Raw genomic sequence first — 60,906 nt, forward strand, 5'->3', positions numbered from 1 at the left:
AAGCCTCTTGGTGGGATAGGAAGGTAGGGAGAGGTAGATCTGGATGCTTCCTCTCTCTTTCTCTCTCTCTCACTGCAAGCTTCCTGGCTGCCTTCAGGCTAGAATAGCCAGGTTCAGACCCTGCCCCAGGCAGGATTCCACTTCCAAGAGCCCTTGGGGACGTGAAGGTGCTGAGCCCAACCCCACATCCCAACCCCCCACTTCGAGGCCGAGCTGGGTGCCTCCTGCCCCACCCAGCTGTGCAGGCTCCAGTCAGCAGAAATCCTGGCAGCGTCAGCTGTGGCTGAGAGTTCCAGGGAGGCTTTGCAGCAGGAGCTGCCATTATAAGTCTCCAATCAAGATGTTTCAGAGGAAATCAAAGGCAGAGTTGGGCTCCCTCCTCCTCCCTGAAGCTGGTGCTCCTGACCACTGGTTCTCTCTCTCATATTTCTGCCCCCAAAATAGGTTAACGGAATGCTGAGAAGAGTGGGAAACCAGTAAGGAGTTACTTGGGGAGGGGGCTAGAGCAGCTGTGGATAAATATACCCCTTCCATGCATATGCATCACTGTGCACAGCTGCCAGGCCTTCTGTTCATTAGAGCCAACTGTTTTAAGAGAGCAGTGTATGTATGTGTGTTTGTATATTGTGTGAGGGTAAGTATTTAGCTTGTTTTATCTATCTGTATGTCTATCTACTATCCATTCAATCCATCTCTCTCTGCCTGTCTGCCTATCCATCTATCTACCTATCCATGCATCCATCTCTGTCTGTCTATTTGTCTGTCTATCCATCTATCTATCCATCCATCCATCCATCCATCCATCCATCCATCCATCCATATGTCTGTCTTTCTATCTACCTATCCATCTATCCATCCCTGTCTGTCTGTCTATCCATCCATCCATCCATCCATCTATCCATCACTCTATCTCTACCTATCCATCCACATGTTGTCTCCCCCATTACATTAGATTGGTAAGCTCTTCAAGGGCAAGGACTACCTTTTGTCTCTTTTTGTATCCTCAGTGCTTAGCCTAGTGCCTAGTTGGTGCTTAGTAAATGTTGATTGATAGTTGTAGGTCCAGCCATAGGAAAAGCTTCCATGAGGTCAGTGGTGATTGTGTTGCCCTGACCTCCCCTCTTCAAAGTCCCTTCACTTGTTCCCCCTTGGATGGGTGTCCTGGGATAGGTAAGAAGAATCATAAAATTATAGGCCTGGAAGGGTCCTTAAATTTTACCCAGAGGAATTAAATGATTTGTTCAGAGTAACACAACCGAGCTGGGATTTGAATCCAGGTTTCCTGACTCCAAGATCAAGGGGCCCAGCTGTGGAGTCACAACTAATTCAGCTTTTCTCAGCCTCAGTTTCTTCTACTGAAAAATAGAGATAATGGTCTGTAGGTTGACAATATAACCTCACATGAGATGACTTGTATAAAGTGCTTCACAAACTTTAAAGCACCATATAAATGCCAATTACTACTGTTCTCCTTAGCATGTCTTCCAGGCAACTTCCAAGCTTCAACTCTCAGCTCTATGTAGGTCATTCCTAAGTTTATATCTCTAGCTCTGACCCCGCTTCTGAGCTCCAGACTCCCATTTCTAATTATCTGTGGCCCATATTTACCTGATTTTCCTTCTGAAACTAAGATCAATATATCCCAAACTAAACTCATCAGTACTATCACTGTCCCTCTAGCCCCTAAAAAAGGGAGCTTCACCCACCAGCCTGCCCTGGAGGCTGAATTCCTATTTCTGTTAATGAATGATATCACCATCCACTCAGTTACTGAAAGGCCCAAACTCTGAGGTCTTCTCTTATTCCTTTTTCTCTTCCTGCTCTGGTTCCCATCCAATAAGCCACCCAGTCCTATAGATTTTTAACTTGACTATAACAGTAGCTTTCTAAGAGACCTTCCTTTGTCTAATCTATCTTGCCCCCAACTCAAGAGTAATTTTTCTAATAGGCCTCCCTAATTACATTACTCATCTTCTAGAAAAACCTTCAGAGATGTCCTATTGTAGCCTGCTGAATAGTGCAAACTCTTCAGCCTGTCATTCAAGGCCCTTTACCATCAGCTTCCCTTTCCTGGACGTATAGCATCTGACTTCCCTTCGTATACCCTACAATCCAGACAAATGAAATTCTTCCCTTCCCTGAGCAGACCCACAAACATTTTCTTGGCCTAGATGCCTTACAACAACCTTTACCCCAGATATTTAATTCTTTCCTGTCCTTCAAGGTCCACCTCAAATTCTACCTTCTCTAAAAAACCTTTCCTGATATCTGCTCCAAACAAAAAGGATTTCTCTCACCACTAATTCCAAAGGATCTTTTTTTACCTCTCCTGATATGTATCACATTCTGCCTCAGATATACTAATTTTTTTAATCATTTATTTATTTAGAATATTTTCCATGGTTACATGATTCATGTTCTCTCCCTCCCCCCTCCTGGAGCTGACAAGAAATTCCACTGGGTTACATATGAGAGTGTCATGTTGACATAATAGGAAGACCACTGGTGTTGGAGTCTGAAGCCTGGGGTTCAAATTCCACTAACTTGCTTTATGATTGTGGGCAAGATTCCTGCCCATTTTCTAATTTGTAAAGGAGGTTGCCCCCGGAAGGTCTCTATTATCCCTCCTGATACTAAAAGCCTACAGTCTGTTTCATTTTTTTGCATTGGTCTCAAAGGCAGGCTCTCTTCCTCTCTTTTGTGTCCCTCTTGGTGTCCAGCAAATGTGTGAAAAACAAATGAACTTGTGCCTGTGTGCATTTGTGTGTCTAGGCCCCAGGTCTGCCTGTGTGCACGTGGGTGAGCCTGTGGAGGTGGGAGGCAGGGCTGGGAGCTGCTCTTTCTCCTCCCATCCCAGCCGCCTGCTTTCCTGGGTTTGGCAGTGTTAGAAAGGGAAATTGCTGAACAGATTGCAATTAAGGGGGATGGAGAGAGAGAGAGGCCCTAAAATGCTGCTTGACTGAGTCGTCAACTGTGTTTTACCCCAGAGCCAATTGGGTAGCTCAGAGATAGGGCTAATTCCAGGAAGTAGCTAAGCTGTTGGCTGAGGCTGCTGCTTTCCCCCAAGTTACAGAGCAGATCCATGCTTTGGGGACAAGGTGTGAGAGACAAAACACACCCCAGCCTCAGCAGGGGAAGGAGTCTTCTCTTGTCTGCCTTCCCCATTCCTCTTTTCTGTACTGCTCTCTCAGAGCTGGGAAAGCTGTCCCATTGGTCCGAGTGGGCCTGGGACCAGGCATGTGAGTGTAAGGCTGCCAAGAAGAAAAAAATATGTGATAGGGGTGGTGGAGAAATAGGGACGAAGGTTGGAGAAGCAAGTCCCATGCTCTATTGCCCTATCGTGGTTTAGTAGAATGACCTATGAGTCTGGAGACTTGGGTCCTAGTTCTAGCCAGTCACTATCAACTCAACTTCTTACTTTATTGGGGGGGGGTTGTTTTTATTTTTAAAAAACCCTTACCTTCCATCTTGGAAGCAATACAGTATACTGGTGCCAAGACAGAAGGGCAGTAAGGGCTAGGCAATTCGGGTTAAGTGATCTGTCTGTGTGTGTGTGTGTGTGTGTGTGTGTGTGTGATACAGCTAGGAAATGTCTGAGACCAGATTTGAACCCAGGATCTCCCATCTCTAGGCTGTACTCAACTACTTAGTCTTTGTGCCTCAATTTTGCTTTTGTAAAAAATGAGGATGTTGGACTAAGTAATAGCTAAGGTTCCTTCTAAAGTTTTATGACTCCTTCCCATTCCTCTTCTATGGTCTGTGGGGCCAAGCTGGGAGAAGGCTCCCTCCACATTTGGCACCTAATACCTTTTACTTCATCTGAGTTTATCGACCGGATGGAAAGTGACAGGTTAGGACTTCAAGACCCAGTGTCTGATTCTGAGGAGTAATTCCCTGTGGCTAGTGAGAGGCCCAGGAAGAAGTAAAATCCTTGTGTGGTAGAGGGCTGGGAGGATGCCTGGAGTCTGGCGGCCCTGAACACAGCAGGGATAGGAAAGATTGAGGATTGTTGCCTGTCACCAAATGGGTGACAACTGGACTTCTGAAAAAACACCTTGAAAGAGACATATAGAGCTTTTGAAAGGGGACAGCGTTCCAGGCCCCTCCCTCCGTTTCCTTAAAGAGCACAACACATTCCAAGCTGCCCTTATTTCTACTCGATTTATTTGCTACTTTTTTTGACAGACGTCTAAATTATACATCGAGTTTTCCACATGACCAAACCCCTTGTCCCTCCCTTTGATTATCATTTTCCAAAGGGCTTATAAAATGGGCCTTTAGATGGCTTAGACTGAGCCCTGAAACCACAAGGAATGGAGCAGCTAAAAATACAAGGAAAGAAAGGCTTGTCTCTGAAAGAAGAAAAATAAAAGCTGACTCCAATGACAATAAAGCGAAGTGTGCTGGCCTTGGTGACATGGCATTTCCTAGGGGTCCCCAGCTGCCCCCTTGGAACTCTGGCTGGGCTGATCAGGAACAGCCAGCCGTTGAGGAATGGGGGATTGGGGTATCAAAGAAATAGCTTCCACTTGAGGGAATAAAGAAATTTGTCAAAATCAAGGGAAGACAGTAACAGAGAATGAGGGAGTAGGTTAGGAACATGTCCTCCCAGCAGCTGCCCCGAGCTTCTGACTTCCCTAACCCTGGCATAACATTTCTAACCGTTGTAATCACTGACTTTCAGCTGTGCTCTGACATGTTCCCCTGCTCGGCCCACATCAATGACATCCTTGTTTCCATAGCAACAATCGGATAGCAAAGGGGAGGGGGAGCACTGCTTACAGGCCAGGGCAAATGAACCCAAAGTAACTGGCTGCTGGGGGTGGGGGAGAAGGACACTCTGGTTTCTCCCGCCTGTATGAGGGATATGCCACAGCCAAGCCAGCAGGGCCCTTTGGCCAATTTATTCATTCCCTCCACCCTCACCCCATGATTCGAGAAAAAAAAAAATTGTGCCTAACAGTCTCTGTCTTTAGGCTTGCCTTGAACAGGAAAATTTGCAATCCTTTTAGGAGGAGGAGTGGAATACCAACAAACATTGTTTCTATAATGGGGGCTTTAAAAGGAGCTTTTAAAAATTATTTCATGCTTCCCCCTCACCCCTCCCCACAAGATGAAGGCTAGTGACTCCCGTAATTACTTTGTATTTTATTAAAAGAGCTACCCAGGAAAGTTACAAAAGGTGGCTGAGGATGTGGGAGGGCAAAATTTTAAAAAGAAGCTTTGGAGGCTGGTGATAAAAGTGTGAAAATATATCAGAAACAGTACATGGCTGCAGCCAAAGTCAAAGCTACACATTTTAAAATCAGCAATCACACCCTCTGCCCTCTGGGCTTTCAGCCTTTTAGAGTAGGAAGGGCCCTGCTTTGGAAACACCAGCATCCTGGTAGTTTAGGGGCTCTGCTGGTAACCTGGTAAGGGGGGGGAATCCTAGATTGCTTCCAGGCAGGCAGCTCTCCTCCCTCATCAGGAGGACCACGGAACAGATTAGGGGTGAAATGACATCCCAGATGGAGCCAAGCAATAAGCGATTTTTATCAATCTATGCATGACTCAGCAGGACATCTTTCAGTGGTTGGTGAGGGATGAGAATTTTTATCAACATCCCCATTACCCCCTTTTTAAAAATTGATGTTTCGGTTTCATATGCAAAGCTCTTTTCCAGAAAGATGGATGGAGTCCATGGTCCCAGGACTGTGAGGCTGGTACTGAAAGTCAACAGCTATGCCAGCTCACTTCTGACTTGGTCAGAACAGGCCACCTCTGGGGATAAGAAGCCGGCTGGTCTCTTTAGCCCATTCAACTTTCCACTATCCTGCTGAGACTTAAGGGTCAACTGCAGGGAGAGTTAATGTGAGGAAGACTGTTTCCACCAGAAACTGGACAGAGAATCTCAAATTCTCTCAAAGCCTGAGCCCCTAGGCACCAGAGTACAGTCTAATTAAAGAGGTGTGGTAGCTCTGAGATAGGCCTTACTAAATTGGGGACATTTCTTAGGGCAAGAAAAAACAAACTCTCCCAACAACTCAGAGCCACAGCAGATTCCCTTCCATTCTCCCATCAGCCTCATGACCAACCACAGTGGGCCCTTCAGAGTGGGCTGGGAGCCTGGTTTTCCTGGATGTGACCTCTGGAATCACTGAACCACTGTTCTAACAGCAAATCTTTTCCACTCTCATCCTACTCCACAAAGTTGCTGCTCTGTAAAAATTGATCTCATCTAAAAAATCGATCTGTACAGCTTTTCTCTGTGGAATGGGTTCACAGTAAAGCGGCATTTATTTTTTAAAATCTGATACCAGGGGCCTATTGTAATCATTTAAACATAGAATTCTTTGAGCTTTAGAAATCTCTTCTATAGGAGCACCACAGAGAGGCCAGCTAAGCTGAGTTGGCTGCTCCGTGCTCCACTGAACTGGAGAAGCCTGTTTATGCTAGTCTGCACCCTCGATCTAAGAGTTGTTTAAGGACTTTTTAATTTTTCTAGAATTAAACCTCCCACCTTTCCTTACATTCCAGTTGTCATTATTGCCAGAGCCCTAAGAAGTTGCTTGTCTCTGTTGCTGGGGGTGGGGGGAGGTTCAATTCTGTAGTGACTTGTTTTCAATAAAGAGTTTTTTTTTTCCCTTTTTCCATGCCCAAAGGGGGAGGATTACATGCACATTCTCCTACCTGCATGACAAGATGGTTTAATCATCTGCTGCTCCCTCCAGTCCTCCCCAACCCCCTTCAACATAGGCAGAATGCAACACCAGCTCAATTGGTGATGGGAAAAATCTGACCAACACCAGGGAATGTTTGGTGTGGTTTCCAAAGTGCTAGGGGAATCCAGGGAACAGGTCAGTGAATAAATGAACTCGGCATGAGCTTTTTTCCTTCTCTCTTTTTTAAAGCCCACTGGAATGGTCTAAACTGCACTGCAATCTCTTGTTCATTTAAAAGATCTCATTTTCTAATCATGTGCTTTGAGACATTTAATACTATTTCAATTATGCAGAGGAAATAATGTAATTCCTTTATTTGAAAAATGATACTGAACCTCAGAGATCAGTTAAACCTACTGCTGGAATGGGGATTCTTTTTGAAACCGTGCTGTTCCCTCTCTTTAAACAGCTGTAGCTGTACACAGATGGTCAGAAAGCAGCAAATGAGTGTTTTCAGGACAGAACTCAGCTCCCGCGGCTCCTGTGTTTCCATTCATCTAGATTTTATTTCTTCTTAGCGTTGACATTTTTGCAGACCCAGTTCATGCCGTCCTTTGAGGGAAACATGTACAGAGAAAGGCAATTTGTTAGTTGAGAGAGGCATGGAATGCCCAAAAGCAGTGCTGTCAGAAAGCCAAATCTTTTGTGCCCTCCCCTCCCTGACCACCAGCCCAGAGGCATCTGCCCATGAGCATGGCAAGTCTCTCTTCCCTTTCAGAGGGGTCTCCTGGGTTTCCCTGGCCTGACTATGGCTGGGAACTAAGTCTCCCTGGGGATGGAGGAGGAGGGAAGGCTGGCAGCAAGTGACAGTGACCTCTTCTGGTCAAGCAGGGAGGGGCCCCGAGGAACAGAAAAGAGAGAATGAGCTCCTTCTTTGGGAACTGAATGAGGGTACCCATTGTATGAACTTTGAGATGGGTCTTTGGGAACTCCCTCTGAAAAAATAAACACATCTGCCTAGATACATGTCCCATTGAGGAGCTATCAGGAAAGAATTCCAGTTATTTTTTGGCTTTTTTCTAAAGATGACCTTTGCTATGGCACTAGCTGCAATAAGCCCCTTCTCTGGTGCCCCAGTGTGTTTAGTGTGACAGTGTACACTTGGGTTAAATTAAATTTCTTTTTGAGAAAACAAACCAACTGCAGTATGCGTTCCTAGACATACACTGGTACACTGTACATTTCTTTTCCGGGCGCAGCACAGATCTGTTTAAAAAGAATTGGCCAGATTATCATAGCTCTAAGCATACCCAGACAGGAAAACTGTGGAGGAAGGTTCACTTAAAGGTACAGCAACCTTGAAAGTGTCCTTTTCAGGAAGACTGCAGAGCAAGATAAGTAAAAACTGTTATGCTGAAAGCCAACTAGAAATTCAGCACAGAAGCAGAGACCCTGCTCACCCACACAGCCTACCATGGACCTCTTCAATAACCTTAAGAATCATATTTGATTCCTTTCCCTTCATCTTCCATCTCTCCAGCCTTCAAAAAGATGGTGAACATTCTCAGTAGCAGAGTACAATCAGACTAGGTTCCTGGCATAACTCCTCCCTGCATCTGCAGTCCATACTATCTAAAGCCCTAATCACATTTGCACACATTGGGGCATACATGACACGCAGAGTTCTGCATTCATTGTGACTGTAGGTCTATTTGCTGAACCAGAACAGCTGAGACAGCTTAAAGTAATAAATATCAGCTGACACCCTGGGCCTTTCAGAACACTAATCCCATAAACAATACATCACTGCAAAACAACAAGCAGCCATCCTATCTCCCCACTAATCTGGCCATAACCTGAATTTACAGTGATTAGAACTATGCTCACTGCCTTTAAAAAACTCTAGAGGAGAACCAGATCATTGGAGAGCTATCCTGACGACCATAGTCAAGGCGGGTTTTTGATGGGCTTTTGCCATGGTTAGAAGCCCAGCAGCCTAGCAGCACAGAGCAGCCAGGGAGCAGGGGGAAAGAAGGAGAAAGCTCAAGGCCAGGAGAGAAGGTGAACTCAAATGGATTTCCATCTTACAACTGGTCAGCTTAACTTACTTTGAAAGGTGAATGCTGGCTTTAAGGCCATTTTCTGAAAATAATTAATTTAAAAAGCACATAGACTTTAGTATCTAATTGGCTTCTAGGGGAAAAAATGATTCCCTGCCAGGAGACAAAAGGGTAGATTCTACAAATTAAAGCATGATGAATAAGATAATCATTCTTTCTCTGATGGCACTGCTGAATAACTTAGCACTTACATTCAACTTTTCAACTTCAAATACCAGTACAAATACTGATAAATCGGGCACCTCAGCACTGGTCTGCCCAGATGTCCACTTTTTAAAAATTTAAATCCAATTTAAAATCCAAAATAGTGAGAGGAGAGACAGTCATCCAAATACCACATTTTGGGTTTCCAAATGGGGATACTATTAGTGGGAGGGTTTTAGTTATACTATATATGACTATGCAGAAACTGAACTAATAATACAGGCAAGGAGCTGGGGAAATGTTTACTCAGCTGCAAGAAGCCAAAGGGGAGGGGGCAAGCTGGTGGGCAGCTCCAGGCAACGAATATGGGAGAGAGGGATAAGGGAAAGGTCCAACAGAGCAGAACTGAGGTGGCCATACTCCTTCTAAAAGAATTGCAGGACTACTGGCAGCCCCTCCCTACTGGTAGCTCCTCATCCTGGGCTGCTGGGCTAGCAAGGATGAGAGGGAAGCCTGGGTCCTGATGCTTATTTGTGGCATAGCAGCCACGATAGCCTCAGCCACCACGTTGCCTGCTAGATTCCTCATTCAGTTATGTGTGGTAAAAAAGGGAAATCATATCAGATAAGTACTACTTTGGGTTCAATTAAACTTCACTGCTCCTAAAGCCCCTACTGGTCTACTGCAACTCCTATTCCAAGAGAGAACAGAGAGGCATCAGATGACCTGAATCACGGCATAGTCACACAGGCTACCAACTTTGTTAGGACCCCCATTAGTAAGGGATATTAATGGTGGATTCCGATCAGAGTCAAATGATGGATAAGATCTCTAGGAGTATAGGGTGCCATACTATAATAGGGAAGTGAGCCTTTTTATCCCTTTCCATCTTTTATCTATCAGGCCTGAAGAGAATTTCTACTTTAAACCCTGGAAAGCTTTTCTGTACTGTATTATGTGAGTGCCAGGATATTTCCCTAGGTTTAGGGTGGGGCCTAACCACTGATCAGTAAGTCTCCCAATTGTCCAGCATCTATATATCTTCATGATTGCATAGACATGCTAATTTACCAAATATAATCTCAACTACCAGTACAAAAAGCAAAGGAAACTATGAGAAAAGGTTTCATAAGACAGAATCCCCTTCTGTCCAATATTCTTTTAGAGTGGTTCCCAAACTTTTTTGGCCTACCTCCCCCTTTCCAGAAAAAAATATTACTTAGCCCTCTGGGAATTAATTTTTAAAAAATTTTAATAGCAATTAATAGGAAAGATAAATGCACCTATGGCCATCACTGCCCCACCCAGGATCGTTGCAGCACCAGGGGGTGGTAGCGCCTACTTTGGAAATCACTGTTTATTTAGACCATTTGCTTCCCAATTAAGTCAAGACTGAATTAGTTCTCATTGGCCTTTTATGAATAAGTGAAAAATCATTATTAAGGGTTTACTATGTGCCGGGCACATGTATGGTTTTTCTATTGAAATAGATATAGTGCAAACAAGAGCTTGAGAAAGATAACAGGAAGTAAAATGAACAATTTTGAAATATGAAATAAAGTTTTTGCACAAACAAAACCAACATGGTTAAAATTAGAAGTGAGGCAGGTAAATGGGGAGATCTTTGCAACAAGTTTCTCTAGTAAAGATCTCATTCCTAAGATCAATAGGGAATTGCTTTGAATTCTTAAGAGCCATTCCCCAAATGACAAATGATTAAAGGATATGAATAGGTAATTTTCAAAGGCAGAAATCCAAGCAATTAATAATCACATGAAAAAATACTTTAAATCACTATAATTGGAGAAATGCAAATTAATGCAAATCTTTGAGGTTCCACCTTATGGCCATTAGAACGGAAAATCGGACAAAAAAGTAAAGTTGTAAGTATTAGACAGGTCAAAGAAGTCAAAGAGGAAAGGATGTGTATATATACAAACGTATGTATAGCAACTTTTTAAAAATGATTGTAAAGGACTAGAAAGAGGGGGTACCCATCAACTGGGAATGATTGAACAAGCTATGGTATATGAATGAGTGGAACACTGGAATGGTTGTAAGAAATGAAGGGGTCATGAAGAGTTAGGCACAACTGAAATGACTGAACATCAATAGTTATGGAGAAATGTGAAAAGATCTCTATGCACTGATACAAAATGAAATAAAACAGAACTAGGAGAAAAATTTATATAATAGCAACAATACTGCAAAAACAACTTTGAAAGACTTAAGGACTCTGCTTGGCACAATGACAAACCACAATCTCACAGGATTCACTACTCATCTCCTGATAGAAAAGTAATAGCCTCAGAGTACAGATTGAGATTTTTTTTTTTTTTGGAGGGGGAAGGTTAACATGGCCTATTTGGGAATTTGTTTTGCTTGACTTTATATATTTGTTTTGCTTTTCTTCCTTTTCAATTTGAAGTAGGGAGGAAGGTGGAAGGAAAAGACTATGGACTTGAAAAACTGAATTATAAGAAAAAAATAGTTCCAGTGCTTTAGTTTAATATTCAGATGTATTAAAGCCATTTACTTACAGTGAAATAAGGTGAATTTGAGTTCTGTTTCCAAAAGCTGGAAATAGTTCCATGGCATTACCTAGCACTTATGCCTTTAATTTAAAACAGGTCTAACTCATTTTCTTCATTATTTGCCTCCCTCTTCCCAAATGACAATGAGACTCCCTACTCTTTCTAGAGCTGAACAGATTCTCTTCATTGCAACAAAACAAATCAAAGAGATATGACCAAGTCTTTATACATGTTAAGCTTTGGTCTCAAACTTTGAGACCAAAAGAAAATAAGAACTGAATTTTATCAAATCATACCATTCATTATAATAAAAGGGTCCTTGAGAAACACTGATATATGTAGTCCAACAATGATTTTCCATCATATTTTGGGCTTCTTAGAGGAGAAGTGTCTCTGACTGTAATGTGTGCTCTTGTAATCATATATCATTTTCTTGTCGTTGGCAGGAGTATCAAAAACTACAGGTGGAACTATTTTTTAGAGCATTCATGATTGCACTGTCACATCAGCAAGCATTTTAAGAGGATAAGGAGCACAGCCCCTTTGCCTATAGAAATGTGGCTTCTCCTATGGCATCATCAGAACCTTTAGATTAAGAAGCAGCTTCAGGCAATACTGACATTAAGCTTGGCTGTGATTGATGACACTTCTGTTTACAACAAATGCAAGAGGCAGCCAAATCATATCTTCTGAGTAGGTTGGAAGTTAAAAAACAATTCCTTATGTTCTCTATTTCTAGCCCCCTCCCCACAAAAACAAAAAACAAAAAACAACAAAACCACAACCCCAGAGTACAATTCAAATTTTATTTTAATACGGGCAGAATAGAGGTATAGACCAATATCTCACACCATATAGGAAGATAAGGTCAAAATGGGTACATGATCTAAACAAAGGGTGATATTATAAGCAAATTAGGGAAGCACAGAATATTTAAATTGTCAGATCTATGGATAATGGAAGACTCTATGACCACCCAAGAATAGAGAACATTAAAGGATGTAAAATGGATAATTTTGATTACATTACATTTAAAAAGATTTTGCACAAACAAAAACAATGCAGCCAAGATTAGAAGGAAGGCAGGAAACGGGAAAAAAACTTTTATAGCAAATTTCTCTGATAAAGGCCTCATTTTTCAAACAGAAAACCAAGTAAAATTTATAAGAATCAATCCTAATTGATACTCTTAATATGAAATGGATATAAAAAGGCAGTTTTCAGAAGAGCTATCCACAGTCATATGAAAAAATGCTATAAATCACCACTGATTAAAGAAAAGCAAATTAAAACAACTCTGAGGTACCACCTCATATCCAAAAGAAATGTTGGAGAGGATGTGGAAGAAGGAAGAAGAAGAAGAGGGTGGAGTTGTGAACTAATCTAACTATATTATGCCTAAGGGGCTATTAAATTGTATGTACCTTTTGACCTAGCAATAACACCATTACTAGGTCTATAGCCCAAAAAGATCAAAGAAAAAGGAAAAGGATCTATATGTACACAAATATTTATAATAGTTCTTTTTGTGGGGGCTAAGAATTAGAAATTGAGGGGATGTCCATTATTTGGAGATGGCTCAACAAGTTGTGGTATATGATTGTGATGGAATACTATTATGCTATAAGAAATGATAAAGGGGGTAATTTCATAAAAACCTGGGAAGACTTGCATGAACTAATGCAAAGTGAAGTGAGCAGAACAGGAGAACATTGTTCACAGTAACAGCACTACTGAATGATGATCACCTGTGAATGACTTAGCTATTCTTAGCAATATAATAATCTAAGACAATTTTGAAGGACTTATGATTAAAAATGCTAACCAACTCCAGAGAAAGAACTAATGGAAATACAGATCAAAGCATACTTAAACATTTTTTTTAACAGATCATCCTTTTTAAACTTTCTTTTTTTTTTTGGTTTGTTTTCTTTTGCAATAGGAATAATATGGAAATATGCTTTGCATGACTGCACATGTATTATCTATATCAAATTGTTTTCCTTCTCAATGAGGGGAAGGGAGAGAGGGAGAGAATATAGAAGTCAACATTTTAAAAAACAAATGTCAAAAATTGTTTTTAAATGTGATTGTGAAAAAAAAAAAACAAGACTACTGTCTTATTTTTGTGAAAGTGAGGAGAAAATCACCTAAAAAAAACCAAACTACAAGTTAGTGAATAATTTGTGTTTCTCTGCAAAGCTGACTTTAAAGTATGAATCACATACCAATGTGAATAGCTAGTGATCCTAATACTAAATTGTCCATGTGGTAATATCAGTAAAATAGATATCTAAATAGGCTCTGGACATAAGGATTAGGAAAAAGAATCAGTAATAGATGAAATTCTAAAAAGAAAAGTTTATTTTAGTGGAGTAAACATGGACTGCCATATGCTAAAGTTCAGAGTTAGTTGTAATTTTGAAGTCTAAATGTAACTGAGATTAATGTGGGCCTATGCTATCAGATACAGCTTTCTAGAACAATTTGATCATAGATTAGGCCAAAAATTCTAGTCTGTAAGGAGGGAAACAGGGATGAACAGCTCTTGCTGGTGCTTTAGTTTAAGAATCAAGCCTAATTTGTAGAAAGGGAAAACTTGACAAAGGCCTGCTTTTATTGCATTTCTGGCTGGCTCTAATTAAGATCGTTTGTTCCTTATTTCCAAAACACCCAAAGAAGAAGCAAGAGAAAGGAAAAAAAGCAATAAGTTCCTATACTAAATGCCATGAGTTGGAAAAGGCTTAGGCATCTAGATAAGAGAGCCAAGAAGAGAAGAAATTCCAGATCCATTGTCTTCAATAATTATTGTTTTTTTCTTTCAACCTTCACTTATTTGACATAACTACATCTCCTATAACCTCTCCTCTGGACCACAGGACTCTTAAGTGGGAACAGTACTTCCAGGACTAATATTCTTGCCGTGCTTCCTGTTCTCTCTATGTCCTTAAAATCTACTATGGCCCTGGATCATAGTCACCATAAATCAGGAAAAGCAAACCAGTTCAGATCTAGATCAAAGCCCTCAAAAGTCAATTTCATCAACCAGAAAAGGTGCTATTGAATGATACACCTTACTTCCTTTCTGGAGGCACTCTTGATGCTATCAGAGGAACAAAGCTTTCCACTCCATTTCACCATTCCACCCTTTTAAAATTCCAAAACAGCATTCACCTTTTTAAAAAAAATCTATTCTAACTAATGATATGATCCACCCACATCAATTGAGTCCATTGGGGAGTGTGGCTTATAGTCCAACATGCAAGTAAGTATCCCTCCCACTCTAGTGTAGACATAATTTGTCAGAAAAAGACAGGTCTTTTTAAAGCACATTATAACACAAAAGACACAAGGGATACAATTAGAGAGATACTGTCTTCAAAGAACTATAACAGATAGAGATTGCAGGTTACCACTTTTCTGGCCTTCATATAGGCCTTTGGGGTCATGAGACCTGTGGTTGGCAATGCTACCTGACCCAGTTATTGTCTGGTCTTCTTTGTGGCTGTTATTAGGCAACCAGTATTAAAAGCTAGCTTTCAGGAAAAGAATAAACAGGATACTTTACAAAATAATAGTGTCTCAAAGTGTATACAACTAATACAAGTTACTAAACTTTATAGTTTTTTCTAGTAAAATGTTTTACTTTTAAACATAATAACCTTCAGGCTTGATGAACAAAAAAAGCATTAAAGGGCCCACAGTTTTAATGAGCAAAGTCAGAAGGGAATTAAATGACTTAAGTGACGTGCTAAAGTGGAAAACAAGAAAATGACTGAGTGGGCAAAAGCCTGGGTCAGGGGCATTACCTGGGGGAAGGGTCATGGTGACCTAGTACGATACAATGAATATGCTTTTCACAGAAAATTGTCAATGACCTTTATTCAATCCCAAAAGGTTAACATTAAGGGACAATAGACATCAGATTCCCTTCTTAATTAACATTTTTATTAAATAACCCATTTCAAATAATGGTTAAATTCTCTAAATTTATATCATTCTATTAACCATAATCTAATCTCATTAACCTTGAAATCCCAGTCTTAACTACCCAATTCTATACACCATGGTACTATCTACTAAACTAATTAAGTGACCTTCAAACTATTCCTCCTCCATAGAAAGTCATTATTTTTCTTGTTCATAGTTCTTTCTTGGGTCTCTTGTGCTGTTTTTTCCTTCTGAATTTGGGTCTTGAAGGTCTTGCTCTGAGTAGTTTCCTCTTATCAAAATAGTACCACTCTGGCATATTCTTGTTCTAGCGTTCCATTTAAATTAGTCTATCTTTCCACCCATCTGGTATGCTCACCCGCCTATAATTTCTAATAAATATGCTGTGCACTAAAAAGCACTGAATTTCTTCTCTGTCATGATTTCAAAGTCAAGGGAAGAGAACATGCTCTATAATTTACCCCTGGCCAATAATGGAAAGGAAAAAGGGGAGGTGAAAATAAATGAGAGAGATTCAGAGTGCTTTAAAGCTATGTCTTTCCAGTCTGATTCTATTGCTCAGAGTACTTCTAGAAATCTCTCCCTTTCCTTTCTTTGGTTCTGAAGACAAGCTTAAGGAACAAAAACCTTACTGTTTTAACTGAAGCTTTATCCCCCAACCCCCCTTCCTATATTCTGTCCAAATGAAAAAAGATTACAACTATGCTGTTTATCATTTGCTTCTAAAATCTATTTCTCCACCTTTTTGTTCCTTAGACTCCAAGACACAATAAACTAGTGTTCTGGACTATTCTGTGAGAAAAGAAGCCCTGCAGGTTCACCAAAATTGGTGTAGAAGAAGGAACACTAGTTGAGAGTCAAGAGACCAAAGTTTTACTTTGAAGTTTATTATTACCTAACTGTGTGATCTTGGGTAAGTCTCTTCCTGACTTCAGTTCCTTCCTTTGTAAAATGAGATTAGATGAAATCAACAACAACATCCTTTCTAGATCTTAAAATTCTATAATTTTAGGTGTAAAAGATTGCCTTCTTCTCCCATTCATTAGTCAAACTAATGAATATGGATAACTTCCCATGTCTACCTTAGTTTTTTTCTTTTTCAAGCTAACCCCGAGTTATTAAATAAAATGATCATACGTTCACTGTTTAGATTGAACTATACACAGAATAGCTCAGAAAATGTGTTGAAAAAAATTCTTGAAAATTAATTTTCAGAAAGTGATTGAGGCCCAAAGAACCCCAGAATAAATATTGGAGGAGGCCTAGATGATCTGTGGGTAGAGCTAGTGCTCTTCCCTTCTGGGAGAGAAGGAGAAGACAGCTTTGTTGTGGTAATGGAGGTCAGCATTCAGGGGTGAGTAACTTGTCTTTATTGATTGTTGTGGTCACTTGCTTCATGCAGAATGAGTTTCCCTTCAAACTTAGAAACTCAGTGGAGGTGTAGCTATGGCTGGATGCTGCCTGTGTATGTATCCTAACAGAAAGGCAAGCAGCAAACCATGAGGAAAAATGGAGACAATACTAGGAAGTGACTGTTGTGCTTATGATAAAGTTTTTGTCAGGCAGTTTTAAGACATGTCCATGTTAAATGTCTTGGGTGAAAGGGAAAAGCATCAGAAGGGAAATGGAAAGAGGTTTCAGAACATAGCTCAAGTATGAAATCTTAGCCCTTTATCCCAACCCACCAAGTTTAGAGAAGAGCAAAAAGGTGACCTCATTAGAGACCAATGTCAGATGACAATTAGAGAGGTTATAAATTAAAAAAAAAATCTCCATCTTCTGTCTTAGAATCAATACTAAGAATTGGTTCTAAGGTATAAGAGTGGTAAGAGCTAGGTGACTGGGGTTAAGTGACTTGCCCAGGATCACACAGGAAGTATCTAAGGCCAGATTTGAATCCAGATCCTCTCAGCACTAGGCCTGGTGCTCTATCCATTGGGCTACCTAGCTGCCCCAAGGCTCTAAGATTTTTAAGGACAGTGAAATCTACCAACTACTCAAGCACTGCTGTCCAAGACTTCTATAGCATTAATATAGACCAAACAGGCAGTAACAATATATTCTATTAAGCAAACCAAATGTTGAAAGAAGAGGGATGGATGTCTCAAATCCTCAAGGCTTTATGAAAATGACACTATCTTAGAGGCATTCAATATATGTTGTTAATTGACTAATTGTTATAATGCTATCTTGTAGAGAATATCTGAGGCTGGAGAGTATCCAAGGCTGGAACAGTTAACCATTCTTTTGGGATGTAGGTTCTTGGTTGACAGTTGTTTAAATTAACAGAATGAATGTGACGTATGCAAATTTTATGTATAAAACATAGCCTGCTAGGGTTTCCCAATGGGGAAACCAATCAATAGTAAAAAGAAAGATACCAAGGAGAAAGGAGAAGAGCAGAGGAGAAAAAAGGATGAAAATTACCAGGTCAACAAATGCATACAACTCTCAATGGCTCTATCATGTCAATATATATTTGTAAAAGCCTTTAGTCATTTGCTTCTAGTTGTAATTCTGGTATACCAAACTGCTGCTACTATTTTGGTTGCTAAGCAGAAATGTTGTAAAAACTATTACTGTGACCTTGCTATAGAGGAGCAGATTACCTACCTGTCAAGAGCCCTTCATTTCATAGTTTCCTATGTTCAGAAATTCTCTGATAGTCACTGTGCTTCTCATATCTAACACACTTCCTTGTCATCTCACCTGTACTCCTTCTGCTGTAAGGGCCGAGCAAGACTGGATCTGCCAGACTCTGTCACGGATTGTGTGTAGGTTCAGTCCTTCTGCAATCTCTGAGGCAGGGGCTGCAGTGAGCAAATCCTGCTTGTTAGCAAAGATGAGCACAGGGACACCACTTAGTTTTTCTTCATCCAGTAATTCAGCTAGTTCCTGTATCATTTTAGAAAGGAAAGTGAAAATCCACAAATGACTGTGCAACCAAATCTCACCTCTAACAAGAAAAACATTTCAAAAAGTGACACAAAACCAGACAGGATTGTTTTGTTATTCTGACATTAGGATTACTATACATGCCTCTTGTTTCTTTTAATTATTACTAAAACAACATATATAGTTATATCTATAATTTGTTTTATTTCAATTTTTTTCTTTTTACATTTGAATATTTGTAAAGGAAGGTTAAAATAAATTTTATTTTAAATTTTAAAAAAGGAAAAATATTTAGAATAACTGATGATTCCAAATCTTCCTAAACTGCTGAGATCATACTGCTGGAAAGTCAAGCTTTACACAATGTTTTTGTCTGTAGCTGACAAAATAACTTGCCCTTTCATGACATTCTTGAAAGACTATGATGTTAAACTAAAATAAATAGGTACTTAGAGGCTATGACTATTTTAATCACCATTTTGTTGAAAAATGGACATATACCCATATCATGTATATATCACCTATGTTGTCACTAAGTTTCATGAGCTTTCTTATATTTAGATTATAGAGGGTGATGTATGTTGGCTCTCTCTGTGCAGTAAATCTTTGTAGGAAGGCACTACAAGCAATCACAAATATGCAATTTCACACAGAGTTTAGCTACTTAGAAATCATTTGCACAGGAGCTAGATGGTTCATATGGTTGATAACATAAGGACATTCAAGATAACATACAATTCTATTTAGTTCTGGCTCAAATTAATAAGGATGTTAAGCCACTGTGGTATGGCAGGTAGTTCCAAAACATATGGCAAGTTCTTCAATCGATTCCTACAGAAGAGGAAAAGCTACCAAAAGTCATTTGAACAACTGTACCCAGAAGCCCAGCAGGCCTATGTTGAGACTATAGAAAAGACTGGTGGTCCTATAGTAATGCATGAGCCGTACCTCTCTAAAAAGGTGGACTAGTGAAGAGGGTACATTTTTATTTCATTTAAGAGAGGGGAAAAAAACAGTCTACTTTCATTTTATATAAGTCCCTTCACTTAAAAACAATGTGTACAGTGTACTATATATTTAAGAACAAGATGAGTTTCAGGATATAGATAGTTATTTGGTTTGGAGACAAGGGCAGCCCACTTGGGTTACACATTTCTTACAATTCCTATAAAAACCCCTGAGACAGTTATGCTAATGTTGAAAGACATAAATAAAAATGAACTATATAAAAAAGAATATCCTTTTTGGTTTAATTTTTAACAGGTCTGTGAAAGAACCTGTAGAAATTTAAATCTTCACTTTAATTCCATTTACTAATGTCTTATCTCTTTTATTTGATTAATATTTGCATGCAAAGACCTTAACCAATAGCTTTTGAATCAACTTCTCTTTTTGCCTAATTGTTATAAGGCCTGTTTTGTTTGAATTTTAAAAGTTAAACAAAAAACAGCTCTTTAACTTTCAGACATTTAGCAAGGTAAATTAATGGAGAATCAGTCATTTTGGAAATAGTTGGACAGAAGAACTATTTACCTGACCCGTCTCTTCAAATCGTTTTCTGTCTGCACTGTCGATAACATATATCTATTAAAGGAAATAGGAAAGGAGTTACATTAGTTAGCAGGGATGGAAAAAATACAGTGCTGCTTCTTAGAAGAGAGTAGTAAATATGAGGTTAGTCTTTCATTGAGATGTCCTGGGTGGCACCCCTCATCTCATTTGGGGAAGCAAAAGAAAATAGAAAATGCCCGGGAAAATTCTCTTCCTAAACACCAATATCTAGGAAGTCATGAAAGCCAAGTGTATCACACAGGTAATATTCTTGGAATTAATGTATATGATAAAGGAAGTTGCCCAGGTATCTTTCACATTTATGTTCAAAATCTAGCCTGTCTTGTTCAGGGGACGAGGAGCAGACAACTGGGAAAATTGGAGGGGAGAGTTCTGCTGTTGGTACAAGAGGATTTGGAATTCATTATATATATAAAACAAATCTAGAACTTTTAAAAATAATGAGAAATTACAATTAAAATAATGCATAGACAAATCTCATCTAAAAGTAGTCTTCAACAAAAGAAACTAATATCAAAACTATCATCTTCAAAAGTAGTAAACTACATAAAAATGCTTGTGCACAGGCAGTCAAGTTCTGTCTCATGTCAAAACCAGATTCCCTTCTAAAATATAACCAAGTAAAATTCTTCTGCCAGTTGCACTATGAGTCAATTACCCAGAGCTAAGAACTAGAAATTTCAGTCTAAAACTACCATAGACATAATTTTTGCTCTCAAAGAACATCTATACTTTCATGGTTTTTGTTTGTTTTATTTTTCAGAGAAAATTAAAGGGAGAAGAAAGGCACAAAAATGTTTTGAGTCTCACTATTCCAAAACCTGATTGTTGTTATAAAATATCCAAAGAGGGTCAACAAGATACAACACTATACTTCATACATAGTGACCATTTCATAAATGCTGAATGATGGACATTTTTTTTTTTACTGATTTAGCTATTTCATTAAAAAAATAATTTCCCATAGTTACATGTTTCATGTTCTTTCCCTCTCCCCCCAAACCCCCCAACTCCCCCATAGCTGACACGCAATTCCACTGGGTTTTACATGTATCATTGATTAAGACCTAATTCCATATTATTGATAGTTGGACTAGAGTTATCATTTAGTGTTTACATCCCCAATAATATCCCCATCAGCCCATGTGTTTAAGCAGTTGTTTTTCTTCTGTGTTTCTATTCCCACAGTTCTTCCTCTGAATGTGGATAGTGTTCTTTCTCATAAGTCCCTCACCCTTGCTCTGGATCTTTGCATTGCTGCTAGTAGAGAAGTCTGTTATGTTCGACTGTATCACAGTCTATCAGTCTCTGTGTACAATGTTCTCCTGGTTCTGCTCCTTTCACTCTGTATGAATTCCTGGAGGTCATTTCAGTTCACATGGAATTCCTCCAGTTCATTATTCCTTTGAGCACAATAGTATTCCATCACCAAAAGATACCACAATTTGTTCAGCCATTCCCCAATTGAAGGACATTTCCTCATTTTCCAATTTTTTGCAATGGGCAAGTTAATATAGAACATGAGATTTGAAGGTACTTCTAACTCTTAGGCTTATAATTTCTTTATTACAGGAGTGGTATAAATACATTATGTAGAAAGGAGGGGAACATGTTGGTATGGTAGCCATCTTTATGCTAAGAAATAGTAACCATGTAACATGGAGTTGGTTTTACTGTTATTTTGCTTGAGGGACTAAGTCTAAACTAGATTGAGATGGATTTTATTAAGCAATATACCAGAAAGAAGATGCATTATATCAAGTGATTAGAAGGATGTCCTTAGTAAGGAAGGTTGCCTAGAAGATTTCATGCAGGTGACATAGAAAGGAAAGAATAAGAGTGACAGAATTTGAAAACTGAAAAGAGTCCCTAAAAAAAAAATCTACATTTAACCTATACATGAAAGAATTCCTTCTATTATTTGGCAAGTGGTCATCCATCCTTTGCTTAAGATCCTTTAATAAGGTGGAACCCATTATTTGCCAAGGCAATCCATTCCTTTCTGACAATTCTACTTGTTATCAAGTTTCTTTTTAAATCAATTTTCCCTTTTGCAATTTTTACCCATTTTTTCTAGTTCTGTGGCCAAACCGAACAAATCCAATTCCTATTCCACATGACTAGTAATTCAAATACTTGAAGAGTCATCATGCTCTCCTTAAGCTTTCTGTTCGTCTGTCTAAACATCTCCAGTTCTGGCCCAAACATCATTTGTCCTCAGTATTCCAGACAGTATTGAAGACAGTATATATTGGGATTGTCACCTTCTTATTCCAGGATGATATACATTTCTTTTTCTTTTCTTTTTTTTAAACCCTTAACTTCTGTGTATTTGGCTCCTAGGTGGAAGAGTGGTAAGGGTAGGCAATGGGGGTCAAGTGACTTGCCCAAGGTCACACAGCTGGGAAGTGTCTGAGGCCGGATTTGAACCTAGGACCTCCCGTCTCTAGGCCTAGCTCTCAATCCACTGAGCTACCCAGTTGCCCCCATGATATACATTTCTTAATTCAGCCAAAGACTATGTTAGGCTGTCACATAACATTGATAACTCATATCCTCTAAACCTCTCAAAATCAAAGAGAAGGATGAAAATGTGCTTGCCTGGAAGGAAGAGACTGAGTTTTAAGAACAAGGATAGAAAGAGCCTGGAAGGTATAGTATGAAGGCAAAGACAAAGTATTTATAGTCCATCGCAACATTATGTCGAGTTGGTGAAGGGTTCTAAGAAGTGGAGAGATGTGGTCCCAGGAGATGGCTAGAATGCTGACTCAAACTAAAAACTAGAACTGACCGGCAAGTTCAGAGGCTGAGGGAAGACAAGAATAAAGCTTTGGCATTGATTTATAGCTAATTGGTATTTTATACAAATAGTCCCATAAAAACACTTCTGTGCTGTGGCAAGTATATTTTCAAAAGTAGCTATATTTTCCTTCAATCTATATATATGTTTTTCATAGTGTTTGGCTTATCTCTAAAATCCCTTTCAATAACATTTGGAAATGGTTATACAATAATTCTAAGAAACCTATAAAATAGCTACCCCATTTATTGCCTAAAAAATGAGTCAAGTGAAAAGCAATGGACAGGCTTGTCTAGTAGGTCTATTTTGTTTTTCTTCAACATTTTGCTTTTTTCTTCTCCACCGATTTCATCTTTTAAAAAATGTCCATCTCCTTGTGCAGCATTGCCACTTGGGAAAATGATACTACCTCCTGAGATGATCTATTTTCTAATTGCCTGTTAATCTAGCCATATAAAACACAAACTCATAACCAACTAAAACAAAGCAACCTGTCTTCAGCATCAAAGAACCAGAAAACTGTGGGAGTAGAAAAACAAAAGAAAAACAACTGCTTGATCACATGTTCAGTGTGATGGTTCAGTGGGGATATGATTGGGGATATAGACGATAAATGATCACCCTCGTGCAAATATTAATAATATAGAAATAGGTCTTGATCAATGACACATGTAAAAACCCAGTGGAACTGCTTATTGGCTATGGGTGGGGGGTGGGAGAAGGGGAGGGAAAGAATATGAATCATGTAACCACGGGAAAAAAATTAAAAACAAAATAATTAAATAAACTTTAAAAAATTAAAGAACCAGAAAAAAATAGAAGCTTTATTTCTCTTCTAACCTTAATATTAAAATAGTGTAGACCAGGATAAACTAAATTATTAGCCCTATTCTAAAACCTTGATGTAGCTCAGGATACTTGCAATTTTGCCTAACCCCAAAATAAAGATAAATGCACATGCCTTTTGGGAAATGACTTTGAAGCTCTATTTGTTCATGGAAAAAAGAAAGAATGATTTTTTTTCTGATGTGAAAGGAAGTCCCATAAGTTCATCTAACTCCATTATCCAAGGAGTAATCATTTAGTCAATGAATTGAAGGTTCTTTGTTTTTCCTCCTCTTCCCTACTGCTGCCACCTTTTGGCCATTTTGCTGCTCATAAACATCTCTCCACCAGAGGGGGAACACATCAAAAAGAAACGAAACTCATATTTTGTTAGTAGCTGGACATAAGTTTCGGGAAGGAATACTTGAGGCTATTCATTGAAATGAGGTTTCTGGATTATCTATAAAATTATACAAACTGTGCTATAGCTATTCCACATTAATACATCTCCACTGTTTGCTGTAGTATAGAAATCATCTTCAGAGAATTTGAGACATATCTGAGTTCTCAGTGGAGATGAGTAGAATATGGTTTAATTTGGTTACAAGAAGATGATGGGGCTTTGTTATAGAAAGCTATTCCTTGAGAATCAGCAGTGGTATCTGGTTCTGTTCTTTTGAATCAGTTTGAAAAGCTGCATCTGCTCATTACTTCTAGCACACCTTTTATCTCTCCTCCTCTGTAGAATTAGGAAATCATGAACCAGATGCTCTTCATGCTTATGATCTTCCTTTGGGAATAATTTGGGCTGTGTTTAGGACCCGAGTTAACCCTTTCAGGCTCTCAAGATACTAATTCCCTGTGGCATCCTAATGGTTGGAAATGGTTGAATTATTATTGAAATTCCTTGATTTTAGCAAAATAGTTTAGAATAAGATTTTCCTAACTTAAGAAGTGAAGAACTTAAAACAAACAAACAAAAAACTGCATCCCCAGGTGCTGCAATAAATCTGGCAAAGTGGTGCTATGGAGTCTTACCCTAGGGACTCGGCTGAAAACCAGGCAATGTCTGATCTTAAAGGCACTGGAATAATACAACTTTAAATTTAAGATGCAACCTTGCACTGACTGCCTGAAGCTACAGAGAAAGACTCCTCCCTCATGTAGCTGGGCTGAACTGATTTTTGCTCAAATATACATAGCTTGCTGAGTACATAAGGTTTACCCAGAATGCTGCATCTGTGTTCACATTACATCATCTTTGCATCCAGCCCATACTAGCTCTTAAATTCTCACCAAAGGACAAGAAAATTTCAGAGATTTCCTCTGGGAATCTGGCAAAGATGTGTGCCTTTATACTATCCACCTTTTAGAATTTTCCTTACAGTGCTTTCTACCTGCAAAGGCCCTATACAAGTTTTGTTCCTCTCCACAATCTTTCTTAATCTATTTATGTATTTTTAGTGTAATTTGAGAATACTTAAATGTTTAAAATTAAATAAATATAATTATTATAATAGTATATATAAATATATAATATAACATGATATATATAAATATATTAATATATGATAAAACTACAATAATAAACATATAATATATAATAAATAAATATTATACAAATAAATATGAGAATGGATACTATGGGTAGGTTTTTAGTTTTCTGAAGGTAGGAGCAGAAGTTTTTTCCTTGGAAAATTTTCATTCTTTCTCCTAGGTTTTTTCCCCCTCTACTCGGCCTGTTTTTTCCCCACACCAATACAAACAACCAATTTGGCATCTAGGCCAGATAAGCCTACTGAACAAAAGGCCAGATCATAGTATAGTTGTTACAACAGTGCATTACATGTAGTAGATATACAATTAGTATTTGTTGATTTGATTTTAAAATACTAACATATAATTTCTGATATTATCGTAATCTGAAGATAATAAAAAATTAATTCTCAGAGTATTCTTATGAAGTAAGGGTTCTTCCACTTTAGAAAAGGGTGAAAAAAGTCTCTAAACTTCATTAAGATGATTATAAGTTAGTGTTATTCTGGGATCTTTTAAATTTTGTCTTGCTGCTCAAATCACTGGAGTATTTTTATAAATAGTTAACTTGGCCAAGGTGTGGAAGGGCATGATATTGTTACCAAGCAACAATCAGTGTCTTATAAAGTCTATTCCAAGAGCGCTTGCTTCACAATCTACAGCCTTCTGCTGGCTCTACTAATAAGTTCATGATGATTAATGTTATGGCAGTGGAAATACTGACAATGAGAACATTAGAGTGTTAATGTTCCTAGCACACAGCAGGAAGAGCTTTGAATTAATGCAGCAGTAGGCAGTACTTACAAGTACATCAGTATTTTCAAAGTAATTCCTCCAGTATGGCCTGATTTTCCTCTGTCCACCAATGTCCCAGACATTCAGTTTAAAACCTTGTGACTGTACACTTTTGATGTTAAAGCCCTGGAATGAAAAAAAGGCAGACACTCAGTTATGCTTTGAAATCATATTGGCAACAAGGTCACATTTAACAGCTCTGTCTTCTCCCGTTTCTGAGGAGGTATTGACAGAAACAAACACAGTACTAAGGAATATTATCTACTATGAAAATAATAGGGAGGAGAAGAAAGTTAGCTCACATACAGTTTACCTCTCCAGTGTTGAAGTCAGCAGCTTACATGGTCAGAGAATTGACATATGGTTATGTACTCCATTCTCCATCAGCAGCTCTGCTTGGTTTCTATTCCAGAGAATAACATGCCCTCTTCCCTCCCCAGGAAAAGCTGATCACTAGAAATCTCATCACCATGACTCAGGTTTGGATTTGCTATATATTCTCAATCACTTGAAGTTGCCATTCCCCTCTGGAGAGCTGCAGGGTGGAGCCCTAAACTCTTCCCAAACCTTCCTTTCTAGAGAGCTCACATCCTCCCTGGTACTGCCATTCTCCATCAGCAGCACTGTCTGGCTTCCATGCAATAGAACGACACTGCCTCATGTCAGGCATCCTCTGATGCTTCATCCCAATGCCCCCGTTTTTCAGCTTCCTTTTGTGTACTCTTTTCTGCCATTAGACTGTAAAGTTCCTTGAAGGCAGGGACTGTCTCTTTTTCTCATTTGTATCTGGCACACAGTAAGTATTTAGTAAATGTCTATTCACTTGAACTGAATATATCTACAGTGCTTACAAGGGTTGGAAAGCTGAGACAATGAGATCAATTTGGACAGGCAACAAAGATCTGAAGATCCCAGAGTGGTGAAAAGTATTGAAAATATATACAACAGGGTATGCAAAGAGCTAAACTTATGCTAACACATATGTGGGAGAATGAATTTGCACTTGAATCATAGGCCCTTTATTATAGGACCATGGAGTCACACACAATCAAATCCTGAAATGAGAAGTCATGTTGTGGGCAATGGATGGGGAGAAATTTCCCTATTCCAAAAGAATACTTTGCATTGTTCTTTAATAGGAATCTTTAGGCAACTTGGAAATATGTATTGAATTTCAGGAGTTACTGCAATGGATAGCTTAAAGGAAGATGAGCAAATCACAGATCAGCAGATTTATGAGTCAGGAATTGGTTATGAGAACAAATGGAACAAAAAAGTTCAAGGTTCAGATAATTATGATTATATTATACAAATATATTATCTTTCTCGTAAGAGATACAGTGAAATCAAGATTTTAAAATCTGGTCTATAGGCTTACTGCTAGTGAAAAGGAATTTCATCTTGCTTAATAGAAATTAATAAGGTGAGGGAGCTCCTTCATAAACATCTGGCAGATTTGGCTATATGCTACTACCACTACTTGAGATCTGAGACCAGGACTCACCACATTCGAGGCAAGGTGCTACCAGATGCCCCACTACTAAAGGGAAGTCACTTGAATAGAACTTACAGTGTGGGTAACTGTCTTTTTCTATAAAACTCTGAATAGAACAGAAATAAGTAAATGTTTGATCAATTTAGGTGCAAAGGCAATGGATAAATAAATGGAGAATGTATTTTAACTCCTTGTCAAAACTAACAACTTGCCAAAACTAGCTGAAACTGTGACTTTAGTAATAAAGTTTCTTTCAAATATACTGTTAATTCTAAACTGTCAACTAAAGACATAGTTGTACAGGTATATGAAGGTCAGGATGTACAGTATGAGCCTATGCTTTCGAAGAGTGCCTTATCCTTTTTCTGATTACTCATAAAAAGTACTTTTTCCCCCTTGTAAGGACTGACACACTAGAGTATGTGTTTTTTAGTCCTTCTAGGAGAAACTATTGTAATCTAGTATTCCTTGGACTGTAACATTTGTTCAGAAGCTGTAAAATTGCTTGTTAGATAGCAGCCCAGTGACTTCAGAAATAAGGTACAAGTCAAAAATGATCACTAGTAATGAAGTACATATATCAACAATTACACAAACACAATACCAAGGTCTTAGCATTCAGAAAGGAACTGATGAATGACCCCAGGCCTGTAATATTCTTTTTTCTCATAAATGCTAACACTACAAGGTTACTGAGCATAGTAGATCAATTGATAGTCAATAAATTCAGTTATTATTTAATGAGGAGGTAATTTTTCTCCTTAAAAATTTTCTCCCCCTTTCTGTTCTGAAGAAAAGGAGGTATAAAGGCATTCACTAGAATTTTTCCATCCTGTACTTATTATTATAGTTATGGCTGGTCTCAAAGTTTCAACAGATTTGCAAAATGTAGCCCCAGCACTCTCTTTATCCTAATCTTCATTTATTTCAATTCCCTTTATTAGTTGAAAGTGCCCTAATACAATTTCATTTTTGTGGAATCCTTTCTGAGAAGCTCAGTATTAAAGGTATTTTTTGATGAGCAAAAATGGTACAGAGAATCTTCATTTCCTCAAGCACCAACTATTTCCCTATCCTTTAAATTCATCTTAGTTAGTCTGAGCTTTAGAACATAAACTGGAGGTTATAGCCTGTGATGATCTTCTTTTTCGTATTGCCAGTGCTTTATACATATGTCAAAAAAATGCATGCTCTCAAATAGCCCGAGTGTTCTTTCCACTGATGCAAATGAAAACCTAGCCATATCCTCATATCCTGGGTAATTCTTGTCTGTGCTTTTTTGTAAACCCTCTATAAAATATCCATCTAAAGCACTGAGAGTTTTCCTCTGATTCTTTAAATATTTCATGGATCACACTCAATATTTCATGGATATAATCCTTAGGCTATTATCTTTCACTGGCCCACCACCCTTTTTTAGTAAAAATATTATGTGCCTTGCACTTAATAAAATGTGGGATTCTAAAGAATGTTGGTTCAGAATATATGTAATATAAATGTTTATTTTTAGATGGCCTAAAATATGTTGTTGGGCATTGAACCAAGAGCTTAAAGACAAAGGTTCTGTTTCTCTATCATATCCTTCTTTTTTCTAAAGGTTACTATGTATGTATCATGAACCAAAATACTGCATAGCAGAATGTGTTTACCTGTGTAGGTGTAATGTGGCTGATGTCTTCAGATGCAAGCTGCTTCAGGAGTGTAGTTTTGCCAGCATTATCCAAGCCCAGGAGAAGAATTCTCACCTCCTGGTCTGGTGCACTCTTCAGTTTACGCAGGATTGAGAGTAAACCCTTGGATAATCACAAAGAAGAGAGGTTACTTGGGAGCTTTACCATAAATGTCTGGATCTCACTGTGTTGGCCAATAGAGTATAGATTTATTCTCACTGTACAGAACTCTTCATTATGGACAGTTTCCAGTAATGTCTTTCAAACAAGTGCCATTTATTCCATCTGTTCTTTTCCTGCATATCTTATCAGAAGTACACCAATGTGCTTAAAAGTAACTTTAATAAATTGCACTGCTTACCTATTATTATAATTATGTCTAGTCTCTAATGCTGTTGTCTCAAAGTTGCAATAAGCTTGCAAGTTGTAGCCTCCATACTTTGTCTTTCCAAATCTATTTCTGTTTACCCGTATCAGTCTAGAGTGCCTTAGTACAATTTCTTTCTCATGGCATCCTCTCTAAGTGTCTTGGTGTTATATGAATTTTTTTTGATAAGCACAATGACACACATAGAAATTAAGTGATTGTTAAAGCCAGTGAGGAATCCAAAACAGTCAAGAATTAAAGAGTATTTCCAACTCACCCTAAATTTTTTATTCCATAGATTCTTATTTTGAGTATTTTCCCTTTTGAAGGTTTTTAGGAAGAATACTAAGTTACTTTTTTATGTTAGGTGAGGGCACACAAAGCAATTTACACATTAGTGAGCTATTTCCTTCTTCAACTAACTATCATGCTCAAAGATGATATGGGTAAACAAATGGGCTAGGTAATTCTCAAATTCATCAACTAACTTAATAAGACAAAAGCACTTCTGCAAAATAACACTCAATTCCTCATCTCTGGTACTGGATCTTTGGTAACCTAGTTCTAGTCCTGGTTGTGTCAATTACTTACTGAGGGACATTGTGTCATATCTCAATTTTCCCATCTTTAATGGAGAAAATATGTATTTGACAGAGAATCAGCATGGCTCTAGTGAATTGGTATTAAACTCAAATAGAAATGGATATGTGTAGGTCTTACGTGGCTTTTAAAAACTTCAAATTAATATTATATATGCTGTTTTAATTTATATATTTTGAAATATTTTATAAATACATTTTAATCTGGTTTGGGTTACATCTATGAGTTTTGTATAAGTTTGAAACCTGCATTATAGTGGAGAGGGAGCTGGTCTTGTACTTAATCAAGACCTAGATACAAGTCTCTAACAATATGCAACTCTCTAAGATTCTAAGTTGCAGAGCAGATGCAGATCTGCTGGGTGTGGGGTGTTTCCTATCTCAATTAAAGCAGGTTTAGTCCCCAAAATTCCCATTAATGCTTATTTTGGGTTTTTTTCACACTCCAAATTTTTCATTTTAAATTCTTTAACTCAAAACAAGTATAATTTCTGTTCATCCTAAAAATGATCAGGTCAGGAAGAAACTATTAGAACTCTAGCTATGACATAAAATGGATAGAATAGAGAATATAGAGAAGAATGCTTTTTATATTTCTAATAGCAAATTTCCTTTAGAAATGCTTTCAAAGAAAATGACACTAAAAATAGTAGCCTAGTAGATTTAGGGCTGGTGGTGACTATAATCCAGTTCCACACCGTTTTACAGATGAGGAAATTGAGGACCAGAGAAGTGCCTTGCCTAAGTTATATATATGGTTGTGAAGTGGCATGGCGTTTTAATCCAGACTCTGACTCAAAATATGGTTTCTTTTCCTCTACCTTTTCATGGCAGAATCAATGAATGGCATTAGAAAGTGTAAGCACACCAACGGACAATCCTAGTCAGTGGATCACAGGATTATAAGGGTTAGCTAAATAGGGAAGATATTTATAGAAATCAGTATTCTACATGAAGTGAATAAAGTAAGCTGATTTAAAAGCCTGAAGGTAAAGCAAAGTAAGTCTGCCTCCATGTCTGCTTGTATAACACTGTCCATCTGTTTATTTTAAATGTTATTTGATCTGAAGTTCACAGAAATTAATATTCCTAGCAAGTAATAAAAATATTACTACTTTTAAAATATGCCTTTATGAACAGTTAATCATACCAGTTAATAAACTCATTATCTAGAATACGATTTTAAGATATATTTTTAGCATCTTGCCCTAATATCACTAGAATAGCATTAAAATTTTTTTAGAAATTAAAAAAACCTTATTTATTCTTAAACAAAATCCAACAATGATTTACTGTATATATAACTACAAAATATGCAGAATTATAAAACAGTTCTTTTGATTTTTCTTCCCTTCACGGCCATTTTAATCAGAATTTAGAAATAACTCCAAGAGGTTAAGCATTAAAAGATTATAAAATACAACTTTAATAGTATGTCACCACACATATGGTGTGTAGAGCATTTATTATATTTAAAGTGGTAGACTAAATGTCTAACTTACATACAAAATATTGAAATGAATATTTATAGTAAATAGGTATATAAGACTGAAGTGCTATAGGCATCTATTTAGGTAAATTACTGGCAAGAGCATGTGGGGAACCTAATCTGAAATGTTTATAGCCTAGCCCTAGGCCATTCCAAGTTTAGATGTAGAGGAATACATGAAAACTTATCTGTAGGGGAATCTGAAACATACAAATGTGGGATAAACCTCCCATTGTCTGTGGCTTACATAGGTTTACCTCAATTAGCTTAAAATGGAGATGACTACTCATCTCTTTTAAAAAAATCAATGTAGTGCCATTAAGTGGACCTTTCTAATCTCCAGAATCTTGTGACTGGAACTTATACTAGATTTGTCTACAGTCCAATCTTCTCTTACTTCAAAGAGCTGTGAGTCTATAGCTGTTGTTATTCCCTCCATCTTAGTAGGCAATCTTCAAGAGATTTAGCAGAAAGTCTCATTGTCCTGACATCAAACTAGGTTAGTCCTCAGAAAACAAACCATTAATTATCATTAATATCATTAATAATCCTGTAATCAAAGCTTTTCCAATTTGGTAGGACTGCTTGAAAGCTTGTGGTCTTCAAGAACTTAGCGTAGCATCTACATCACTATGAGGCATTAGAAGAGTACTTAAATTGGAAGGAAGGAAACATGCATTTATTAAGCACTGTGCTAACTTTAAAAACATTCCATTTGATCTTCACAGTACCTTGGGAGGTAGGTGCTATTATCACCCCCATTTTACAGTAAAGACAGCTAAAGGGTGTTGCCCAGGCTCACATAGCTAGTAAATGTTTGAGTTTGGATTTGAACTCAGGTCTTCCTGTCTCCAGACCCAGCAATTCTAGTCATTGTACCATCTATCTGCAACTAATTAAGATTAGTAATTTCTATAATAAATACAAGAAAAGTATGAATTTTCTTGGGGACAAGAAAGCCAATGTTCCTTTCAACCCAGTGCCAATGGAATGGACTTTTCTTCAGAAAGATTGGATCAGTAGTACTTTGTCCATAGAACTTTTTATATAAAGAAGTTATTGAATAGTGTTGTCAGACACAAAAGAAAAAAGGAGTTGCTAATTTGTGCAAAAGGATATGTCTGGGGGCAGCTGGGTAGCTCAGTGGAGTGAGAGTCAGGCCTAGAGACAGGAGGTCCTAGGTTCAAACCCGGCCTCAGTCACTTCCCAGCTGTGTGAACCTGGGCAAGTCACTTGACCCCCATTGCCCACCCTTACCACTCTTCCACCTATGAGACAATACACCGAAGTACAAGGGTTTAAAAAAAAAAAAAGGATATGTCTGTTGGATGCATATTGGCTTAATTTAAAAATGTTATGTTATCTATGTTTTAATGTAATTCTATTTATTTTGTTAACTATTTCCCAATTACATTTTAAACACCTCTGGTTTAGAACAATTCTCAAATGCAAAACACACTAGAAAACTACCAATATATCTAAAAACAATACAGCAATGCAAACAATACCTAGTACAGTGCTTTGAATTGTTGAGTGATAAAATGAAAGAACTGGTTAACTGGTTTAAAATGTGGTGAAGTTTGGATTAAAATGACTTATTTTGTATTTCATATATGTGTCATATAATCAGCTCAAATTATGTGAAGAAACTATTAGTGAGTGAATGGGATTTTTGTTATAATAAGCCCAACTATAAAAACAGACAAGTACCAATTATCGATTTTAGGTTAAAGTATTGCAGTTTGCTAGGCCTTTTATTTCAGAAAGTTGGCACTTGCATTTATTCTTGGTTTTAGTTTTATAGGACTTAAAGTGAAATTACATTTGCTTCTATAATAATAGCATTGCAAATACCAGAGTCTATTATATTAGAAAATAATTTGAAATTTGTAAAATTATAGGAGCATATGGAAAAGACTAGATTACTGGTCGGTTACAAATAATTATCTCAGAAAATTAGGAGTGACTAAAAGCCTAACCACAGAATTCTGAAGATTCACATGGAATATGCCACACCAAGTCACATTACAGATGCTAAAAATTTGACATTTATTTTCTATTTGGTCCAATGAAGAAACATTTACCAGACATCCAATACTGCAGGGCATTGATATATAAGAATAAAAATAAAAATCAGGTCTTATGGAACTTACATTCAATTGTAATAATATTGGACCTTCTTATAGATAAACAAAAATTTAAACCAAACAGAGCATAAAAAATAATTTGTGCTAATTCTTTGTCATATATTTAAGGAAAAATCCAGGAAGACTTCTGAAAATCAATTCATATCTGAAAGTAGATGTTATAATTATTATTTGTAATTTCAAATAAACAATTTATTCAGTCCATTTGATGGATAAACTGGTAAAGTTAGCCAATGATGCATTTGTCATCTGTGATGACAATCTTCATCTTCTGTTGGTCTGATGTGACTATTTAACTTCATTTAGTTACTTTTGGTATAAATATTTGTGTTCTTTTAATGATAGCTTTCTAATGAATAGCTGATAAACAAATGATAAATAGATAACACCAAAAAATACGTACACAAATCTGTTTAGCCTGAGGTTAATAAAACTGTTACATAGAACGTGCAAAATCTGGTTGGCAGCATTAGCTCAAACAATTCTACTTATTATACTTAACAATCTGATCATGTGCAATCAATTGGGTTTTTTCTGTATTTACTCACTGATCTCATTAAATATTTGAAATGTTTTCTTACTTTGATTCAGCTTTTTCTAACCCCTTTAGCCACTAAAAATTTCCAGTATTTTTAAAGGTTAAAAAAATTAGGGAGTGGAGAGCAACTCAAACTACAGTTTCAAACATCACCATCACTCAGGCTACAGTAAACTACTTTTCCTTCCAAATGAATAACGGATCAGCATCCTCTTGAAGACTGAGAATCCTTTTTTGATAGGAACAAACTCTAAAAGACATCTTCTCAACCACTACGAAATGAACCACTCAGAAATCAATAGGGTCCAATGTAGAAAAAGCCACACTATCAGAAGTCTAAAATCTGGGAAAGTTCCAGTTTAGGTTGGGAAATGAAATCTGTGCTCTAAGTTGATAAACTATACCTTCTTTGCCTGAGGAAGCCCAAAGTATTCTCCTCATAGCTAGGCTCTTCTCTCAGGTTTGATCATCTCTAAAAAGGGGGCAATCCCGAAAAAAAAGGAAGGCGCAAAGATCAGTTGGTACAAGGGGTCATGATAGCCCTGAGCAAAGCAGGGACTCTGGACCAGCTCTCTGAGCACCCGGGATGAGCAGTTAGTTCCCCAAACCATAACGGAGGAGGCTCCAGTTAGTGCAGGCGCCTCTCTCCAGAGAAAGCCTCTCAAGTGCATTAGGCTCCCCGCTCCCCAGGGCCTGCACCTGTGAAGGCGGAGCCCCGTCAGGAGAGCATGCCCCCCACCCGGCGCCAGGCCCTTCCCGCCACTCCCGGATGGTAGCTTGCAGGACCCCCGGGGTCCTGGGGAGGAAAGAGGGGCGGAAGGCTGAAAGGCGCTCTTTACCACCCTCACTCACCTCACCCGGGCTTGGATCCAGCTCCCTCCAGTACCTGGCCCCGCGCAGCTGGGGGAGCTCCCCGGGAGCCCCTTTCCCAGTTCCCCATCCCCAAGCTTCCCCCTCCCTCAGGCCCCAGGCCTCCCATCCGGCCCGCTTCAGGTTCTCCCTGCGGCCCCCAGGGACCCCCAGCACCACGGGAACTGTCTGAGGGCGTCTCGGTCCCTTTGCCTGGTCTTGCCCGAGCCCCAGGCTCCGAGAGTTGACCTGGGGGGGGGTGGCTCGAGAGCGGCCCAGACGCCCACACTCACCATCCTCCCGCCGACTCCCTCCACCTCCTCCTGCCTCCCCCCGTTACCAGGGGCAACTGCGGCGGCACCGCCCGTCCCCGGCGCGGGCACCGCCCCCGACGTCTTGCCGCCGCCACACGCACGGAGGAGGCTGGGGCGGAGACACTAAGGAAGGGGAAGAGGAAAGGGGTCCCGCGGCTCCCTTCCCCAAAGAGCGCAAGCGCACAGAGACACGGTCCAGCACGACCGCCGGGCCAACCCCTTCTCTGCGCAGGCGTACTCCTTTTTCTGATTTAAGCTGGAGGTGGGGAGGGGGGAAGAGTAGGCGATGGAAACTTGCCCACGTGGCCAACCAGGGACAACCTCTTCTAGGATTGGTCCGGAAGCAGAGGCGTGGGGGGCGGAGCCAAAGGGAGGCCGAACACTCCTGGGAGGGCTGGCTTTCTCCGCAGGCGCGCTTCTCTTTGCTGTAGCAGTACCGACGTCTGCTTTGGCATCAGGTTTGACTTTCGGGAGTTATCTGGGACTGGGGGGTAGAGGTGCTGCATTGCCTCCCTCGACTCTTTCTGCAGACTTCGGGGCCTGACCTTTAATAGGGAAGAAGGATTGCTTTCTGGACTGGTTCAGGGCACGCAGACTTCAGGTGTGGTTGCCTTCGGCTAGGTTCCCATGTGCTGCGGCGGCTGCAGGCTCAACGTGGCAAAAAGGGGGCCCAGGTTGGGAATGGTGGCACTGCCCTTCCACGCAACTCCTTAGAAAGGAAAGAGGTAGCTGGACCCCCAGTGGGAACAGTTTGATACAGGCGGAAGAGGACCCCTCCCCTGCACATTCAGCTCCCCACCCCGCAGCACCTTGCTCTGGATTGGGTGGCCCTAGAGGTCGAGGCGTCTTTGAGACCCCCCAGTGGAGAAAGGATGATTCTCAGAGATCAGGGATTGACACCTGGCAACTGTTCCTGAGCTTGGATCCTGAGAATCATGATGCCCTGGAGTTCCTACAGGCCCCCAAGCACCCATCCTTAAATCCAGTAGATGTGACCACAGTTGGTACTAGTGGCTAGGATGTCTCTTAGAAAGCCCCATCCCGGCATTGAAGTAGGGTCTTCCAAGGCTGCTTCGAGGGCCAGAACATAGTGGTATTTCTTCTCATTTGTTTGGAAAAGGGGGGCTGGATCTTCAGTGAAGATATGGCCATTCTAGTATTTTCATTTTATCTGTGCCCAAGCTCAGAAATGCTTCTTCTAAAGCACTCTTAGACTTTATCTTAACGGGACATTTACATAGCACCTTAACGTTCCCTAAGAACTTTGTTGTTATTCAGTAGAGTGTGCAATTCTTCCTGACCCCTGGACCTTAGTGTCCATGGAGTTTTCTTGGCAAAGATACTAGAGTAGTTTGCCATTTACTTCCCCATCGGATAAAGGCAAATACAGGTTAAGTGACTTGCTTAGGGTCACACAGCTTAAGTATCTGAAGTGGGATTTGAATTTAGGTCTTCCTGGCTCGAGACCCAGTACTTTGAGCCACCTAGTTACTTCCTGTCACAAAGGGTTTACATTACCTAATTTATCTGATGCTAAAGTAACCAGGCGAGGTTATCATTGCCTTCAATTTTTCAGATGAGGAAACTGAACATAGTGTTTAAATGACTATTTCGGTGATCAAGTGAGGCACAGACTGGATATAGCAATGCCAGTAAATGACAAAGCAAGGATGTGAACTTATGGCTTCTCACACTAAGTACAATGTCCTTTTTATAACAACTGAATTATTTCTTTAGAGGAGCAGTGATGACTTGGGCTTGAAGGATTGTAAGAAGTTTTGTTTCTTTAGAGTTTGTAGTTGTAGGATCTTATTCTGGGACACATTCTTTAAAAAATTACTAGGTAGGGGCAGCTGGGTAGCTCAGTGGAGTGAGAGTCAGGCTTAGAGAAAGGAGGTCCTAGGTTCAAACCCGGCCTCAGCCACTTCCCAGCTGTGTGACCCTGGGCAAGTCACTTGACCCCCATTGCCCACCCTTACCACTCTTCCACCTATGAGACAATACACCGAAGTTAAGGGTTTAAAAAAAAAATTTAAAAAAAATTACTAGGTATATTTTGTTTTTACATCATCTACATTTCCCAGTGTATTCTTTTCTCCCCTCCCTTCTTCAGAAGATCATCCCTTATGATAAAAGAAAAGGTTAAAAAAAAGTTCAGCCAAACTAACCAACATATTGTGAAAGTCTGATTTATGCAATGTTCTATACCTACAGCCCATTTCCATAAAGAATAGGGGAAGTGGTCATCCTCCTGGTCAGGAGTCAGGTTGCAATAGCAGTAGGCTTTTCTGTCTGGCTAGAGTCAGTGGACTTTGCTCACAGGATAATTTCTTAATTAATCATTTGTTTTGGATGTATTTTTAGAATTAGATTTCTGTGCTTTATGGTGTGTGATGATTTTTGTTGTTGCAAGAAAGTGTAATTGTTGGCACTTAGTTTAAAGAGTTTAGGCTGGGCCCAAAGCATCAGAAGAAGCTCAGGTCAAATTAGTGGGAAAACCCAGTTTCTAGTCTTATTTCAGGCAATGCCTCTCCAACAGATACTCATCCAGCCCAGCCTGGGGACCCACTTTCAGGTTAGGGTAGTGAGAGTCAAGGTAGTTTACATGGCATCCAGACCAAAGCTGGCACTTATCTTGGGCAGGTTTCTGCAGAGGCTGAAGGAGAATGTGCCTCTTCTGCTCCCTTTTCTGTAACTGCAGAAAGCACTTAGCAGTGATTTATCTTTTATGAAATTATTGTTGCCTAGGGGAAGGTAATGTCTTCCTCAGTTAAAATAGAAATCAAGGGACAGGTAGAAGTAGGAGGCTTATGGGTCGAGGTTGGCCAGGTGGTTGACAGTAGCAGAGGTGATGTCATCTGTGCATAAGTTTACTGGTTCCTGCCTTATGAGATTCTTCAACTGGGGGACAAGTTATAGTCTACTATAATATATGTTAAAATGCTAAATGGGTAGTCAGCCAGGATTCCATACAGTCCCCAACTGCTGGTCTGGTGCTAAATAATTAATAGAAATTTCTGCTTCAAAATTACCTGAGATGTTAACATCTTGTTTACCTAAGTTGGTAGGTGTATTTTAATAGCTTCATATCTCTTGTTTCTGAGATTTTTTGGGCAAACTCTGACATCTAGATATTTTTTATCCAAAAAAAGGTCCAGATTAGTAGTCATTGAGTCCAGCAATGGACTGATGGTGAGCCTTTAGTCACCCCTTTGTTCCACTTTCCCTAGTGGAGGCATGCCAAGGATTTTATGTCTTCCTTTCTTGCTTGTGTAGAGCTTGAGGAGGCCATGAGGATAAAAGTTCTTAGGAGAGGAGAAAGTTATCTGATTTTTTTCTGTTCAACAGGAGAATCCCAAAAGCTTGAAAGCAAAAACCTCTCAGCAGTTAGAAGTTCTACAACAGTACTTTCTTCTGAGAAGAAATGCTGCTTGAAAGAAGTTTGCAGTGAGGTACAGTGGGAAAGAATACTCAGCTAGGGATCTGTAGATCTGGGTTCTAGACCTAGCTATGTGACCTTGGACAAGTCAATTTCTTGAAGGATCTCACTTTCTACCTCTATAAAAATGAGGGGATTATACTAGATGAACTCCAGGTTCCTTTCAATTCTAACATTTCATATTTCTAAGAGTAAGAGTGTTTTTGTTAGGTCTGTGCAGGAGGTGAGATAGGAAGAGTTTATCATCAAGTCAGTTTGTTTCATTTCTTCCTAGTCTTGGTGCACATAAGTGTACCACCTGACTTGAGTGAGTACCATTTGTGTAAATATTGTTCCTTTGGGTTGACAGCAAGGCTCAGACCATCTTTCCTGCCCATCACCCCAATTGAGGTCTTGCTTGGGACCAGATTTTCATCCTCAGTCGATCAAAAAACATTATTCAGTGCCTATTATGGCCAGGGCATTTTGTTAGGTAACAGGGATACAATGACAAAGAATGAAACAATCCCTGTTTTCAAGGAGCTTACATTCTAGTGGGGTCTACAACATGCACATACGTGTAGCGTTTGGCCTTGGCAATGCCCCATTATCTTTCCCTGGACTCACTTGTTTACTTGTTCAATTCAGCCTGTCCTCACACAGGCAGGACTTGAGATTCACAGAGAGGGTGAAGTGCTGTAACTATGATTTAAAAATTCTCTCAAGCTGCTAGGAATCAGCCTTTTGTGACCTTCTACTAACCACTGGCCCCCCCAAGGATTCATTGTGGTGCTTCCCATTTAGAGGGGATTCAGTCTGTAAGACACAATTGATTCTTAAGTATAAAAAAAATTTTTTTAAGGACAAAGCAAAAGCAAGAATTATTATAACATCCATATTACTTAGTATGAAAGAAATGCAAGAATAGTCAAAGCATTGCAGTCTACCCATAAACCTTGATCAAATTCTCCCATCACTGTACCTCCATGTTTGTGGTAAAGAGTGGATATATGGAACTCCCTCCTTCCTCCCTTCAACCAAAAAAAAAGTTGATTTGTTTACAACAGCCTTCTTTCCTTCCAAATATAAAGCACAAAAGAAGAAAAGTCTCATTGTTAATATCATTTACCCTCCATCAGAACAGGCTGTTAGGTGCAGGCAATGTCTCCCCTCCTCTCTTTTCCTGGTCAAGAGATGTATGAGGACAGCTATCTCTAGCAAGTCTTTCAAAACCAGCCCAAGTGATGTCAGAACTTCTCCAAAGAAGTGCAGGGCTCATAGCTATGCACCTTGTCCCTTGTAGAATTTAAAATGAACAGCAAACTTGTGAATGACTGTCCTTTACCCCCAGCCTCAGCACACTGGGGTCTCCTACCCATACAGAACTCTCACCTCCCACCTGAAGCAGCATACTCAAGCTGTGTGCCTGTGTGTTCTCTAGCCCTACCTCCCCAAGGCTAGTTCCCCAGTGACCAAGCCACAAAGTGTCATACACTCCATTTGATAGGTTAGTTTTTCTTGCATGAGAAAACATTTATTTGCAAATGAGAAAACATTAAGTAGAGCTTTTTCTGTCGTAGAATTGGAGAGTCAATAGGAATGGGAAGGAGACACATAAATAGGAAAACTCTCATGCTTGGGGGCAACTTATAATTTTTATTTTCTCATACTTCAAATTGATAGTGGAGTTGCTACTTTATCAGTTATAATCTATTGTACTTTAAAAATACACCAAAAGAACATAGTACTTTTTATTTTATTTTATTTTATTTTATTTTATTTTATTTTATTTTTTATTAAACCCTTACCTTCCATCTTGGAGTCAATACTGTGTATTGGCTCCACGGCAGAAGAGTGGTAAGGTTAGGCAATGGGGGTCAAGTGACTTGCCCAGGGTCACACAGCTGGGAAGTGTCTGAGGCCGGATTTGAACCTAGGACCTCCTGTCTCTAGGCCTGGCTCTCAATCCACTGAGCTACCCAGGTACCCCTAAGAACATAGTACTTTGCAGTCATAAATTACTTCAGTCATCTCTCTTTACTCAAACAGATCCTCTCACTATATTCATCTGAGCAGTAGTCCTCTATTTTGGTCTTTTAATTGTCTATGTCTCTTCACATTTTATCTGAAAAACTTTTTTCAGAAGTGACTTTCATCTATTTTTTTTTTTTACACAACAGTTCTTTTTCTACTCCCTTTCTTTTTCTAAAAAAATATTATTTAGGGACAGCTAGGTGGCTCAGTGGATAAAGCTTCACTTGGAGATGGGAGGTCCTGGGTTCAAATCTGGCCTCAGACATTTCCTAGCTGTGCGATTCTGAGCAAATTACTTAACCCCAATTGCCTATCCCTTACTGTTCTCTCTTAGAACCAATACCCAATTATTGATTCTTTATTTTTAACCTTTTTTTTTGGCCTTTACTTTTCAGGATACTGAAATTAAATATCAGCTCCTAGGCAGAAGAGTGGTAAGGGCTAGAAAATTTCAGTTAAGTGATTTGCCCAGGGTTCTGTAGCTAGGAAGTGCCCGAAGGTGGGATTTGAATCCAGGAGTTCCTATTTTTAGGCCTACTTCTCTATCCACTGAGACACTTAGTTGTTCCTATTTTTAATATTAAAAAGCAAAAAAATGACTCCTAATTCTCTCCCTTCCTCTTTGCCCTCCCCTCCCCATTGAGAAGGCAAACAATATAATATCAATTATATATGTGAAATAATATAAAACATTTCCATATTTGCTATGCAGAAAAAAAAAGCAAAAAAAATTAAGAGTGAGAAATACTATAATCTGTACTTAAAGTTGGTCAGTTCTCATTCTGGAAATAGATAGCGTTTTTCATCAAGAGTCTTGGATCATTCTATTGATCAGAATAGCTAAGTCTTTCACAGTTAATCATTATTACAATTTTGCATTTATTGTGTTTACTGTTCTTCTGGTTCAACCACTTCACTTTGTATCAATTCATATAAGACTTCCCGGGTTTTTTAGAAACTATCCTGCTCATTCTTTCTTTTTTTTTTTTATTCATAGATATTTTATTTTTCCAATTACATGTAATAATAATTTTCTGCATACATTTTCCAAAATTATATTATCCAAGCCCCTTTCCTCCTTTCTTTCCCTCTTCCCACTAGGAAATGGTAAGCAATTTGATCTGGGCCATACATGCACTATCAGTTCAAAACTCACCTCCATGTTGGTCATTGTTGTTAGAGCACACTCATACAAAATCAAAACCCCCAAATAAAACCATAAATACACTGATGTGAAAGATTTGCTCATCATTTTTTTATAGCACAATAGTTTATAGTTCAGTGGTGTCCTACTCTTGTGACCCCAGATAGAGTTTTCTTGGCAAAGATATTGGACTGGTTTACCATTTCTTTCTTCAGTTCATTTTACAGATGAGGAAACTAAGGCAAACAGGGTTAAGTGACTTGGCCAGGGTCACATAGCTAGTAAGTGCCAGGGAGATGAATCTTCTGGCTCAGCACTATTCACTGAACTACCTAATTGTATGATAGTATTCCATCACAATCATATACCATAATGTTGAGCCATTCCTCAGTTGATGGGCATTCCATCAATTTCTAATTTTTTACCAACATAAAAATCGCTGCTATAAATATTTTTGTATATGTAGGACCTTTTCCTTTATTTTGTTCTATTTGGGATATAGACTTAGTAGCGGTATTGCTGGGTCAAAGAATATGCACAGTTTTATAGTTCTTTGGGTTTAGTTTCAAGTTGTTCCCCTTTCTGCTCCTTTTAGCAGTCAAACTGCTCACATACTAAAAGAGCAGTATTTTACATTAGTATATAGAATTAACATATCTTAATTAATATAGAATTAATCTAAGAAAGAATAGGGAACTAGAACTATAATGTCATTGGTATAGGAAAGCCCTTTACCAATCCAGTAAGCATCTTCTCTGCAACTTAGAAAATAAACACAAATAAATACAAGGTTTTTTAGAAGAGAGGTAACTAACTGTTGGGAGCATCCATACATTTCTCCCGGAGAAGGTAATATGGAAGCTCTGACTTTAAGGAAGAGAGGAATTTTGTGAGATGGAGGTGAGGAGGGAGTGCATTTCAGCTATGGGGATAGCTAGGATAAAGGGATGGAGTATCCTCTTTAAAGAACAGAGAGGAGAGTGGCTTGGCTTGATCACAGGGTTTGGGATGGGAGGTAATAAGCAGTGAGCCAGGAAAGATAGGTCGGGGCCAGTTTACAAAGTGCTTTAATTGGCTAATGTAAAAGATTGAATTCAAGCTGACTATTGAAGACCAGACAGTGGGGAAGGACAATGAACGACTTTATATATGAGTCTATTTAAGTAAAACTACCATCTTTAAAGGCAGGAGTGCTTGTGGCTTAATGAGAAGGGTTTTGAACTTTCAAAGAGAGGTTTGGATTCCACTCCTTATCTTGAATTTCACAGCAAGAACACAGGCTATTACTGTTTTGACAACGGTAAGGAATGTAGAAGATATTATTAGGAAATACTAGACCTTAGACCTTTTGTCATAAATAAATGAGATGATGTCTTCGAAGGAACATGGCTAGGAATGGGGTGAAATCAGAATAGCCACTGGATTGCTTGCCTGGTAGGATGTTTTACTGTGTTGGTAATCCCTGTGGTTGGTGGAGTTTTGGGAAACCAATATCTCCTGCTAGTGATTCTCAGTGCCTAAAAGTTCGATAGAGTTTAGCCTCTGAAAAAACCTAATGGGAGTATAAAGTGTTCTCCCATAACACCTAAGTGGTCTGGTCTGGGTTAAGCAAACCTTGTAGCCCTATGACCCTTGAATTGGTCCCATGGCCAACCACATCTGTCTCCCTTAATTACCCCATCTCTTAAGTAAGTAAAGGTAGACAGAAGCTCCAGGAGATTAAAGTGTTCTTGCTCAAGGTTACAGCTTTGTGGTAGAAGGATATAAGAAAGGAACATAAAATTCTGGTCATTCTCCTCACTGCTCAGTACCTTAGAAGTAAAAGGTCAGAGTCAGGGAAAGTTACCTATCTGTCCTGGGACCCAAATCCAATTCATTCCTGAAATGAGACTAGGAAGATGCTATTCTCATTGGCAACTACGCTCCCTTTAGACCAGGGGTCGACAATGTATGGCTCTTTCTGCAGGAGCCATAAAGTCCATTTTTTTTCAGGCGCTGTCACAGGAGCGCGCACTGCGAGCACTGTACGGCTCTCACGAAATTACATTTTAAAAAAATGTGGTGTTTATGGCTCTCACGGCCAAAAAGGTTGCCGACCCCTGCTTTAGACCATAGTTTCTTTCCCTTCCTTCCTTCCTTCCTTCCTTCCTTCCTTCCTTCCTTCCTTCCTTCCTTCCTTTCTTCCTTCCTTCCTTCTTTTCTTTCTTATTTTCATTTTCCCCAATTACATGTAATTATAGTTTTTAAATTTTGTTATTTTCAAAATTTCGAGTCCTGAATTCTTTATCTTCATTACTCCCCTCTTTCTTTGGTGAGGCACTAAGCAATCTGATACATATTTTACATGTGCAATCATGTAAAATATTTTTCTTTATTAGTACTTTTGTAGAAGAAAACTTGAATAACAAAAAAAAATGAAGAAATAAAGTGTAACATAGTATACTTTGGTCCAGATTCAAACTCCATTAGTTCTTTCTCTGGAGGCAGATGGCATTTTTCATCATGAATCCTTTGGGATTGTTTTGGATCATTATATTGCTGAGAATAGCAAAGTTATTCACAATCATTCATTATACAATATTGCTATTACTGTGTACAATGTTTGCCTAATTTTGCTCACTTCATTCTATATCAGTTTATGTAAGTCTTTCTAGGTTTTTCTGAAATTATCCTGCCTATTATTTCTTGTAGCACAGTAGTATTTTATTATAATCATATATCACAACTCAGCCATTCCCCAATTGATGGACATTCCTCACTTTCTATTCTTTGTTACCATGAAAAAAGAGCTATTTTTGCATATATATAAGTCCTCTTCTAGACCATAATTTCTTAACTGGAAGTCTTTGAACTTTTTAAAAAGAAATATTTTGATAATAGTTTTTCCATATAATTGGGTTTGGGGTAAACATATATTTTTTCTTATTCTTTTAAAAAACATTCTGAGAAGTGATCCATAGATTTTACCAGACTGCCAAAGAGATCCATGACAAAAATAAGATTAAGAACCCCTGTTACATACTTAGCTGGGAAGGTTGACCTATAAAACAAAAGTTTGTCCTGAGTGCCTGAGCTGGGGTTTCTGTCCTGAGTGCCAATCCCATATCTGGTACTTTCAGACAGTATTCTTCTTTCTTGGAGAACACATTGGATGAGTAGAAAAGCAAGATGCATAGACATGGAGTATCAGACCTAGAAGAAATCATAAGGATTATCTAGTCCAACCTTCTGTTTTTACAAATGAAGAACCAGAAACCCAGAGGGAAAGTACTTTGTAGTTTGATAAACACAATAAATATTTGTTGAATTGATTTGGCCTAAGTCACACACACAGTTACTCATTGACAGAACTTTGACTAGAGCCCAGATTTCCTGAGTTTTAGCCCTAGGATTCCTTTCACAAACCTCTGGGAAACTAAACCTGGGGAAATTGTCGAAAATTTACCTGTTTCATAGAGAGCCATAGGAAAACAGTGACAGCTTCTATTGGTATGATGAAGATCCCTTGATATGAATGATTTAAATGATTGCTTTTCTACTTCCTAGCTCTATGACCTTGGATTAGTCATCTAACCTTTTTAAACCTGTCTCCCTTTCTACAAAATGGGAATAAAAATACGATGCACCCATGGATAATCCCAAGTTGACACTATTTACAGATAGATCTTCTTACTTAGTAGACAGAGATATACCGGTGCAGCAGTATTGACAGCCTCTGAAACCCTTTGGTATTCATCCCTTCCATCTACCATGAGTGCTCAAGGGGCAGAGTTATTGGGTTTGATTCGTGCTCTCCAGCTAGCCAAAAATGAGAGTCAACATTTTTACAGACTCGAAATACACTTTTTGGAGTGGTACATCATTCCAGTGAACTCTGGAAAAACAGAGGTTTCATAACTTCTAATGGCAAGCAAATTGCATATGACAGTCTAATAAATGAGCTATTTATTGCAAGCGCTCCAATTACCAGCCCAAGTCTCAGTCATTTATTGCAAAGCCCATAGTAAAATACAAAGGGCCAGTAGAATCAGGGAAGAGAAGAGCAGACATTACAGCCAAATTTGGGGAGAGGTATGGACCAATTTCAGTCTTGAACTTGTCTTTGGTGGATGAAGTTGATATGAAAAATGCCTACTCACCAAAGGAAGTGAAGGATTGGAAGAAATATCATGGTGCATACTTAGCTAATGGAGTTTGACTGGGGGCAAATGGAAAGCCTATGTTGCCTGGATCCCTGTATTTTACTTTTTGCAATGCTTTGCATCAAAAAGGGCATTATGGGAGTTTGGGCCTGGCAGACTGTATACTTGGGTATTGGAACACAAAAGTAATATATGAAGTTGCAATAAGAGTTTGTCAGAGGTGAAGAATTTGTATGCAGTTCAATTAAGCTATTACTAAAACACAGCTTGGGAGGCAAATCATTGGCCTTTACACCATTTGAATGCATACAAATTGATTACATAACCATGCCAAGGTGTCAGGGCTACAGGTATGCATTAGTAATCATTGATCTATTAACAAAGTGGCCAGAAGCTTTTCCAGCTAGGCGCAATACATCAGCTTTGGTAGTGAAGGTTTTGCTGAGGGAGCTAATTCCAAGGTTCTCTATTCTACTACATATTGCGTCTGACAGTGGTTCACACTGTTCTTGACAGGCATGATACCCTCCCCAGGTTGCAAAATAGTCCTATCGACTATTGGGAGAACAGAGACCGTGGTTCCTATGGCCTTATTGTGAGTTGGATTTTCATTTACAGAACCAGTGTTCCTAGCCTTTGTTGCAGTTCCCAAATACTTTGATTCCACAATCTCCAATTGAAGAATTGGTGTGAGCATCTAACTCTTTCCCATCCCTTATTTGCTTAAGCACCCGGAACAACAACTTCATTTGATCCAGGACTTCTTGGGATATCGAATCATTTTTGGTGTTAGATGTAGTACCAAAGAGCAGCCAAAGATGGGAAACTACTTTTTTTTAAAACCACCAAGCCTTGGGAAATTGCAAAAATGATTGCCATAGCCATAGGGATAAAACAAATGGACTCAGCCATTGTAACTGCACACCATTTATAACAATCATATTGCTCCAGAACATGGTAAATAAATTGAGGGACCTTCCTGAACCAAAAATCTATAGCTCCCTGTGTCATCGTCTAAAGAAGCAATGAAAAGCTGGTGACAATGAAAGCTAAAGTGCCAGAGCCATTTTATAGTGTTATTATTCTTGTAGGTCCTTTGCCTAAGCTGTGCACGCCAACTGTAATGAAGAGCAGGTAAACTGTACAGAGGTAGTAGAAAGAGTTCTGAACGTGGAGTTGAGAAATGAACTTGCATACTAGTTTTAAGTGTTTGATGATTTTTTTAATCCTAGTCCAGACAGTTTAATTTTCTGAGTCTTACTTTCCTCCTCTGTAAAATGCATAAATACTTATAATGCTTGCCTTCCAGGATCATTATGAAGAAAGTACTTTGTAAATTTTGAAGCATTATATAAATATCAGTTAGTATAGTATCTCTGTTCATAATGTGAAGAGCAATATGCCTGCTGCTTGGATGGGTGAACCAGGAAGAGGAGAGATCTAAGGTCTCTCTCCTCAGGATGCTGATTCTCTGGTAAAGGAGACAAGACAAACCCACATATGAAAAGTTAGATATTCTCTTGAGATTTGGATAATATAAGAAATGTCCCTGGCAGTTGGAACAGTAAGTTATCAATGATGACCAGCATGGTGCTAGTCTGAGTCCGTTTTATTCCTTCCTGATTATTCCTATTTTTAAGTATTTATATATACCTTTGAGACTTGTGCTAGGCAGTGGGTCTGTAAACATATACACACACTGAATGTTTATATTTTAATATGAGGAAATAATATATACATAGAAAGTTAAATATAAAACACATACAAAGCAATTTCTGGGAGAATAGAGCAATAGGACATTAGATTTAACACTTACCAGAAGCACTGGTAATGTTGATTTGATTACTAGTCCCTAAGCAAGAGATGGGAAAGGAGGCCATCAGGGCAGATGACCAGACACTTTTCCTGTGGAGAAGTGAGACCAGCTTGGAGACCTGGGGCCTGGCTGGTTATCCAAGTGGGAAGGCATGTTTGAGGGACTCAGAAGATAATCTTCTTGAGGGCAAGGACTATTTTTCATTTTGATTTTGTCTTCTCAGCGCCTAGCCCAGTGCTTTTTGGCTTGGACCAAATGCCATTCTTTGGTCACTTTTTCAGATGTCCTGCATTCTCCAAATCCTCCTGATTCTTCCAAGTCAAGTTTAAGGCCCACTTCCTTTGTGGAGCCTTTCCTGGCTGATGTAGCTTATACTGATGGCTGCCTTTTCTGAACCTACTCTATGATGCATGTACTTTAGACCTCCAAAGCCTTCTAGACCAGTGATGGGCACACTACAGCCCTAAGGCAAGATGCAGCCTCCTGAAATGTTCTATCCAGCCAGGGGACATTATTCCTAATCTGACGAATACAATGAGTAGGATACAATACAATGAAACTTCGAAAGAGTTGCCTTAGAAACAGACTGACAGATGAGCATTTCCTTTCCTTTGGCCCCCTCTTTAAAAAGTTTGCCTATCACTGGGCTAGACCATTCAGAATACATTCGATCGATCAAAAACATTTATCATATACCTGTTTTGTAACTGACATGGCACATTGGGAGAACAGACAAAATAAAACAGTTTCTGCCCTCAAGGAGCTTGTATTCTTTCAGAGGAAATGTGTATATAATTTGAGTGATTTTTTTGGTGGGGGGAGACTAACATCTGGAAGAAATCATTTGAGTTAATCAAATAGGTCATTTTAACTGGATCATAGAAAAAGTGAGGAATATTGTCATAAGCCTGGAAGAGGTAGATTGGAGCCAGGTGTTAAAACCCTTTGGATTTCAAACATTTTTACTTAATCCTAAAGGTAATAAGAAGCTACAGGAGTTTACTGAGCAGGAGTATGACATAGTTTGAGCTGTCTTTTTCAGACTCTCATTTTGACACCTTTGTGAAGAATGCATAGGAAGGAAATACTTGAGTCTAATAAAGAAGCTACTGAAATAGTCTAAAGTGGTGATAGATGAGAAGAACTAGAGTGGTGACTATGTAAAAAAGAAATCAGCCGTAAGATGTTATAGAACTAGAATCAACAAGACGAGGAGTGAGGGAGAAGAGTGAGCTCTGTCCCTAGGAATAGAAGATCCCTAGAGTCTTTCCCTGCTGTGGGGCAGGTGTACCCTTGAGAAATACCTGAGCTAGTGAGAGAAAGATGGTGGTACCCTTGACAGAAATTTAGGAAAAGGAATAGATTTAGGAGGAAAGATACTGAATTCTGTTTCAGAAAGGTTGAATTGGAGACACGAGTCACTAGAATATGCAGTTTAAAATGCCTAGTAGTGAATTGGTGATGTAGAATTAGAAACTAAGGGCTAGCCCTATAGATCTGGGAGTCATCTGAACTGAGGTGATAATTAAATCATTGGGAGCTCTTGTGGTCACCGAGAGAATATTGAGAGAAGAGGGCCCAAGACAAAACCTCAAGGAACATTCACTGCAGTTCAAATGAAAGATGATCCAGCATAGGAAACTAAGAGAATAACAAAGAGAGGGCAGTCTTGTTGTCACTGAATTCCTTTAGGGTCAAGATTGAGTCTTTGATTTCCTTTTTAGCTTAGTCAGGAAAAGGGCTGAGAGTGGCAATCAGGGACCAGGAAAGACTTTGTGGATTGCCAGCATACTAGGAGTGCTAGTGCAGATGGCAGATCATATCAGTACAAAGTGACTGATATTTGGGTCATCCTCTGAAAAGGTGCTCATTCCTACCTTCATTCCCCAACTTCCCAGTGCTCTGTGAGAAAAAAAAAGATGGAAGTAGATTTGTCCAGCTTCAACATTGATACTCCCCGATGGGACCAGAGTACTTTCATGGGTCGACTGAAACATTTCTTCAACATCACAGACCCTCGTACAGCTCTTGTTTCAGAGCAGACACTGGATTGGGCCAAGATGATGGTTGAAAGTAGCCGGTGAGTGTCTAGCAGCATTGGGTTGGGCTCAGTTGGCATTAGCGATGCCTAGGCGGGAGAGAGAGAGAGAGAGAGAGAGAGAGAGAGAGAGAGAGAGAGAGAGAGAGAGAGAGTGAGTGTGTAGGAACTGGCTGGGGACTCTTTTTGGGGGAGGCTGACTTTTATTTTCACTCGGCTTGGGGGCTGAGGGTTGCAGGCATGGTACAGTACCCCCAGGTACCAACCAAGAGCAACTGTTGTATGCCAAGAAGCTCTACGACTCAGCCTTCCACCCAGACACTGGGGATAAGATGAACGTGATTGGACGAATGTCATTTCAGGTGCCAGGAGGCATGGCCATTACAGGCTTTATGCTCCAGTTCTACAGGTAGGACTGGCTGGGGCTGAGTAGGTGGGGAGGACCTGATGGGGATGCCAGGCCATTTGTATCTAGAGTGGGAAAAGACTCTAATCTCTATTTTGATATCTAGTAGCTTTAAAGCTGTTGGCCCTCCCTGGGATGGGGTACCATGTTCTTATCATTGGATGTTTGACTGCTTATCTCCCACCCTTTCTTCCCCTTGACAGGACAATGCCAGCAGTGGTCTTCTGGCAGTGGGTCAACCAGTCCTTCAATGCTTTGGTCAACTACACCAACCGGAATGCAGCATCCCCTATATCTGTCAGGTAGAGACTGATTCCCTCCCAGCTCGGGGAGTTCAGGGCTGCTGCTGAAGTTTCTTCACAGCTCCCCTCCTTGAGTCCAGGGCTAGAGGATCCCCAGAGTCTGTCTCAGCAGGGACCTAGCCTAATCCTCTCCACTCTTCCTCTACCCCTGTTAAGAGGAGTGTTGAAGGCTGGCACCTTACTCCCATCTCAAGGCTGACTTTCTCCCACAGCCTGGTTTCTGTGTCTTTGGAGACTCAAGGCTCGGGGGCCAGCTGCACATTCCTCTCCATCAAGTCTTGCTCCTAGTGCTGTCCACAGCATCTCTTTCCTCCTCTAGGCAGATGGTTGTGTCCTACTTCACAGCGACCACCACAGCCCTGGCCACTGCCCTGGGGCTTAACATGTATGCCAAGGTACCTCTGGGCCCATGGGCTGCCACGAGGGGGCAGCAAAGTCCTGGGGAAAATGTCTTGGGTGGGGATACAGGTGGGCTTCCTACAAATGAGAGCCGTCTGGGGCTTAGCTTCTGTTCTGAAAGCCTAGCAAGATAGGCGTTGGGGTACAGGGTTAGGGGTCCCCTCAGGCTAGCTCCATGGGGAAGAAGAGGAAGATATGGAACCCTGTTTTTTAACCTTGTTTTCATATAGATCCTCAAACCTTCCTCCTTTCTTATATAGCCTGACATCTCCCATTGTCCCCACAGAAAGCTCCACCCTTGGTGGCCCGATGGGTACCCTTTGCTGCTGTTGCTGCTGCTAACTGTGTCAACATCCCTATGATGAGGCAACAGTGAGTAGGAGTATTCCCCTTCAACTTTGCTTTCTTGCTCTTGCCAAATCCTTCCTTCCCAAATGATCATGCATACAATTTTCTGTTGTATTTTCCCCCCAGTAGTAAGCAAGTTCTCTGAGGGGAGGCACTGATTTTGTTTATCTTAGTATTTCCACTGCCAATATTTATTGGAGTGGATTTTTGGACAAAGGGGAGGGATTTGACCTTGGTGTGTGTGTGTGTGTGTGTGTGTGTGTGTGTGTGTGTGTGTGTGTGTGTGTGTGTGTGTGTGATGAAATAATTTCCCCTATTTTGTTATTTTGTGTGCATGTTTAAGGTGTGACCTTGTTTTCCAGACAATCTAAGGCAGCATACAGAACAAAACAAGACTTAATTAAGAGAGGACAATAATAGATAAAATAGAACAGAGACCCTCTGAAGGAAGCTGGTGGAAGAGATATTATTTTCCTGAATTGAGCAGACTGTGTCATTAGAGTTGTAGTTTGCTTTTAAATATTTTGGTAGCTGAGTTAAATAGAGATGAGCAGTGAGCTATGCAGGTTTTGTTTCTGATGACTGAAAGCAGCCAGTGACCATCCATCTATGTCTAGGGAGCTCATCCACGGCATCAGTGTGACTGACAGGAACTCCCAGGAGTTGGGTCATTCACGGGTGAGCTGGAGGCATCTGTGTGTTTGGGAATGAAGGAGGGGAGGGAAGGGAGGAAGCCAGAATTCCTTCCAAATATTAGGCATGCTCTGAGCTCTGAATTTAGGTAATGATTTACATTCTTATTTTCTTCTACTTTTTCTTTACCTCTGACTTCACCTCTTTAGTTCTCACTGCTGACGTGCTTGACCATGCCCTAGGGCCTAATGGAAGGTACAGCTGGCCTTTGGGTAGTGTTAGAATGGGCTGTGGTCTTCTTTGCAGAGCTATTCCCTGTGCATTTTGAATGGGCTCTGTTAGAGCTATTATGCTGTTTCTTGATTCTTGCATGGGTGTGGGATGGTCGGGTATCTGGGGTCTCTGATGCTTCTTCCTTTCTTCTATTCTCCCTACTCTTAGAAAGCTGCAGTCATTGGCATCTCCCAGGTGGTCATTTCCCGAATCACCATGGCAGCTCCTGGGATGAGTAAGAACTCAAGAACTCAACCTACCCTGGGACAAACCCCCTGGAGCAGGGGTGGGCAACGTATGGCTCTTTCTGCAGGAGCCATAAAGTCCATTTTTTTTCAGGCGCTGTTACAGGAGCACGCACTGTGAGCACTGTACGGCTCTCACGAAATTACATTTTAAAAAATGTGGTGTTTATGGCTCTCATGGCCAAAAAGGTTGCCGACTCCTGCCCTGGAGGGAGGGAGGATGGAGATGGGGGTGGGGTCTGAATTTTCATTATTGTATTGGTTTGACTGGATCCAGGAAAAATAGGCAGCTCTTTGCAGTATAAACTGAGGCTAAAGTTAGGTTGTTGGAGGTTCTTAGGAACTTCTTCCAACCCTTCTAATATATGATTGTCACTCTTTTCTTCCCCTGTGTGGCCTGGAGTTGGGAGTTGAGGTGGGATGAAGAATGTGATAGGATCCAACTAGTTTCTAGCTTTCCCTATATATATGCTTGTGAGACTTTGTCTCTGAGCTACCCAGAAAAGAGTCAAAGGAATAGTTAGTTCACTGGTTTGATTTCAGAAGGGGATTTGGGGAAGGTTTAGGCATTACTCTTGACTGTCTTTCTTTCTACTCCCCAATTCTAATCCCTTTCTAGTATTACTTCCCATCCTCATGGAAAGGCTGGAAAAGTTGGCCTTCATGAAGGTGAGTGATTCATTGGACCATGGATTTAAAGCTAGAAGGAATCTTAGAGGCCATCAAGTCCAATTCTCTTAATTTACAGATGAGGAAACTGAAGCTGATTGAGGTTAAGGTCACATAGTCGTGTTGGAGTGGAAAATTTGAATGCAGATATTCCTAAATCCAAGTTCAGTACATTCACCACTCTGCCACCTCACTTTTGTTTCTCTCTCCTCCCCCTTCTGTTAGGCCAAATAAACATGCACCTAAGGTTTCTTGACTCTCCCAACTCTTTACTAACTGCTACTACTCTAACCCCGTCCTATCCTCCCCGCATTTCCTAGGGCTGGATTTATGATAATCAGATCTTCTGCATAATTATTTCCTTTTTAATGTTTCCAGCCTTTTCCAGCCTTTCCCTAAAGAACCAGGAGGCCAAATGGTCTCCCTTTCCCTCACCTCACTCACCATAGGTTTACCACCCCTCCATTTCTAGAAGGAAAATGGTACCTAGGTCTCCTTGCTGATAGCTAGCCAGGTAGTTGTGGAAACTCCATTGATCTATATTTCTGCTTTTCTTTCAGAAAATTCACTTCCTGCATGCCCCTCTGCAGGTGATGCTGGCTGGGGGCTTGTGAGTATTGCTTTCTCTGGCTTGTGTTTTCAGGCATCCTGGGAGGGATACTTCATCCGTATTACAGACAAGTATCTAAGTTGCTGAGTTATGTGACATGCCCTTGTTTAATCTTTTTGGAAAGCAAATGGTGGCAGGAGAGACCTGAAGGGTGAAGGGAGTCACAGTTTACCACCTGGAGGGATCTCACTGTACCATCTGTAGAAAATACAGGGCAATTACTAACTCTCCAAGTGTTTTTTAGCTCCATGGGCTTCCACAAAACTTTGCTTTGAGCAGAGCTGAGTAGAGGGGGCTGGCAATGACTTGGCACTGGTTTAGCTAAGTCTTGTATAGTAAATTAAATCCACAGGCTCTTTATTTCCTGCTCCCCCTCTCCACCCCACCTCTAGGGACCCAAGAAGTGTAAGGAAACTCAAATCCCCAAAAAACAAAGAAGCATTGTAGGTACCCATTTATTCATCATCACACCTAGACAACAGAGACATGTAAGCTTTTTAAGGGATGTTCCCTAGCATCCTTAATAGGCAGGGGCCTAATGCTTGACCTCTCTTTTTTCACTCTTTAGGAACTTGAAAGGGATAGATTTCACTTGGGTATCAGGGAGGCTGTCTGGGCACTTGAGTGGAAGAGAAGGAAGGAAAGAGACTTGGTATTGATTTGAAGGGTCTCTGGACTCTTGTGAGGTTGGAGTTGGGAATGACTTTGTATATTCTTTCCTCTTACAGTCTGGTCTTCATGGTACCTGTGGCTTGTGCCATCTTTCCACAGAGATGGTAATTTCATTTTTCTCTTTATTTTAGTGACTAGACCCCTTCCCTATTCTTACTTGATGCCTTGGAGGAGGGAAGAAGGAATCATAGGAACCTAGATTTAGTGTTGTAAAGTGCCCTGGAGGAAGATCTGCCTCATCAATAAGAAGAATGAAGTTTAGGAAAGTGACTTGCCCAGCATCATGCAGATAATAAATAGCAGAGCTGAGATTTGAACTTAGACTCTTTGACTCCAAATCTCATACTCTTTCCACTGTACCTCAATGCCTGCCTTAGGACTAGAGGTCACTTCAGACAGGGCCATCATTTTAAACTTTTGTCTTCTTTAGCTTGGATGACCGATAAACAAGACAGATCTTGGCATTGGGAAGAGAAAAGGAATAATTATCTTTATGGTACAGGGGCATCTTAGATAGCGTTCCTACCCATGAGACCAGGTAATAATAGGGAGCCCCTTGTTAATACAAGCATCAGTCACTCTGGTTCAAATTGGCCTTTGGAACTAAATAAAGTGAATGATAATATATCTGTAACTAAGCAATTATTGGCCAGGATGATTTTTCAAAAGTTGTTCTTTGTCCACAGTTAGGACAGTCCTCCCTCCCGCCCCCCCATCCTCCCCATACCCCCAACAATGCTTGGTTTCCTTCCTGAATTATTAAAGGCATCACCCTTTTTTTCTCAGTGAGATGGCGGTCTCACATCTGGAACCTGAGCTCCAAGACTCCCTCAGAGCTAAGCACGGAGACCTCATATCTTATGTCTACTTCAACAAAGGACTCTGAAGTACCTTCCTCTTCATTCTCTGGCTATTCCAGGCTCTCAGAATTTACTCTCTCTCTTCCCAGTACTCATATATAAAAGCCACGCCTAGACATAGGTGGTCTTGGGTTCAAATTTGGCCTCAGACACTTCCTAGTGTGTGATCTTGGACAAGTCACTTAACCCCAAATACCTAACCCTTACTGTTCTTCTGCCTTGGAACCAATATTTAGTCATGATTCCAAGACAGAAGGTAAGGATTAAAAAAAAAAATAGTGAGAGAACAAAAGCCAAAATCTGAGGGACCAGTTGTGAGGATTCTGCTCCCCTGGACCCCATCCCTGATCTTCATACACGTTGTTTCCTCATCACCAAAGCATATCATCAGCCTTGACCTAGGGCCTCTGGTCCCTGGTAGAGAAAGAATCTTCTGAGATATGGGCAAAGTGGATTAAGAGAGTTCCCTGAGGTTACTTTCAAGATTATGAAGGTTGATACTTTGGAATTCTGGGTCCCAGACAGAATCATAGCCCAAGGTCTTGAGTAGATGTTTACTTGACTAAGAGAGGTAGTGGAGAAATCTCCCAATTAAGCCTACTTAGTTTTAACTTCAGATATCCTGAGAAACTTTGGGGTGTCTTTTCTTCATGTCTGACACTGAATGTGACCTGGGAGAGTCATTTCATTTAACTTCTTCCTTGGCTTCCATTTCCTTTTTGTAAAATGAGGATAATTATACTCAAAGAATCTACCTCACTCGGTTGTGAGGATCAAATGAGATAAAGTTTACAAAGTACTTTGAAAGCCTTAAAGAGTACCATAAATGTTAGATTATTATTACTGTTTCCATTCCTACCACCACGACCACTTTGTCTTAAATCTGCAGGGACTCATCTGGCCAAATCCTGTGCCCATGTCTGGCTGCCAAATTTTTGCCTGCTGAGATCTCCAAAAAATTCAAGTGCCGAGGCTGGACTCCCAGGGCTGGGGATTAGTGCCCAAGGCCATTGACTTGGATCTATAGGCAGGCTGATTGTTTAGAATAGACTGTAGCTGTGAGCCATCTTTTGGGCATTTTATTGCTGTTTGAGGAGAAAACTCACCTGATTTTTCTTTTTTAAAATCCACAGTTAGGACAGTCCTCCCTCCTGCCCCCCAATCCTCCCCATACCCCCAACTTGAATTCATCAAGAGAGTGTTTTTGGGTAGTTCTCAACTGAAACTTTCCAACAGTAGTATGCTGATGTCATTTCCTTGTCCTATGCCTCCCTGGCCCCTGCCAGAAAAATGGTTCTGAGTAGTAGGAAAGAGAAGAATCATTTTGATATAAAAAAATAGACCCATTACTAAAGTGCTGATCTTCTTCCCTGCCCCAGTGGCTGAGCTGCTCTTTGTAGTTTTGGGGTCATATCTTAGTTCTCTGGGGCTCAAGCAAACAAGAATTTTTGTCTCATTTCCTGACTCTTGAGAGGATCTCACTGTGAATTGAATAAATCTTTTAAAAGGCTTTTAAGTCTCTTCAATAAAAGACTGAAATATATCTTTTTAAATTTAAATTTTATTTTTATGTTCAGTTCCACATTCTCTTCTTCCAACTCCCATTAATAAAGTAAGAAATACAATAATCATTATACATATATGGTCACATAAAACATTTTCCCACCTAAATCATGTTATGAAAGGGAATAAAAAGCAAGAAAAATAAAGAGAACTGCACATCAGTTCTCTGTCTGGAAATGGACAATACCTTTGGAGTTGTGGTGGGCCATTGAATTGATCGTTATTAAGTCTTTCAGAGTCAATGTAGATTTTCTGGTTTTGCTCACTTGCATCAGTTCTGAAAACATTCCCTTCATCAGTTCTCATAGCACAGTTGTATTCCATCACGTTCATATGCCATTATTTGTTTAAACATCCTCCAATTGATGGGCATTCCTTCAGATTCCAGTTCTTTGTTACCACAAAAATTGCTGCTAGGAATATTTTTGTATATGGGGTGCTGTCCTTATTTTTTTTAAAATCTCTTTGGGGTTTAGTCCTAGTAGAAGTATTACTGAGTCAAAGGGAATGCATAGTTTTATAGCGCTTTGAGCAGAACTCCAGACTGTTCTCCAGAATATTTAGATCAGTTCACAGTCCACCAATAATGCACTAGTGTCCATATTTTTCCCACATCCCCTCCATCTATCATTTTCCTTTTCTGTAATCTTCTGTAAACTAATCTGATAGGTGTCAGGTGATACTTCAGAACTGTTTTAATTTGAATTTCTTTAATTATTAGTGATTTCAAACACTTTTGCCATTTATTATTTTTTCTTATTGCTCAAACTAGCATTTCTAGTACAATATTAAATAATAGTTGTTATAATGGACATCCTTGCTTCACCCTGATCTTATTGCAAAAGCTTCTAACTTAATGCCCATTGTAGATCATACTTGCTGAGGATTTTAAGTGGATACTACTAATCATTTTAAGGAATGGCCCATTTATCCCTGTGCTTTCTTATTTTTAATAGGAATGGGTGTTGTACTTTGTTAAAGCCTTTTTCTGGATCTATTGAGATAATAATGTGATTTCTGTTAGTTAGGTTATTGATATGGTCAATTATGCTGATAGTGAAACATCTCATTTTAAAAGTGATCTAGTCATTTCTTCTTAGCTTCTTCTGGACTCTAGGCTTATGGATTCTTTTAAGGGGGGATGTGAAAATGTGCTTGAAGTCCACAGCCTTTGCATGTAGCATCTTGAGAAAGAGCAAAAGGAAGAGCCTTGGTTGGGTTCTTGGAACCTTCCCCCCCCACCCCCCCCACCCCTTTGCCTTCCTATCCTTTCTCCCCACTCTGATCCCAGAGAGAGGAACATTGACCAAAGATTTTTGTTTTTTTAGTAAGTGAGAAAACATAAATGTAGGCCTAGTTTCAGGCCATCAAAGTGGACTCTGGCTGGCACCTCATTTCATATTAATTATGACCCTGGGAAGTAATGCTTGGTTTCTAGAAATCTTTCCTAAACTGTAGCTCCTTCCTGTCTCCCACTTCCCTAGTCTCTCTACTAGTGGCAGATATTTCTGTTCTGATCCCTATTCATTACTCTAAGATTACTCTTGTGCCCAAACCCTGAGCTTTGCAGAAAAATGTCCTGGGCTGCATGATACCATGAACAATTTTTTTCATTCACGTTCTCAAAAATCCAACCTCTCAGATCAGGAGAGAGTTAGCACAGCCTAGAATATGTGAACTATGCCTATGCTTCCCTTTTCATCTGTCACAAGATTGCTCATGAGGTAGTAGAGGGCCATTGCATCTGGAGTCAGAGACCTGGATTCTAGGCCCAGTTTTGCCACTAATTTTCTGTATGAACTCAGACAAATCACAGTCTCTTTCTATGTCTCAAATATAATCTGTAAAGCAAGGGGGTTAGATTTGTAATGTAGTAAAAATCACTGACTTACAGTCAACCAAGGTGGACTTGAATTCCAGCTATGCTGCTTACTATGTGACCTTGGGTAGGTCACAATGGCTCTGAGCCTTATTTGTAAAATAAGTGAGTTGGACTGGATGATCTCTAATATCCCTTCCACCTCTAATTCTTAGGATCTATGTTGTGAAAAGGAAGGATGTGATAGAACAGTAGTATGTTACACATTTGTGATTTTTATGGCTACAAAGTCTTTTGTATAGATTAACTTTGATCCTATAAGAACTCTGTGACTTAGTGAGTGGAAAGCATTATTTTCCCTACTTTGCAGATGAAACTATAAATGAAACCTGGAGAGATAATGTGACTTACCTGAAAGAATTCAGGTAATGAGAATCTTTGCCAGAAAAGCATTAGGTGAATTGTCCACAGTCTATAGAGATAAGAAGACTGATGGGGGTAGTTCTATTACAAAGATATCACTTGTGGGTCACTTTCTTTCACTCAGACCAAGTCCATGAATCTATCCCTCTAGTTCCAGCAGCCTAATGTGAGAGCCAAGATGATTTGATAATCCCTCTTATGTAAGGATGTTGATTATAAGTTTACACAGCCTTTTTACTGTTATGTTCTCCTTTATTTCTCACGTCAGTCTTATTAGATAACCAAAGCAGGTGTCGTTATCCCTATTTTACAAAGAAACTGAGTTCAGAGAAGTGATTTAAGTTTATCCGATAGTTAGAAGATCACTAATAAAATTCACATAGCTTCTGATAGGCATAATTTTTGTTTGATCTTTAACACTGTAGGTAGTTGTTACCATGACTTTACAGGTAAGGAAACTTGCTTAAAGCAATAAAGTGACCTACTTAAAAAAAATCAACAAATCAAGAAAAACACCTACCAACTGGCAGAACTGGAGTTTGAACCTAGGTTTTCTAAATACGGTATTATGTAGTACCCCAGGAAGTTCCCCCAGAAGAATTCTGGCTGAAGCTATAGCTATTAAACTTTTTATGCTTGTCCTGTCTTGCCCTATCCCAGATCATCTGGATAAGACTTCCTTCTAAGAAATGTGTGTGGGAGAGGGTTGGGGGGAGTGGAGGGTGGGGGAGAAGGTGGGATCTCTGCCAAACCCAATTAATGCAAAAGGTTTGGCAACCCAAACTGCCTGGCTAAATTGGCTATTTATTTGCTGGCTTCTTAATGATGTTTACAACTAGTCCTTTGTGCAGAAGACTAATTAACTCCACCAGGACAGAATAGGATCTTCCTGCTGTTGAAAGGAGCCAGGCCCTAGCTTGCTGGGCCCTACTCCCAGAGAGCATGATTTATGGGGCTGGTGAACTTATTTCTAAGAAACTGCAAGTTGGGGAAGCAGCCCAGGTTCTTTAGGCATGGGAGAGCCTGGGATATTTGAGAGCCAAATTCCACCAGGATATTCTTGAGCCTATGACAGAACTTGATTTCTGCAGAGGAGAAGGCTAATCTATTTTATTTTGGCATAACTGAAGACCTCATGGAAAAGATGGAACTAGGTTTGTTGTATATGACCCTAGAAGGCAGAATTAGGATTAAAGCAGAGGTTAAATTGGGGATGGATTCTGATTTAGCAATCGGATTGCTGGTGAGGTCAATTCCTTGTACTTGAGATTTTCAATTAGAAACTAGGACTATTACATATTATATATATTGAAGGGGCTCAAATTTCAGAAGTTGGGTTGAATTAAATGACTTCTGAGGTCCTTTCAACTCAGATTCCACGAGAAAGGAAATCTAGCCTTCTTTCACATCTAGAAACAGCATTCTCTAAGATTCTCCTGTGCATATTAGAAAGTGCCTTGCAGTGTAAAGAGCTCTGAACTGGACATCAGGATACCTGGATTCTAGTACTGGCTTTGCCATTTTAAATGGCTTTAAGACCTTAAGCAAGTCACTTCCTTTTTCAGGGCTTCGTTTTCTTTGTAAAACGAAGGAACTGGAAACGAAGGTCCTTCAAATTTCTCAAAAATTAAAAAAAAAGCTTGGCTTTTCATATAGTTGAGGGGAAGGGAGAATCAGTTACTTCCGCCACACCCAATAGGGCCGCCTTACAGTGGCCCTGCCTCTTCCGGCCCTCTTCCGCCACTCTCTGGGGATGGGGGTGGTCGCGTTCTACGTACTCCGGCTTACCCTTACTTTTCGTTGGCCGA

At 39.7% G+C, this 60,906-nt stretch overlaps 2 protein-coding genes across 2 annotated transcripts; one reads left to right on the top strand and one right to left on the bottom strand.

Annotated features, from left to right (window-relative positions):
• Window positions 1–6,992: 6,992 nt before the first annotated feature.
• Window positions 6,993–35,430, bottom strand: ARL3 (ADP ribosylation factor like GTPase 3). The gene is made up of 6 exons (XM_044662545.1): window positions 35,264–35,430; window positions 28,961–29,104; window positions 25,826–25,942; window positions 19,822–19,872; window positions 18,103–18,288; window positions 6,993–7,256 (listed from the first exon to the last, which is right to left on the bottom strand). Exons 1-6 carry the CDS (start codon window positions 35,264–35,266, stop codon window positions 7,209–7,211), a joined length of 549 nt encoding a protein of 182 aa, XP_044518480.1. The 5' UTR covers window positions 35,267–35,430; the 3' UTR covers window positions 6,993–7,208.
• Window positions 35,431–35,720: 290 nt separating this feature from the next.
• SFXN2 (sideroflexin 2) lies at window positions 35,721–55,480 on the top strand. The gene is made up of 13 exons (XM_044662546.1): window positions 35,721–35,742; window positions 38,633–38,736; window positions 49,737–49,918; window positions 50,115–50,285; window positions 50,486–50,584; window positions 50,904–50,979; window positions 51,270–51,355; window positions 51,949–52,009; window positions 52,406–52,472; window positions 53,102–53,151; window positions 53,712–53,761; window positions 54,490–54,537; window positions 55,220–55,480. The coding sequence occupies exons 3-13, from the start codon at window positions 49,758–49,760 to the stop codon at window positions 55,317–55,319; spliced, it is 969 nt and encodes a 322-aa protein (XP_044518481.1). The 5' UTR covers window positions 35,721–35,742; window positions 38,633–38,736; window positions 49,737–49,757; the 3' UTR covers window positions 55,320–55,480.
• Window positions 55,481–60,906: the final 5,426 nt, after the last annotated feature.

The sequence above is a fragment of the Gracilinanus agilis genome, chromosome 2, assembly GCF_016433145.1.
Source record: "Gracilinanus agilis isolate LMUSP501 chromosome 2, AgileGrace, whole genome shotgun sequence".
Classification (NCBI taxonomy): Eukaryota; Metazoa; Chordata; class Mammalia; order Didelphimorphia; family Didelphidae; genus Gracilinanus; species Gracilinanus agilis.

Coding starts and splice junctions, on each gene's coding strand:
- SFXN2 (XM_044662546.1), top strand. CDS start 49,758: ATGGAAGTAGATTTGTCCAGCTTCAACATTGATACTCCCCGATGGGAC. Junction 50,585..50,903: donor GCATCCCCTATATCTGTCAG/GTAGAGACTGAT, acceptor TTCCTCCTCTAG/GCAGATGGTTGTGTCCTACT. Junction 50,980..51,269: donor GGCTTAACATGTATGCCAAG/GTACCTCTGGGC, acceptor TTGTCCCCACAG/AAAGCTCCACCCTTGGTGGC.
- ARL3 (XM_044662545.1), bottom strand. Junction 25,943..28,960: donor GCCACATTACACCTACACAG/GTAAACACATTC, acceptor TTTTCATTCCAG/GGCTTTAACATCAAAAGTGT. Junction 18,289..19,821: donor GATTTGAAGAGACGGGTCAG/GTAAATAGTTCT, acceptor AAAATGATACAG/GAACTAGCTGAATTACTGGA.